General features: G+C 45.9%; 1 protein-coding gene and 1 long non-coding RNA gene across 2 annotated transcripts; both read left to right on the top strand.

Moving 5' to 3' along the window:
* Positions 1 to 1317: 1317 nt before the first annotated feature.
* On the top strand, positions 1318 to 27695 carry LOC140721768 (uncharacterized). Its single transcript, XM_073036563.1, has 7 exons — positions 1318 to 1370; positions 11027 to 11119; positions 12480 to 12646; positions 13563 to 13734; positions 13834 to 13884; positions 25882 to 26216; positions 27684 to 27695. Exons 2-7 carry the CDS (start codon positions 11059 to 11061, stop codon positions 27693 to 27695), a joined length of 798 nt encoding a protein of 265 aa, XP_072892664.1. The 5' UTR covers positions 1318 to 1370; positions 11027 to 11058.
* A 2099-nt stretch (positions 27696 to 29794) lies between these two features.
* Positions 29795 to 30585, top strand: LOC140721780 (uncharacterized). Its single transcript, XR_012097455.1, has 3 exons — positions 29795 to 29921; positions 30077 to 30244; positions 30392 to 30585. It is a non-coding gene; the product is annotated as an uncharacterized lncRNA (long non-coding RNA).
* Positions 30586 to 60948: the final 30363 nt, after the last annotated feature.

The raw sequence follows: 60948 nt of genomic DNA, 5'->3' as shown, positions 1-60948 counted from the left end.
GTAGGCTTATTCAGAAAGTCAGAAGGCATGAGATCCAGGGAAGATTGGCCAGGTGGATCCAGACCTGGCTTGTTTGCAGAAGGTAGAGGGTTGTGGTGGAGGGAGTGCATTGGGATTGGAGGGTTGTGACTAGTGGTGTCCCATAAGGATCGGTTCTGGGACCTTTACTTTTCGTGATTTTTTTAACAACCTGGATGTTGGTGTAGAAGGGTGGGGTGGCAAGTTTGCAGACGGCACAAAGGATAGTGGTATTGTAGATAGTTGTCGAAGACTGCAGAGAGACATTGATAGGATGCAGAAGCGGGCTGAGAAGTGGCAGATTGAGTTCAACCCGGAGAAGTGCGAGGTGGTACACTTTGAAAGGTCAATCTCCAAGGCAGAGTACGATGTAAATGGCAGGATACTTGGTAGTGTGGAGGAGCAGAGGGATCTGGGGGTACATGTCCACAGATCCCTGAAATTTGTCTCACAGGTAGATATGATATTTAAGAGACCTTATGGGGTCTTGGCTTTCATAAGTCGAGGGATACAGTTTAAGGGTCGCGAAGTAATGATGCAGCTCTATAAAACTCTGATTAGGCCACACTTGGGGTACTGTGTCCAGTTCTGGTCGCCTAACTATAGGAAGGATGTTGAAGCGTTGGAAAGGGTACAGAGGACATTTAACAGGATGCTGCCTGGTTTAGAGAGTATGGATTCTGATCAGAGACTAAGGGAGCTAGGGCTTTACTCTTTGGAAAGAAGGAGGATGAGAGGAGACATGATTGAGGTGTACAAGATGTTGAGAGGAATAGACAGAGTGGACAGCCAGCGCCTCTTCCCCAGGGCACCACTGCTCAGTACAAGAGAACATGGTAAGGGGAGGGATGTTCAAGGGGGATATTAGAGGAAGGTTTTTCACTGGAATGCACTGCCTGAGTAAGTGGCGGATGCAGATACACTAGTGAAGTTTAAAAGACTACTAGACAGGTATATGGAGGAATTTAAGTTGGGGGGTTATATGGGAGGCAGGGTTTGTGGGTCGGCACAACATTGTGGGCCGAAGGGTCTGTATTGTGCTGTGCAACTCTATGTTTTTATTATACTGCAGTCGTAAAGACAGCAAATTTGATGTCAGCTGCCGGTGATGTTGAACTTGACTGAAATAGACCCACACGTCGGTCACGTGATCAAATTTTACCACAGATCTGCAGCATCTGCCTCTTTGTCTCCGTTGCCCCGCCCCGTTCTATCGACCAGCCAATTGCACTGAGCATGCTCAGCCTCCGGATGGGAGGTGGTTTTCTTTCCGTTCTGTGTTGAAGCGGATCCTCGGCGGGGAGCCAGGAGACGGATCTCTGCCTGCGTGCAAAAACATCAAGTTCCCACCGGTGAGTGTTGAATCCGGTCCCGAATGCAGGGGTCTGATGTTGGGCAGTAAGTCCCGTTAACTTCCCCGAACAGGCTGTCTCGCCTCGCTGCCTCCGCACCGAACCGCCTGAGATGAGCCGCCGCTCATCCCCCGGTGTTCTGGTCCGAGGAGCGGGAGGAGGTGCTGATGCCGGGACTAAACCCACCCGTTGATTTGTACCTGGGGAAATTTACCTCCTTCACCTGGCCCGGTACAGGATTGAATCTTCACCTGAATTGATGCCAGGTGAATAATTGTTTTACATAATTCCAGGACACTGCAATGGCCATTAGGCCTGTTCTGTTCCTGTAGACAGAGAGGGTTAAACAAAGTAATCGCACGATTGGGACACTGCTCCACGTGTATGAGTAGTTTCATCTTTCCCCATTTAGACAGGACAGTGAGAACCAGATCTCTCACGTCTTCACGGTGTGGATGGGCATTTTTTTTTCTTGACTCCATTCCACTGTTACGACTTGTCGAAGTGCAGGCAATGTTTCCGGGTGGAATCCCTCTCCATGCGAGAATTAAGCCTTCTCCCATTTAGCACGGATCCTTACAAATTTCTACAACTCAGTGACGTCTCCCTCCAGAATCTCAGTCTGCCTAATGTTCCGACACAGTTAAAGAGCGGTATCGTTTATTGTTGTCATAAACATTGTTTAGTGAAATTGTTGTTCAGTGAAAATCTCGTCTTCTGTACCATCCATGAATACATTACAACAGTACGTTGAGGTGATAATGCAGTGCAGACAGACATGTGGTGCAATGTCACATCGAGCTATATTATGAGGCCAGGTGTCCAACTCATCACGCTGGGGAACATCCAGTTTGGTCCCTCTGCTCATTCCGTTCCATTTTGTTCAACCTCTGTCTGGTCTGTATCCCATCGCCTCAATGACAGCTATCAGCAATGTTTCTTTTAACTTTTGTCTTCATTGTGTGATATTGCCTTGCACCTTTGAGCTGATTGAGTCATCCAGGAATCGTTTTTTGTGAGCTGGAACTACCAGAGCTTCAACCGAATACAACACAAGGCAGAGTAAAATCAGCCATTACAATTTTTGTTTTGGCTGCAGTGTTAATCTTTGTCTTGATGAAACTCATAGCATCTGATGTTGAATTTGTTATTTCCCTTTGTCGGTTTATTTTCGGTGAACCACTTCCTCCGTTTCCAGGGTAACAGCCCACCAGAGCTGCAAGAAGAGCTGCACTTTTTTTATCGCTCTGTTGTCACCGCCTCTCAGCGTAGAGACACATTCACTGCCCCTCAGGAGCCGGTGTGGAAACCTGGATGCCTTGAGCATTCACTGTGTGGAATATATGATGCTTATATTGCGATATAGAGATAACTGATGAATGTAGGGATTGCATTTATGCAAATCTGTTTAGGACGTCACAAACAGAGACCACACCGTCCACAATCCCCTTGTTCATTCATCCCTCCTCACTAATCTTCCTCCAGATACTTATCCCTGCATACGGCCTAAGGGCTACACCTACCGGTACACCCCCTCCCACACCTCCGTTCCGAGGCCAGAACTGTCGTCCAGGTGAGGCAACACTTCACTGCAGATCTGCTGAGGCAATCTATTGTGTCCGGTGCACATGATACTGACCCCTTTAGATTGGTGAGACCCACCATCAATTGGGAGACCGTTTTGTCGAGCATCTCTGTATCATCTGCCACAGGGGTGACTTTGCAGACCAAACATTTTAATTCTGATTCCCATTCCGACGTCTCGATCAATGGCCTCCTCTTGTGCCAAGATGAGACCGTCATCAGGGTGGAGGAGCAACACCTTATATTCCATCTGGGTACCCTCCAACCTGATTGTATGAATATTGAATTCTCCTTCCAGTATACAAGTCCCCCCCCCCCCCCCCAACCCACTTCTCTGTTCCCCATATGAACTTTCATTTCTGCTGACCAGCCTACCTACTACTTCCCCCCGGGCTCCCTCTTTCCCTTTCTCCTATTGACGACGCTCCGATTCTTTCATCTCCAGTCCTACACTTGACTTCACCTATCACCTTCCACATCCCCTCTTTCTCCTCCCCGACCTTTTTATTCAGATATCTTCCCCCTCTTTCTTGGTAATGAAAAAGGCTCATGGTACAAAATGTGGACTGTTTACTCTTTTCCATAGATAGAGCCTGTTGTGCTGAGTTCCTCCAGCATTTTGTGTGTGTTGCTTTGCATTTCCAGCATTTGCAAGCTTTCTCGTGGTAATAACCGTAGCAATTATTTGTGCTTTGTTGAGATTGTACCTGGAATATGGTGTAAAATCCCGCTCCCCATACTAAAGCGTGTTGTATAGACCAAAGAACAAACTGTCGGAGGAACTCAATAGGTCGGGCAGCATCTGTGGAGGGAAATGGACCGTCAACAGTTCGTGCCGAGACCCTCCCTGTGGACTGAGAGTGGACGGGAAATAGTCAGAGAAAAGAGGCGAGGGGTGGGGATGGGGCAAGAGCTGCGGAGTGAGAGGTGGATCCAGGTGAGGGGGAGATTGGAAGGTGGAAAGAGTCACAGGGATAGGAGGTGAGTGGTTGGGGCAACACGGGGCTGCAGAAATAGAATTTCATTCTATGGAGGATTATAAGAAGATAGAGAGTGTTTGTTTTAGAGATTCACCAGACTGATTCCTGGAGGACGATGAAGACTCATTGATCGTCTTCACATAAAACAGAGGCCGGCAGATGTGTGGAGACCGAAGTGATCGAGGAAATGAGGATCCGGCAGGAACATGTGACTAAGATGAGAGAGCAGCCGTCATCTTGTTGATGGTTTGAGGGGCTGAATGGCCTCCTCCTGCTGTTTCTCACTTGATGTTTCAGTTTTCCTGTCCACTGAGGCCGGAGGAATGTGAATATAAACACAGAAGAGATTTCAATGAAACCTGCATAAGTCGGGTAGGCATTGAGTATCGGACCGGGATGGGAATCGAACAAGTAACTCTGAGATCCGAGAGGTGGAGCGATGGGACGCCAAAGGTACCGAGGGAAAAATAAAAAATGTAGCTGGTGTAAATATGGAATAATCTGTAAAATGCGGCAGGTAGGTCGGGCAGTGTGTGAGGGGCGAGGAGCAGAGTCACCGGTTCAGGTGGGAAACCCTCCACCCGTCACCTGATCCAGGTTCTCGCTCCCATTCCAAACGCTGATCTGCAGTATCTCACGTCTTCGCTTCCGAGGCCCCGCCCCCACTCTCACAGTCTCCGGATGGGCGGGAGTTTTCTTTCCGTTCTCTGTTGAAGCGGATCGTCAGCGGGGAGCCGGTGGACCGATAGTTGTCTGCGGGACAAATTGATCAAGTTCTCATCAAGTCAGTATTGAGGCCGGTCACTAGGGGTGAACGCGACCGACAATTTACTATCGGTGAGTACTGAAGCCGATTCCGGGGCGGGGGGGGAGGTTGTTTACCAGATGTCGGGCAGAGTGTCCCGTTAACTTCCTCGAACTGGCGGCCTCGTAACACTTTCCCGATACAACCTGTCGTGGTCGTTCCGGTTATGGGACCTTCACACCGAACCGCCTGAGATGAGCCGCCGCTCAGCCCCTGTTCTGGTCCCAGGAGCGGGAGGAGGTGGTGATGCCGAGACTGAACCCATCCGTTGAGATGTACCTGGGGATCTTTACCTTCATCACCCGGCCCGGTATCGGATCCACACTTCACCTGGATCGATGCCCGTGGTCGATAATTGTTTTACATATTTCCAGCACACTGGAAGCGGACGTTCGGCCCGTTGTGTTCTTGCAGACAGAGAGGGTTAAACAGAGTAATCACAACCTCGGGAGACTTCTCCACGTGTATGAGTAGTTTCATATTTCCCCTTTCAGACAGGACAGTGAGATCCAGATCTCTCACGTCCTCTCGGAGGACTGGGAAGTTTATTTCCATTTTCTTTCCATTGATACGGCTTGCCGAAATGCTGACAATGTTTCCCGATATCTGGCCCTATTAATGCGAGAATTAAGTATTTCTTATTTATCTGAGTTTCTAGGAAATGAGGACACTCCCTCCGGAAATTGCAAAGGAGCAACCCAGGCTGTCTGATATTTCCACACGATTGAAATGGGGAATCTTTATTTTGTTTTCCATGTACAGAGGTTGAGTGAAAATCGTGTCTCCGGTATTCTCCACACAGATCAATACATTGCAGTAGTACATTGAGGTAAAACAAATCATTCTGGTTACAGAGAAAGTGCGGTGCAGGTAGATATGAGGTGCAAGGTCACATCGATTTAGACTGTGAGTTCAGGAGTCCACTCATCACGCTGTTCGCTTCTAACAGCAGAATAGACACCGTCCTCGAGCCCGGTAGCGTGTTTCTGTTTTATTTCATCATCGCCCCGATGGGAGGGTGAGAAGTGAGAATGTTCACGGTTGTGGGGATCTTTCATTATGTTGTCTGCTTTACTGAGGCAGTGGGAAGTATAGACAGAGTCCATGGAGGGGAGGTTGGTTTCTATGATGTACTCAGCTGTGTCCACAGTTCTCCGCTATTTCATTCAGTTACAGGAAGCGCAGTAGTCGGATGAAGATGTGAAGTATCTAGATGGGATACTTTTTGCGGTGCATTGACAAAGTGTGTAGAGTGGAAAAGGGCATATACCACAATTCTCACTGTTTGTTCTGGCTTTGTAATATTGGAATCTGTTATCTACCAGTGCGTACTATTATTTCAGTATCTGTGTATTACTGGGCTACCATCAGAGAGTGCACATGATTCCTTCTCCCCCTGGTTCCATCGTCTCATTCCTGCCCATCTTGTTCAATCTCTGACTAGTCTGTATCCCAGCACCTCAATGATATATATCAACATCTTGTTCAACCTCTGTCCAGTCTGTATTCCACCACCTCAATGATATATATCAACCATCTTGTTCAATCTCTGTCCAGTCTGTATCGCACCACCTCAATGATATATATCAACCATCTTGTTCAAACTCTGTCCAGTCTGTATACCACCACCTCAGTGATATATATCAACCATCTTGTTCAACCTCTGTCCAGACTGTATTCCATCACCTCAATGATATATATCAACCATCTTGTTCAACCTCTGTCCAGTCTGTATCCTACCACCTCAATGAAATATATCAACTATCTTGTTCAACCTCTGTCCAGTCTGTATCCCACCACCTCAATGATATATATCAACCACCTTGTTCAACCTCTGTCCAGTCTGTATCCCACCACCTCAGTGATATATATCAACCATCTTGTTCAACCTCTGTCCAGTCTGTATCCCACCACCTCAATGATATATATCAACCATCTTGTTCAAACTCTGTCCAGTCTGTATTCCATCACCTCAATGATATATATCCACCATCTTGTTCAACCTCTGTCCAGTCTGTATCCCATCACCTCAATGATATATATCAACCATCTTGTTCAACCTCTGTCCAGTCTGTATCCCACCAGCTCAATAATATATATCAACCATCTTGTTCAAACTCTGTCCAGTCTGTATCCCACCAGCTCAATGATATATATCAACCATCTTGTTCAACCTCTGTCCAGTCTGTATCCCACCACCTCAGTGATATATATCAACCATCTTGTTCAACCTCTGTCCAGTCTGTATCCTACCAACTCAATGAAATATATCAACTATCTTGTTCAACCTCTGTCCAGTCTGTATCCCACCACCTCAATGATATATATCAACCACCTTGTTCAACCTCTGTCCAGTCTGTATCCCACCACCTCAGTGATATATATCAACCATCTTGTTCAACCTCTGTCCAGTCTGTATCCCACCACCTCAATGATATATATCAACCATCTTGTTCAAACTCTGTCCAGTCTGTATTCCATCACCTCAATGATATATATCCACCATCTTGTTCAACCTCTGTCCAGTCTGTATCCCATCACCTCAATGATATATATCAACCATCTTGTTCAACCTCTGTCCAGTCTGTATCCCACCAGCTCAATAATATATATCAACCATCTTGTTCAAACTCTGTCCAGTCTGTATCCCACCAGCTCAATGATATATATCAACCATCTTGTTCAACCTCTGTCCAGTCTGTATTCCATCACCTCAATGATATATATCAACCATCTTGTTCAACCTCTGTCCAGTCTGTATCCCACCACCTCAATGATATATATCAACCATCTTGTTCAACCTCTGTCCAGTCTGTATCCAATCACCTCAATGATATATATCAACCATCTTGTTCAATCTCGGTCCAGTCTGTATCCCACCACCTCAGTGATATATATCAACCATCTTGTTCAACCTCTGCCCAGTCTGTATCCCACCACCTCAATGAAATATATCAACCATCTTGTTCAACCTCTGTCCAGTCTGTATCCCACCACCTCAGTGATATATATCAACCATCTTGTTCAACCTCTGTCCAGTCTGTATCCCACCACCTCAGTGATATATATCAACAATCTTGTTCAACCTCTGTCCAGTCTGTATCCCACCACCTCAATGATATATATCAAACATCTTGTTCAACCTCTGTCCAGTCTGTATCCCACCACCTCAATGATATATATCAACCATCTTGTTCAACCTCTGTCCAGTCTGTATCCCATCACCTCAATGATATATATCAACCATCTTGTTCAACCTCGGTCCATTCTGTATCCCACCACCTGAATGATATATATCAACCATCTTGTTCAACCTCTGTCCAGTCTGTATTCCATCACCTCAATGATATATATCAACCATCTTGTTCAACCTCGGTCCATTCTGTATCCCACCACCTGAATGATATATATCAACCATCTTGTTCAACCTCTGTCCAGTCTGTATTCCATCACCTCAATGATATATATCAACCATCTTGTTCAACCTCTGTCCAGTCTGTATCCCACCACCTCAATGATATATATCAACCATCTTGTTCAACCTCGGTCCAGCCTGTATCCCATTGTTGCAATGATATTTCAGTAGTCTTTCTTCTAAACTTTGTCTTCATTGTGAAGTTTTGTTTTGCATCTTTTATTTATTTAGTTATTTATTGTTTGCTAGGACTACCAGAGAGTTAATTGAATACAACACGTGGCAGGGTAAAAGCAGCCATTTCAATTTTAGTTTCACCGTTACAGAATGGCCATCTGATGTTGAGTTTGTTATTTATTTTTTGGTTATATTCTGTGAGCCACTTCCTCTGTTTCCACGGTAACAGCCCGTCAGAGCTGCAGCAAGTGTTGCACTTTTTATCACTCTGTGGTTACCGCCTCTCAGCGTAGAGACAGTGGCCTCAGGGGCAAATGTAACAGAGTGATAGTGGGAGGAAAGGATGCTGTGAGCATTGACTGTATGGAATGTGTTACACGAGGGTCAGAATCAATTAAGAACTAACAAACTGGCTGGAGTGGGGTGGCATTTACATTTTAGCGTGCTCTACAGTTGCAGGAAATTTAAAGTAAGGATAAGAAAATACTGGAAACGCTCAGCAGATCGGCAGCATCTTGGACAGTCTCAGGTCTGGAACTGGGTCTTCCACCATTTGTCCTTTCAGAGATGTAGTCTGATGTACTGAGTTCCCAGCATTTTCTACTTTATAATTTTACATTTTGTTCCTGCTATACTGCAGGAAACATGGCAGCCCGCTATGCTGGACAACGTCCCACACAGCGATGATATTGTGATCAAACGTGCTCAGTATAGTTGTTAGAAACAAGCTGAGATGTATCTCCATCCTCTCACAATCTACAGACCGCTAAACCAGCCTGACCACCGGCTCTGGCAGAGGGTCATTAGGTTCCAATTCCACGTTAGTTTGCGAATCTGAAATGGCAGGAAGACCACGGCAAATCGCCGAGACCAAACCGTCTTTGTATTGGTTATAATATTGGGCTGGTGACTCTGAAGATATGGAACTGGCAGTATACGGGCTTCAGTCCAGGTTGGTAATTCGACAGCTGGGATCGGAATTTTCTCAGTCTGTAGAGAAGCTGAAGTCTCGGGTGGTTGGACATTGGTTATGGGGAAATTGCCGTCTGCACCACCCGGTGGGACATGATGTCTGTGAAGTATTTTGGAGATTATTTAAGAGTTAACTAAGGAGTTGGATGACGTTTGGCAGTGATGTTGTTCATCTGAACTTCGGAAAAGTCTGTAGCAAGATCCCGCATGGCTGCTGATCGGGAAGGTTCGGTCACGTGGGATTCACAGGGAGCTGGCGAGGTGGATTGACACCGGGCTCGAGAACGACAAGCAGGGGGAGACGATTGAAGATGGTTTTAGTGAATGGAGCCCTGTGATGAGTGGAATGTGCGTGTCAGTGTCGAATCCTCGTTAATTAGATATTCACGCCATTGATTCATATATGAATATACACGGCACGGTTAGCAAGTGTGATATTAAATTCGGCAGTCTGATTGATATTGCAAAAGGTTACAATGAATTTCAAAGACCTTGGTTAGTTATGGAAATGGTCTGAGAAATGGCGAATGGTTTTCAACTTGAACAAGTGAGAGTTGGGTCATTTGGACAGTCAGGCCAGGTTGGGACTGGTGTAATGAATGGGAGGGCAGGGAGGGTTGTGGAACAGATTGAGAAACACAAAAAAAATCATTAATATGCAACACAGACTACAATGCAGATAGAGAACAAATCCTGACTCCTACACATACTCAGCATACGGGGTCTTCGACCTGAATATTAACGTCCTCTCTGTCTTGTTGAATAATTCCAACTGTTTTGTTTTATTTATGTTAAAGATGTTTTTCCAACTTGTTGTTTTTTATGTATGGCGTGTCTACATTATGTTTAACGAGTTGCGATGTAACAGTCTGATAATAGATAGATAGATAGATAGATAGATAGATAGATAGATAGATAGATAGATAGATAGATAGATAGATAGATAGATAGATAGATAGATAGATAGATAGATAGATAGATAGATAGATAGATAGATAGATAGATACTTTATTCATCCCCATGGGGAAATAGGCAGGTAAATGCTCAAAGAAATCCTGACCGGAGTTCAGGTGATAATAATGATCTTAAAATCCTGCTGGAGAAAATATCATGGTTCTGGACAAGATGTCACGACGCTATGCGTGAAATTGCAGTGTTCAGCATGTCGGAGTGTTTCCATTTTGACTCAAAACATATCTTGCCGTAGGTGTCAATGCCTGGATGTTAAACTGAAAGGAGACGGTGAGAATTAAGTGTGACTGAGAAATCTATATAATTCAGTGATGAGAGGATTGGATGTCCCGTTGGTCAGCAGAAATGTTTCACCCCACACTGCTGTAACAATTGTCTATTACTCACCATAGCGCCACCAGTGGTAGGAGGACAAATGCAGTGGACACTTCTGCTCAACCTGCCTTTGCCATTTCGTTGACACACCATTCTCGGTCCAAGATATACGATTGGTTCCTAAAAGGGAATTGCTTGCAATATAGTCAGTAGATATCCTGGAGAATCCTGGTCCAGTGTACAATCCATGGAGAGAGCGAAAGTGGACATTGCGTGACTGTGGGTAGATGGGCGCAGGTGGATTAGGCCATGTCAAGGTTTCCGTGGACAGGCCCAAGATGTTTGGAAGTGTTTGCCTCAGTTTAAAAACAAAACAGTGTTCTGCTTTACACCCCAATTAATGTTTGACCCTCCTGTTAATTTTGTTTTGTTACAGAGCAGCAAAAGCTGATCACACCTATCAGCAAAATGGCTCAAGGCGAGTGCAGGGGAGAAGTTCCAGTGACGTCAACATCGGGGCAGGACTCTGGTACGTTGGCGAAGTATTCTAAATTATAAATTTTGCTGAGACTTTGTGTCTGGGTTTAATTGAAAATCAGCAATTCACAAAATGTTTGTGAAAGGACTGAGCCGAGGGATACAAGAGAGCTAATATATCTGAGGGAAACACAGTCACACGTGGAAGGAGTACAGTTTCCGTCTGCTCCTGCACCTCTAACAGATTGTGATGTACATTAAAATAGCGATTTACTCCAAAAGACAAGACATTTTGTAGATGCTGAAAGTTTTGCCCAACACAAAGACACAAAAAATATTGGCATAACTCAGCAGTTCAGGCAGCATCCATGGGGAGGAATAAATATTTGACGTTTTGGATCAGGACCACAGGGAATAGAAAGTAATGCGACAATATCAATATTTCTGTCTCTTAATTTCCAGTCCGATGAAGGGCCCTGGCTCGAAACATTGATTGTTTATTCTCCCCCATAGATGTTGCCTGACCTGCTGAGCACCTCCAGCATTTTGTGAGAAATCCCAGAGATTTGCTGAGGAAGGGGTTGACCAGGCAGGCAGACAGTAACCCAGAGCAAAGCGGTGGTGATGGTCAGTACCAGGAGAGTGATGGTGATGGGTTACTATATTCTCAACAATAAGCAGAGTCCTTTCCAAGCAGGGAGGTATATTCCTGGGGACACGAAAGAGCAGACTTCAACAGATGGACCTATACCCATTCCCAAACCAAACCCACCCCCAGCCCAAGCTCAGTATCTCAGAATATTTCAATGATTTGCAGAACTCAGCAGGTCGGGCAGCAACCATGGAGAGGAATAAACTTTTGACATTTCAGATCAGGACCACAAAGAATAGAAAGTAATGTGACAATATTTGGAATTTCTGTCCCCTCATTTTCCAGTCCGATGAAGGACCTTGGCCTGAAACATTGATTGTTTATTCTCCTCCGTAGACGTTGCCTAACATGCTGAGTACCTCCAGTATTTTGTGAGATATTCCAGAGATTTGCTGAGGAAGGGATTGACCTGGCAGGCAGACAGTAACCCAGAGCAAAGCGGTGGTGATGGGCAGTACCAGGAGAGTGATGGTAATGGGTTACTATATTCTCAGGAATTAGCACAGTCCTTTCCAAACAGAGAGGTGTATTCCCGGGTATAAGAAACAGCCTTCAACGGATGGAGCTGTACGCCTCCCCCCAGCCCGCCCTCATTTCACCCCAAGCCCTACCCCCTCCCAGGCCCGCTCCCGTCCTCACCTCCTCATATATTTCAGACTGTGCTTGGTGAATTGGCGCACAATTTTTAGATTCCGACGAGGAAGTCACTGCCCAACATGGGGTCGGCAATTTCTTTAATTTTCCCCATTTTCCTTCACAGTTCCGAGTTCAGCGATCACTGAGCTCCTGGCCAGCTGGGACGATTCCCAGCTGCTGCAGTTGACGGACTTCTACCGGGACAGGCTGGAGCAGGCGATGGAAGGAGGGGTGCACGGAGTGAGCCTGGCGTTAAAGGCCGAGAATCAGTTCAGCGGAGAGGAACATCGGGTGAGTGGGAGGGAGAATAGGTTTGAATTTTCACATATCACAGGTGTCGGAACACTGACTCATCGGATATTATATCAGAGAAAAGAACAACTGGGAAATAAATACCGCACATGCAATCACAAAGATGTGAAACTAACCCCGTGATAGAAAAGGGTGAAAATACCCCGCAGACTGGTGGGTAGCTGCTCAATGTTCAGAGTGAGTTGAGCAGGTAACAGTCGTGTGGGCTTACAGTATTAAATGGAAATATGACGGAAAGTTTCATTTTGGAAAGACCATGCAGCGAGACGACGGCAGGATGTCAGTGAGAACGGGGCATTATTACTGGATGCCACAAGAGCTTGAGCTGTGTTCTGTTCTGGGTGGAAGTGATTCTGTTACAATCTGTAACTGCAAGCAGTGCCGACTAGGGAATACTGCCATATTGTAATGTGTAATCACTGAATAAACTTCCACTAGAAAAGGCAAAGGAAAGGAATACGGTGTGAAGCTGGTAATCCGCTGTCATGCTGGACACTGGTGGACTGAGGAGATGAATCACATCATCTTTTCTGCAACTTCTCCGAGACTGCTCACTCTGTTATAAAAACCCTCCTGACTTCTCTCTTCATCTGTGATGGTTATTTTCTGATTTCTGTTTTACACCGTCAAATCCAGTGAGGAATTATTTATGGATTTGGAGCCAAGTCAATGAAGCGGTCACAGACCAGCCAGGATCTCATTGACTGGTGGACCAGGTTCACGGTGAATGTCCCTCCGTGTGCTCTGCACTCAGAACGTACAGTCCATGTCCAGACAGGATCAGCACCCGTCCGGGTGACTGCTCAGTGTGATCCCGTTACAGAGCACATCATTTACTTCTCATTCTCTGTGTGAATCTGTCAGTCCCCAATATGTTCACTGTTACTCTTCACAGAAAATCTCTGATCTCGCTGATGAGGGAGAGCGGGCGGACAGTTCTAAACTCCTCCTGAGCCTGGTGATGGAGAAAGGCACCCGCGCCCGGAGGGTGATGTGGGAATCCTTTGTGAAAATGCGGACTGGTGTCCCAAAGTTGGACAAAATACTGAAGGAAATACAGGAACATGGTGAGATAATATCAGAGGTTAAATTAATTTTGGATTCAAACATTACATATTTATAATTTGAGGAATTGAAACATGATAAATTATTTTAAATCTGAACAGGTTGTGTTCCGGTTCATCGACCCGTACCGGAAATTCCCAGTGAGCTGAAAGGTAAGTGAAGAAACCGCTGTTTCCACCAAAGGTTGATATTATGTAGGGCCATGTTGTTGTTGAGTCACGGGGATTTGATCAGGTAAATATTCCACCGTGACACAGCGCACAGTGAGACACAAGGAAAAATGTTTGCTGGAGGGAGAGTTTTCAGAGGACAGCATGAGGAACCACGCAGAGAGTTGGTGAGTTCCTGACTAGTCTGTTCAAAGCGGAGCAGCATATGAACCCCGCTCTGTTCATATCTGCACTCCCTTAGTGCAAACACTGCTGAGGTTATCCAGTTTAATTTCCCACGCAATAATCCTGAGGAGACGGTGTCAGTGAGGGTGTGATGGGGGACAGAATCCTCAGCTCCGTTCACAGAAGCTGAAATTGATGTGATGTGTGATGGACACTGTGAAAGGGTGAGAGATTGGAATTAGGACAGAGAAACCGATGGTTATCGGATTGCGGCAAGGAAGATGGAAAGGACTGAAAATATCTATAAATTATTTTGCAATTAATTAAATTGTGACCGTCTGGATAAGAAACTCACTACATCTGTAAGCACATTGTGTCGGTGAAAATGGAGCCCGGGTCAGTGCATGCGCTCAAGAGATTGTAAGGCTTCCTAATCGCAGAATGAGTTGGATCACACAACTGCACATTTAATAGAGGAGAGAATGAAGGAAAGACAGATATCGTAAAAATAATTAATCTTAGAGTAGCCCATGTTTTAACTTATTACTCGAAGCCCTTGAACAGAAACATAAGGAATCTCAGCCACAAACCTCGTTCAGCCATCTCATTTCCAAGAACAATTTCCAAAGATGTTAATTTTCAAATGGCACCAGAGGAAGTTTTCAAACTGCTCACGTTTCTGTCACCTGTGTCAATGCTTTTCCTGTCCACATTCAGACAATAAAACCCCTCCGTTTCTCTGCACTAAGGATTTGGTAATTCTCGACAATTTTCCTGCAAACTTATTCTTCACTGTTCTTCATCCTGTTTGCTGAGGGAACAGTCACAGCAGTAAAGTTCCCACATCTATTTCCGAATACAGAACAGACCTCTCCCTGATTATTGAAGAAAATTGCTTCTCCCACTGTCACATTCTCTAAAGTAAACATTCCTACGCTCCCTGTTTCACCCGAATTCGTTGTCTGGAGAGCCCAAACACTCCCTGACAGGTCCCGACACATTGTGAGACCCCTCACAACCCTGGCAGGTTCCTACCACACAGTGAGACCCTCCACACTCCTGATAGCTTCACTCCTGTTCTTCACTGTTCTTCATGCTGTTTGCCGAGGGAGAAGCCACGGCAGTGAAATTCCCTCACGTATTTCTGAATACGAAAGAGATTTTCTCCCTGATTATTGAAAAACATTATTTCTACCCTTGTCACATTGTCTAAAGTAAATATTTCAACAATCAATGTTTTCCTACGCTCCCTGTTTCACCCGAATACGTTGAATTGAGAGACCACACACTCCCTGACTGGTCCTGACACTGTAAAAAAACCCACACAGCCCTGGCAGGGTCCTGACATGGTGTGAGACCCCACACACCCAAAGCAGGGTCTTGTCACCATGGCGGACCCTACAGAACCCTGAAAGTGTCTTTAAACACTGTGAGACCCCACACACTCCCGGCAGGTTCCTGACACACTGTGAGATCCCGCACACCATGACAGGATTTGAACATACTATGAGATCTCACACACACCTGTCAGGATCCTGATACAGTGTAAGACACAGATCTTAGGTAAATAGAAACATAGAAAGCCTACAGCAAAATGGAGGCGCTTTGGCCCAAAAAGTTGTGCCGAACATGTCCCTACCTTAAAATTACTGGGGTTACCCACAGCCCTCTATTTTTCTAGGCTCCATGTACCTATCCAAAAGTCTCTTAAATGACTCTATCGTATCCGTCTCCACCACCGTTGCCGGCAGCCCATTCCACACACTCACCACTCTCTGCGTAAAAAAACTCACCCCTGACATCTCCTCTGTACCTACTCCCCAGCTCCTTAAATATGTGCTCTCTTGTGGCAAGCATTTCAGCCCTGGGAAAAAGCTTCTGACCATCCACACGATCAATGCCTCTCATCATCTTATACACCTCTATCAGGTCACCTCTCATCCACCGTCGCTCCAAGGAGAAAAGGCAGAGTTCAATCAACCTGTTTTTATGTCATTCTCCCCAATCCAGGCAACATCCTTGTAAATCTCCTCTGCATCCTTTCTATGGCTTCCACAGCCTTTCTGTTGTGAGGTGACCAGAACGGAGCACAGTACTCCAGGTGCGACCTGACAAGGGTCTTATATAGCTGCAACATTACCTCTCGGCTCCTAAATTCAATTCCATAATTGATGAAGGTCAATGCACCGTACGTCTTCTTAACCACAGAGTCAACCTGCGCTGCTGCTTTGAGCGTCCTATACACTCAGACCCCAAGATCCCCAAGATCACACTGCCAAGTCTTACCATTAATACTATATTCTGCCATCATATTTGACCTGCCAAAATGAACCACTTCACACTTAGCTGGGTTGAGCTCCATCTGCCACTTCTCAGCATAGTTTTGCATCCTTTCAATGTCCCGCTGTAACGTCTGACAGCCCTCCACACCGTACACAACTCCTCCAACAATTTTGTCATCAGCAAACTTACTACCCCATCCCTCCACTTCCCCATCCAGGTCATCTATAAAAATCACGAAGAGTAGGGGTCCCAGAACCGATCCCTGACGCACACCACTGGTCACCAAACTCTATGCAGAACATGACCCGTCTACAACCACTCTTTGCCTTCTGTGGGCAAGCCAGTTCTGGATCCAGAAAGCAATGTCCCCTTGGATCCCATGCCTCCTTACCTTCTCAATAAGCCTTGCATGGGGTACCTTATCAAATGCCTTGCTGAAATCCACTACCTGCCCTTGACAAAGTCATGCGGACTATTCCTAATCATATTATAGCCCTTCAAATGTTCATAAATCCTGCCTCTCAGGATCTTCTCCATCAACTTGCCCTCCACTGAAGTAAGATTCAGTGGTCTTCAATTTCCTGAGCTATCTCTACAGCCAACGCTCGCAACCCTCCAATCATCTAAAACCTCTCCCGTCGCCATTGATGATGCAAAGATCATCGCCAGAGGCTCAGCAATCTCCTCCCTCGCCTCCCACAGTAGCCTGTGGTACATCTCATCTGGTCCCGGTGACTTACCGAACTGGATGCTTTCCAAAAGCTCCAGCACATATTCTTTCTTAATATCTACATGCTCCAGCTTTTCAGTCTGCTGCAAGTCATCACTACAATCACGAAGAATACTGACGCAAAGTAGTCATGAAGTACCTCTGCTATTTTCTCCGGTTCCATAGACATTTTCCCAATTTCACACTTGTTACGTGTTAATTTCACCTTGCATTTGCTGCACACTTCGTGTGTATATCTAGGAGAATCTATATCATAGTTGCCTCCGACATGACCCAGGCAATAAAGGTGTACGCTGAACACCTACGCTCTGTCTGCCAGAGAAAGCAGCATCTCCCAGTGGCCACACATTTTAATTCCATGTCCCATTCCCATTCTGATATGTCTATCCATGGCTTCTCTACTGTCAAAATGAAGCCACACTCAGGTTGGAGGAATAACATCTTATATTCCGTCTGGGTACCCTCCGACCTGATGGCATGAACATTGATTTCTCTAACTTCCGTTACTGCCCCTCCTCCCCTTCTTATCCCATCCCAAATTTATTTATTTATTCCCGCCCCTTTTTTTCTCTCTCTCTCTCTGCCTCTCTCACAATCACTCCTTGCTTGTTCTCCATCTCCCTCTGCTGCTCCCCTCTCCCTTTCTTTCTCCCTAGGTCTCCCGACTCATGATCCTTTCCCTTCTTCAGCTGTGTATCCCTTTTGTTACTCACCTTTCCAGTTCTTGGCTTCACCCCTCCCCCTCTGTCTTCTAGCATTTCGGATTTCCCCCTGCCCCTCCTACTTTCAAATCTTACTATCGTTTCTTTCAGATTGTCCTGACGAATGGTCTCGGACTGAAACGTCGTCTGTACTTATTCCTATAGATGCTCCTTGGCCTGCTGCGTTCTACCAGCATCTTGTGTGTGTTGCTTGAATTTCCAGCATCAGCAGATTTCCTCGTGTTTACAGTAGTCCAAGTCGGGTCTGAACAGGGTCCTATATGGCTGCAATGTTACCTGCCGGCTCCTAAATTCAATACCACGATTGCTTAAGGCTAATACACCTTACGCCATCTTAACCATTGAGTCAAACTGTGCAGCTTTGAGCGTCCTATGGACTCGGACCCGGACCCCAAGATCCCTCAGACCCTCCACACTGCCAAGAGTCTTACCATTAATACTATATTCTGCCATCATATTTGACCTACCAAAATGAACCACCTCACATTTATCTGGATTTAATTCCATCTGCCTCTTCTCGGCCCAGTTTTGCATCCTATCAATGTCCTGCTATAACCTCTGGCATCCCTCCAGACTATCCACAACAACTCCAACCTTAGTGATATCAGCAAACTTACTAACCCATCCCTCCACTTCCTCATCCAGGTCATTTATAAAAATCACGAAGAGTAAGGGTCCCAGCACAGATCCCTGAGGCACCCCACTGATGACCAACCTCCATGCAGAATATGACCCGTCTACAACCACTCTTTGCCTTCTGTGGGCAAGCCAGTTCTTGATCCACAAAGCAATATCCCCCGGATCCCATGCCTACTTACTTTCTAAATAAGCCTTGCATGGGGTACCTATCAAATGCTTTGCTGAAATCCATATACACTACTTCCACTGCTCTTCTTTCATCAGTATGTTTAGTCACATCCTCAAAAAAATTCAATCGGGCTCGTAAGGCACGACCTGCTTTTGACAAAGCCGTGCTGACTATTCCCAATCATATTATACCTCTCCAAATGTTCATAAATCCTGCCTCTCAAGATCATCTCCATCAACTTACCAACCACTGAGATAAGACTCACTGGTCTATAATTTCCAGGTCTATCTTTAATCCCTTTCTTGAATAAAGGAACAACATTCGCAACTCTCCAATCCTCTGGAACCTCTCCCGTCCCATTGATGATACAAAGGTCATCGCCAGAGGCTCAGCAGTCTCCTCTCTCGCCTCTTACAGTATCCTGGGGTACTTTCCATCCGGTCCCGGCGACTTATCCAACTTGATGTTTTCCAAAAGCTCCAGAACATCCTCTGTCTTAATATCTACATGCTCAAGTTTTTCAACCTGCTGCAAGTCGTCACTATTATCACCAAGAGCCTTTTCCACAGTGAATACTGAAGTAAAGTATACATTAAGTATCCCTGCAATTTTCTCCGGTTCCATACACACTTTCCCACTGTCACATTTGATAGCTCTTATTCTTTTACGTCTTATCCTCCTGCTCTTCACATACTTGTAGAATGGGTTGGGATTTTCCTTAATCCTGCCCGTCAAGTCCTTCTCATGGCCTCTTCTGGCTCTCCTAATTTTCTTTTTAAGCTGCTTCCTGTTAGCCTTAAAATCTTATAGATCTCTAACATTAACTAGCTCGCTGAACCTTTGGTAAACTCTTCTTTTCATCTTGACCAGGTTTATTACAGCCTTTTAACACCACGGTTCCTGCACCGTACCATAACTTTCCTGTCTCATTGATAGATAGATAGATAGATAGATAGATAGATACTTTATTCATCCCAATGGGGAAATTCAACTTTTTTTTTTCCAATGTCCCATACACTTGTTGTAGCAAAACTAATTACATACAATACTTAACTAAGTAAAAAAAAATATGATATGCATCTAAATCACTATCTCAAAAAGCATTAATAATAGCTTTTAAAAAGTTCTTAAGTCCTGGCGGTAGAATTGTAAAGCCTAATGGCATTGGGGAGTGTTGACCTCTTCATCCTGTCTGAGGAGCATTGCATCGATAGTAACCTGTCGCTGAAACTGCTTCTCTGTCTCTGGATGGTGCTATGTAGAGGATGTTGACGTCGCACGTTATGAAGACCATGCAGCGGCTGATAATACAGAATCTGAGGCCACAAACCAGGCACGCCCGGGATCCTCTTCAGTTTGCGTATAAGGAGAAGGTGGGAGTGGAGGATTCTATCACGTATTTGCTGCACAAATCACTCTCTCACCTAGAGGGGGTCAGTTGTGCTGTGAGGATTACATTCCTTGACTTCTCTAGTGCCTTTAACACCATCCAGCCCAAGATCTTAAGGCACAAACTAACGGAGATGGGAGTAGACTCTCACATGGTGGATTGGATAGTGGACTACTTGACAGATAGACCTCAGTATGTGCGGTTGGGAGACTGTAGGTCTGACACGGTGGTCAGCAGCACAGGGGCGCCGCAGGGAACCGTACTCTCTCCGGTCCTGTTCACCCTGTACACATCAGACTTCCAATATAACTCGGAGTCCTGCCATGTGCAGAAGTTCGCTGATGACACGGCCATAGTGGGGTGTGTCAGGAATGGACAGGAGGAGGAGTATAGGAAACTGATACAGGACTTTGTGATATGGTGCAACTCAAACTACCTGCGTCTCAATATCACCAAGACCAAGGAGATGGTGGTGGACTTTAGGAGATCTAGGCCTCATATGGAGCCAGTGATCATTACAGGTCTGAAGTCATTCAACTCCTTTGGTTGTGGTTTCTTCGGTACCGGGACAATACAGGATGTTTTCCACTGTCTGGGTACTCTTCTCTGCTCCATGCTCATGTTGAAGATGCGCTGTAGTGGTTCTCCCAGCTCAGTCGCACAGGCCCTCTGTAATCGTGGGGAAACTCCATCCGGTCCAGCCGCCTTGCTGGTACAGATCTTCCTCATTGGAACGTTCCTATGCAGAACTCCACACAAATATCCCCTGAACATTTGCCACATTTCTTCCGTACCTTTCCCTGAGAACTTCTGCTCCCAATTATGCTTCCAAGTTCCTGCCTGAAAGCATTATAATTCCCCTTACTCCAATTAAACACTTTACTAACTTGTCTGTTCCTATCTCACTCCAACGCTATTGTAGAGAAGATAGAATTATAATCACTATCTCCGAAATGCTCTCCCAATGAGATATCTGACACTTGACAAGGTTAATTTCCAAATACCAAATCAAGTACAGTCCCCTCTGTTCTTGTAGGCTTATCTAAACAATGTGTCAAGAAAAGTTCTTGAACACACCTAAAAAACTACACCTCATCTAAACCCTTTGCTCTAGGGAGATGCCAGTCGATTTTTGGGAAATTAAAATCTCCCGCCACAACTCTGTTATTATTACAACTTTCCAGGATCTGTTTCCCTACCTGCTCCCCGATATCCCTGTTACTATTGGACGGCCTATAAAAACACCCAGTAGCGTTATTTACCCCTTCCTGTTCCTAACCTCCACCCACACTGACTCCGTAGACAATCCCTCCATGACGTCCTCCTTTTCTGCAGTCGTGACACTATCTCTGATCAACAATGCCGTGTCCCCACCTCTTTTGCCTCCCTCCCTATTCTTACTGAAACATCTGAAACACGGCACTTGAAGTAACTAATCCTGTCCCTGAGCCATCAAAGTCTCTGTAATTGACACCACATCATAGCTCCAAGTACTTATCCATGCTCTAAGCTCATCCGCTTTGTTCACAACACTCCTTGCGTTAAAATAGATACATCTCAAACCGTCGGTCTGAGCACGTCCCTTCTATATCACCTGCCTATCCTCCCTCACACATTGTCTCCAAGCTTTCTCTATTTGTTTGCCAAACTCCTCTTCCCTAGTCTCATCAGTTTGGTTCCCAACCCCCAACAATTCTAATTTAAACTCTCCCCAGTAGTCTAAGTAAACCTCCCCGCCAGGATATTGGTCCCCCTGGGATTCTAGTGCAGGGGTTCAAGTCCTTTTTGTACGGGTCACACCTGTCCCAAAAGAGGTCCCAATGATCCAGAAATCTGAATTACTGCCCCCTGCTCCAATTACTCAGCCACGCATTTATCCTCCACCTCACCCTATTCCTATTCTCACTGTCTTGTTGCACAGGCAGTAATCCCGAGATTACTACCTTTGAGGTACTGCTTCTCAACTTCCTTCCTAACTCCCTGTACTCTGTTTTCAGAACCTCTTCCCGATTCCTACCTATGTCATTGGTACCAATATGTACCAAGACGTCTGGCTGTTCCCCCTCCCTCTGCAGAATATCGTGCACGCGATCTGAAACATCCTGGACCCTGGGAGGCAAACTACCATCCGAGTTTCTTTACTGTGTCCACAGAACCGCCTGTCTGAACCCCTAACTTTTGAGTCCCCTATCACTACTGCCTTTCTCTTCCTTTTCCTACCCTTCTGAGCCACAGGGCCGGACTCTGTGCCAGAGGCACGGCCACTGTCGCTTCCGCCAGGTAGGCCGTCTCACCCAACAGTACTCATACAGGAGTACTTATTGTTCAGGGTGCTTAATGTAAAGGAGCCCTTAAGAGGCAATTAGTGTCCGCATAAAAGCCAAGGAAACGCAATGTAAGATAACAAAAGTGAGTGGGAAGTTGATTGATTCGGAAGCTTTTTAAAATCCAACAAAAGGTAGCAAAGAAACTTAAAGAAGGGTGGAAGGCAAAGGAAATGGAATTTTAGGACAGTTAGTCTAACCTCAGTGTTTGAGGAAGTGTTCGAGTCTATTATTTTGGATGAGGTTTTGTGGTATTTGGAACCTAATGATAAAATATGTCAAAGTCAGCATGGTTTCTGTGAAGGGAAATGTTGTCTGACGAATGAGCTCGAGCTCATTGAGTAAATACCAAGCAGGGTGGACAAAAGAGAGCCAGTGGATGTAGGGTAGGAGGGTACCATACGGCGGGTAGGAGGCAGGGAGCGGGAATAAAAGGAACATTTCTGTTTGGCTGCCAGTGACTGGTGATTTTCCTCAGCGATCAGTATTGGGATGGCTACTATCCACATTGTTTGCCAGTGATTTGGATAACGGAACTGATGGCTTTGTGGCAAAGTTTGCGGATGATAGGAAGATAGCTGGAGGGATCGGTAGAGCTGAGGAAGCAATGCGATTGCAGCAGGTCACAGACACATTAGAAGAGTGGGCAAAAAGTGACAGATGGAATACAGTGCTCGGAAATATATGGTAAAATATTTTGGTAAAAGGAACAACAATGCAGACTTATTGAAATGTAGAGAACGTTCAAACATCCGAGTTTAATGTGGCATCATGCTGGCAACAACGTTGTGGGCCGAAGGGCCTATTCCTGTGCTGTTCTGTGTTCTATGCAGGTCCTGTGACAGCTGAAATCCTGAACCACCTGCTACCGAAATTCCTTGGTCTCTGCTCTCTTCTTCAGCACCCGACCTGTAATCGGCATGGTTTTCAAACTTGTATTTCAAGTCACGGACCAGTAGCATCTCCCCTGTCTCCCCTTTCCACAGACGTTGTCTGACCTGTACTCACATCTGAACTCCCGTCCTTCTACAGCTGTGCTGCAGAGGGCAGGCTAACTTGCTGCATAACTGTGGCGGACTGGGAGGCTCTACAACGGGGAGTCAAAACAGCCCAACGCATCACCGGGACCCCTAGCCTACCTTCCATCAGGGACGTTATATAGAAAGGCTGCGGAAAACGGCCAGCAGCATCAGGAAGGATCCCACCTATCCTGCCTATGGGCTGTCTGCCCCTTTCTCATGAGGGAGGAAGGATCCCACCTATCCTGCCTATGGGCTGTCTGCCCCTCTCCCATGAGGGAGGAAGGATCCCACCTATCCTGCCTGTGGGCTGTTTGCCCCTCTCCCATGAGGGAGGAGGCTACATAGCATCCACAGCAGGACCACCAGACTCAAAATTAGTTACTTTCCTCAAGCAGTAAGACTGATCAACACCTCCAACGACTAAGCCACCCCTCCACTGCTAACAACCCCCACCCCACCACCAGCACCGTTTTAAAATTTTCTGTCAGAACCACCTGAGGTCCGAGTGACTCCTGTATCCTATGTATTTCTAGAAACATAGAAATCCTACAAAACAATACAGACTCTTCGACCCACAATAAAATTACTAGGGTTACCCAGAGACCTCTATTATTCTAAGCTCCATTTACCTATCCAAAAGTCTCTTAAATGACACTATCGTATCCGCCTCCACCACTGTTGCCGTCAGTCCATTCCACTCTCTGCGTAAAAAAATAACTTACCCCCGACATTTTCTCTGTACCTCCTCCCAAGCACCTTAAACCTGTGCCCTCTAGTGGCAAGCATTTTAGCTCGATTTATATTTATTGTGTTTTTCATTGCGTTCTCTATCTGATCTTTTTTTTTGTGCTACATCAGATCCGGAATAACAATTATTTCCTTCTCCTTTACATTAGTGTATCTTGAATCGTAAATCTGTTCAGTATTTGCAACACATACACGTTAAGAGACACAAGACTGCAGATCTGTGATGATGGATGGGGGCACTGTTTGTGTTTTCTGTCAAAATGCTGACTGTCTCAATCTCCTGAGCAAGACATTGACATTTTCTCCCCCAATCCCCCCACCCACATTGCACGTGCTGATCAACAAAGCTACTTCTTTGTATGTTGAATTGGTGATGGTGGGAAGGGGAGCTGTTATTCCCCGTCCTGTTTTTTTTTGACAGTATGCTGTCACGTACCCCGTGACGGGTTAAACAACCAGCAGAAATACAAAACAGTCTGGTATTGCTATAAACTAATACTACTTATTAGTAACTACGCAATACGGTAATATCAATGCAGATATATCAAACAGGTTAATAATGATTTTATATATGTGTGAGTGTGTGTGTGTGTGTGTGTGTGTGTGTGTGTGTGAGTGTGTGTGTGTGTGTGTGTGTGTGTGTGTGTGTGTGTGTGTGTGTGTGTGTGTGTGTGTGTGTGTGTGTATGTGTGTGTGTGTGAGTGTAAATAGGTAAACCAAGCTTCTTCAAGCCTAGGCGTAAATGGATATAGTCTTACGATGATGAGTGAAGTTCAGTTCAGTTCGTGGTATTGAGTCGAGTATGATGGAGAGAGAGAGAGGGAGACTTTTGAGTCCTCAGGTAGATTGACGCCGTCGCTCGTCCCGTTGTTCTCCGAAATCCTTTCGAAGTCACCGACTGTGAGTATACCAAAGGCCACCGTTCTTCTGTGGTGGAGTTATTAACCCAGGCAAGGGTTGGACACCCGAATAACTCCCCACCGGTCACACCTTTTCCACACTGCGAGAACCACTGATCGATTTCCGCAAATGGATCCTCCAAATACCCACCTTCCTGTGGGCACAACAAAGCTCATCCAGTGTCTAAAACCGTGTGCCTGTCGGTCTATCAGCGGACCTCCTATTTATCTCACCGTGCTGAACACCAGCCGTCCATGAAATAACACCGCCCCCGGTTACCATGGCGACCCATGAGCTGCTCGTTGCTCTTTCTCTGCAAAAACTCAAAATAAGCTTGCAGAGAAACCATAACACCATCGCCGAGCAGTCTCTCTCTCTCTCTCTCTCTCTCTCTCTCTCTCTCTCTCTCTCTCTCTCTCTCTCTCTCTCTCTCTCTCTCTCTCTCTCTCTCTCTCTCTCTCTATAACAATATGTACGATGTCTCGGTCTCTTTTCAAAAACACAGTTCATAGGGGTAATTTAGGACCCCGTCACAATGCCCAATACACTTTCCTCGCTCTCCATACGCCACGTCAACGCTGGGCTTTGAAAGTTCTTCCATAGGGTCAATGATAGTTGTGGCAGTAGTGGGAGTTTGTCCAGTACGGGGCTCTCGGGAGTCAGTAAACTAAGTGTGAAATACTTACTTTCACAGCACAATTAATTAGGAAATGTGATGTGATGTCTCTCTATCCAGGTTGAAGTTTGTTCATCAAATTTACTTTTCTTTACGAAAATCCATTGATGAATTTAATTTTGCATTAGCTCTGAGCTAACTCTTGTGTGCTTAAATACTGAGTTCTGAGTTGTGGCATCTAACAGTTTGTCCACTGTCTGTTCCCATGGAAGATGTTCAACAGAAACACAAGGAGACTCTGAGGGCACAAACTGAAACACTGAGAGTGAACACGATCCTGATGAGGGAGAAGGTGAAGGTTTTCCAGCTGGTTGATCAATACGCTGAGCTCACGGTCATTTCTACTGTTCGAGATCGGAGACTGGTGGAACGTGAGCTGCTGGCAAGAGGCAGAGACCACCAGAAGTGGAGACAGGAACATCTCCGTGGAAAGCTGGAAACACTCCGGACGGATCAGCTGTTCCAGAGCAGCTTTTCCTGGAGTAAAACCAAATCTGGGAGTTCGGCAGCAGTGGCTGGAGTCTCGGGGATCGGAAAAACAACAATGGTACAAAAGATTGTTTATGACTGGACCATGGGGAAAATATACCAACAGTTCCAGTTTGTCTTCAGTTTCAAATTCCGCGATTTAAACTCCATTAACTGCAGAATAAACCTGAGGGAACTGATTCTGGGCCAGTATCCTTACTTTGGGAATATCCTGAGAGAGGTCTGGAAGAACCCAGAGGGATTGCTGTTTATATTCGATGGTTTGGATGAATTCAAACACAGAATCGATTTTGCTGACAGTCGGAGAGACACAGAACCCAAGCACCAGTGCCCAGATCCCGAGTGGTGGTGTGAAGTGTCTGACATTGTGTACAGTTTAATCCAGGGCAAACTGCTCCCAGGGTGTTCAGTGCTGGTGACCACTCGTCCCACTAAGTTACTTTTATTGGAAAAGGCAAAGATCGGTGTCTGGGCTGAAATCTTCGGATTTGCTAATGAGGAACGGAAAGAATATTTCATCAGGTATTTTGAAGATCAGACGGTGGCAGCAGCTGTTTTCAAACACATGGAGGAGAACGAGATCCTGTACACCATGAGTTACAACCCCTCCTACTGCTGGATCCTCGCTCTGGCACTGGGCCTCTTCTACACACAAAGAGTCAAGGACCCGCAGCGAGTTCCCAAGACCATCACCCAACTGTACTCCTACTATATTTACAACATCCTGAAAAACCACGGCCGTGAGATTGACAAACTCCGTGATGTTTTTCTCGGCGTTGGTCAGATGGCCTTCAGAGGAGTGTCCCAGAGGAAGATTGTGTTTACAGATGGAGATTTGATCAAGTACAATCTGCAGCCTTCCCAGTTCCTGTCTGGGTTCCTGATGGAGCTTTTGGAGAGAGAGGATTCTGCCCGGAGCGTGGTGTACACATTCCCACACCTCACCATCCAAGAGTTTGTAGCTGCAGTCGCACAATTCCTGAATCCACATCACGGGAATATCCGGAAATTCCTCACTGAAGCCCACAACATGACAGATGGGCGATTTGAGGTATTTCTCCGTTTTGTTGCTGGTCTCTCCTCCCCAATGACAGCTCGGGGCCTGGAGGAGTTTCTGGGCCCATTTCCTCATCAAACAACCTGCCGGGTGATTGACTGGGTGAAGGAGGAGGTTAAACGCCAGAGTGGAAACACATGGAGTGAAGCTGGTAAAAGGAGCCTCCTGAACACATTACGCTACCTGTTTGAGTCTCAGAATCGTGGACTGGCTCAGGCCGCACTGGGATCTGTGGAAACACTTTCATTCAGTAGAATGACACTGACCCCGATTGACTGCGCGGTCCTGTCTCATGTCATCGGACTCTGTGATACAATAAAACACCTCGACCTGCAGGGCTGCCACATTCAGTGTGAAGGAATCCAGCGGTTGGGACCCGGGCTGCACAAGTGCCAGTATTTGGGGTAATTCGTTTTCTCTATCACTCTGAACTGTGAAACTATTCTATTGTGTTGTTTCAATGTTAAGGAATTTCTGTAAAACTGTAATGATTCCAATTGTGAAGAATTGTGACAAATGCCCAGGGGATCGGTCAGTAATTCCCCAAGGACGGGAGGGTTCTGTGGTTCCTTGTGAAGGGATGTTGGAGACTTCATCAGATCAGTGAACCACGGCCATTGGTTTAATGAAAGTAAATCACAGGAATGGCCGTGTTTCTCGCTGCCTGTGACACGTCCATTGACAATGTTCCTTCTCACTGTTACTGACACCCAGACCGACACTGCCTGCAGCAGGTGGGTCAGAGATTCACACCCCCTTCCCGGTGAGGGACAAGAGACCGTCAGCAGACTGTCACGCCTTTACACCTGTGTGAATGTACTCACCAAGAGATACCCAGACTCCATGATGGAATATCCTCTCCCGATTGTGGGCCTCAGTTGAGACCAGCCCTTCCAATGTAATCTTTTTCTGCATCCTCTCGTCTTGTGGATTATGATTTCCCATTTTTATCGTCCATGCGATCTCTCTTCCGCATCCCCCCTTCCTCCTGTGGGATCTCTCCCCCATTTCCATTCGTCCTGATGGATCTGTCTTCCCCAACCCCACTTCCTCCTGTGGGATCTCTCTTCCCCAACCCCACTTCCTCCTGTGGGATCTCTCTTCCGCATCCCCCCTTCCTCCTGTGGGATCTCTCTTCCCCAACCCCACTTCCTCCTGTGGGATCTCTCTTCCCCATCCCCCTTCCTCCTGTGGGATCTCTCTTCCCCATCCCCCTTCCTCCTGTGGGATCTCTCCCCCATTTCCATTCGTCCTGTGGGATCTCTCTTCCGCATCCCCCCTTCCTCCTGTGGGATCTCTCTTCCCCAACCCCACTTCCTCCTGTGGGATCTCACATCCCCAACCCCACTTCCTCCTGTGGGATCTCTCTTCCCCATCCCCCCTTCCTCCTGTGGGATCTCTCTTCCCCATCCCCACTTCCTCCTGTGGGATCTCTCTTCCGCATCCCCCTTCCTCCTGTAGGATCTCTCTTCCCCAACCCCCTTCCTCCTGTGGGATCTCTCTTCCCCAACCCCACTTCCTCCTGTGGAATCTCTCTTCCCCAACCCCACTTCCTCCTGTGGGATCTCTCTTCCCCATCCCCCTTCCAGACAGACAGACAGACAGACAGACATATTTATTGATCCCGAGGGAAATTGGGTTTCGTTACAGGCGCACCAACCAAGAATAGTGAAGAAATATTCCTCCAGTGGGATCTCTCTTTCCCATTGCCCTTCCTCCTGTGCAATATCTCATCCACATACCTCATTCCTCCTCTGGGATCTCTCTTCTCCATCCCCATTCCTCCTGTTGTATTTCTCTTCCTCTTCCTCCTTCCTCCCGTGTGATCACTCCTCCCCATCCGCCTTCCTCCTGCTGGATTTCTACTTCTCCATTCCTTTTCCTCCTGCAGGTTCTGTCTCCCTTATCCCTTTTCCTCAAGTGGGGTCTCTTTCACTATCTCCCATCGGCACTTTCCCATTCACTATTCTTCCTCTCCGTGGGATATTCCCACACCGTTCAGGACATTCTTCAGGCCGTACCCTTCCGGACCCTCTCACGTCAGGAACACTTTTCTAGCCAGCGGCAAACAAGTCAGAATATGTGGAGTTTACAGGGTCACAGTGACAAAATAAGTTACTGACTTTCGGTAAATACACTGGAGATGGGCAGTGATGGGCATTGGCTGTGATGGGAACCCCGATCGATGACTTACTGAAGGGTTTAATGTTTCCTGAAATATCCGAGTGAGAGAAATTCCCTCAGACCCACTGTTTGAATCACTTTGTTCATCAATCTGTCTGTTTGTGTTTAGACTTGGGACGAATGACCTGGGAGATTCAGGAGTGAAACCGGTGTCTGCGGCTCTGAGGAATCCGGAGTGTAAAATACAGAAACTGTGGTAAGTACCAGACTGTGTGAGATTGTGTTTACAGTCACTGGGTGTCTGACACTGAACATTAATGTGATCAGTAGTTGTGTTACTGATAAACACTGGGAATTTGTACCGTCTCCTGTCTCTCTGTGTCCTTCACCATCACTCTCTCTCATCTCCAGGCTGAGCCGTATCGGTCTCACAGATTCTGGTGCCGAGGATCTCGCTTCCGCTCTCAGTACAAACCTATCACTGACGGAGCTGAATCTGAGTTATAATAAACTGGGAGATTCAGGAGTGAAACTGGTTTCTGCGGCTCTGAGGAACCCGGAGTGTAAAATACAGACACTGTGGTAAGTACCAGACTGTGGGAGATTGTGTTTACAGTCACTGGGTGTCTGACACTGAACATTAATGTGATCAGTAGTTGTGTTACTGATAAACACTGGGGATTTGTACCGTCTCCTGTCTCTCAACGTCCTTTACCCTCACTCTGTCTCATCTCCAGGCTGCGGGATGTCGGTCTCACAGATTCTGCTGCCGGGGATCTTATCTCCGCTCTCAGTACAAACCCATCACTGTCGGATCTGATCCTGGGATCAAACTCGCTGACTGACCGATCTGTCCCCGCTCTCCGCCGCCTCATACTGACCCTCCCGAGTCTGGAGTGGATTCTGTGAGTGTTCGTGTTGACGTTCAATGTGATAAAATATCAGCGGATCTGCGGGTCTGTGATTGTTCTTGAAACAGTAACCCCAGTCCCCTGTTACTGACACTGTTGTGTAATCTGTTTATTTCATCTTTATTCTCCCATCTGTTTCAGGCTGTGGGGGAATCGGTTCAGTGAGACCGGGGAGGAGGAACTGAGATCTCTCCGGAAACCCAGAATTGGACTGAGAGTGTTCCTGTGAACATCTGAATGTGTGAACATCCCCGCCCGCGGGAAGGGGACATTTTTCCCAAATCCATGCCCTCCCCTTTCACTCCCTCCCTTTAATGGCCGGGCGCCAAGTTTAATTTATAACCGTTCTTTTTTTGTAATTTATTTTTCATTAAAGTTCATCATCAAACAAACATTTCAATAAGATGTATTTCAGATATTGTACATATATACTTATCTTTATACTGTACATATAAACATACCTTTGTTCATTGTGGCCAAAAAGTTCTATTCAAAAGGTTTAAAGGAGCATCTAAACAAATCCGATGCATTTTGGAAAGAAGTCCTGTGGACTGATGAAGTTAAAATGGAACTTTTAGGCCGCAATGAACAAAGGAATGTTTGGAGAAAAAGAGGTGGAGAATTTCATGAAAAGAACACCTCTCCAACTGTTAAACACTGGGGTGGAATGATCATGCTTCGGGCTTGTGTTGCAGTCAGTGGCACGGGGAACATTTACTGGTAGAGGGGAGAATTAATTCAATTAAATACCAGCAAATTCTGGAAGCAAACATCACACCGTCTGTAAAAAAGCTGAAGATGAAAAGAGGATGGCTTCTACAACAGGATAATGATCCTAAACACACCTCAAAATCCACAATGGATTACCTCAAGACGATAATGCTAAAGGTTTTGCCATGACTCTCTCAGTCCCTCGACCTAAACATCATCGAGAATCTGTAAATAGACCTCAAAAGAGCGGTGCATGCAAGTCGGCCCAAGAACCTCACAGAACTAGAAGACTTTTGCAAGGAAGAATGGGCGAAAATACCCCAAATAAGAATTGAAAGATTCTTATCTGGCTACAAAAAAGTGTTTACAAACTGTGATACTTGCCAAAGGGGGTGTTACTAAGTAGTGACCATGCAGGGGGCCCAAACTTTTACCTCGTGCACTTTTCCTTTTTTGTTATTTTGAAACTAAAAGATGGAAATTAAAAAAAAAAAAATAGGCCATCTTTAACTGTATGCCTTTTGGAAATCAGTTCGTCTTTTACTCGCTTATTTATTCACAGTAACAGAAATTTTGATCAGGGGTGCAAAACTTTTGCATGCCACTGTATTATTTGGTTGTAGGTAAAAATCAACAGATAAATATATACGTGCATGGTCACTTACATTTATTGTCCCAATTCCACATGTGTTTATTTTGTCTTTATCTTTTCCAAATGTTATGAAATAGTGTATTCCTGTAAATACAGAATGGGGGGGGGGGGCAGAATAATGAGTGTAATCCCTTCTGTCGGGGAAAAGATCGCTCCATATATCGATTAGACCAACATCATCAAAAAAAATGCTAACTTTCTTATGTAAGGACATTGTTTCACAGGTTTTTTTCTATTGGAAGTGTTTAACTTTAGTTGTAATTGTAAATTTAAGATTCCCCAAATATCAAGAGTTCTTTTGTATCCATTACTATAATATTAGTCATTTTTTGGAAGAAACTAATATCACTTCCTGGGGGTGCGAATATGTTCAATAGAGCAACTGAATTTCCATCTATATTTCCCCTTAACAGAATATATCTGCCCCCCTTATCTCCCATTTCAAATGCCTTCTCTAAATTTAGCTTTCTTGAGATGAGACTAGCAACTCCTCTCCTATGTCCTGATTTATATGAGGAGAAAAACAAATTAGTGAAGCACATTCTCTTTAGTTTTACATGCTCATTATTACTAAAATAAGTTTCCTGTAAATATACTACATGTTCTTTCATTTTTGATAGAATTTTACTGCATTTGATTGGATTTAACAGCTCATTTACATTGAAAGAAATGAATTTTACTTTGTCCTTAGCCATGTATATTTATTTGTCGGTATATCATTAAAATTAGCAAAATAGAACTTAATTGATCTAGTCCCTGAACAAATAAGAACCAAGAGACGCGAATGAATAAAAAAGGTACCGAGGGTGTGGTTCCAAGGCTGAGGTCTCTAGTAGATGATCCTGGGTTGAGCTAGAGGAAACGTCTAGCCGTGGGGGATAGCCGCTCGTATTTGTGTGTTGAGGGCCCCCACTGCAGTACCCATAAAAGTAAGTGAAAAAATCTATGTCCATTACACTGAGAGGACTTCCCTGTGTATTCCTGCCATGTATATATTCTCATCTAGATGGGGGAAAAGAGTGAACGAATGAATAAAAAATAAAATAATTGAGTAATATAAACGGCACATTGTATATATGTACTTCTTGAAATAAGTATAGCACCGTCTATTTTTCTTCCGTTTAGCTTCTCAACACTTTTAAAGTAAGCCAAACCTTATGGCTCTTCTGGAGGGGGTGAGGGCTTTCTTCGGAAAACTCACAGGCTCTTCCTGATATACTTCTCTCGCCCTCCTCCCGTCCGCTGCTTTCTCGATTCTCGCACTATTTCCCAAGCAGAGTGGGATAGCTGCTCAGCCGGTCTATCCCTCGGTTTGATCACGCTGACGGCCAACCCTCTGGCCATTATGTCTGTAGTCGCCTCTTCCACCGTCTGATACATTTGGATCCCATCGTTATAAAACACTCGAAGTTTTGCAGGGTACCGAGTTTGAAAGCTAATCCTTCTTTGCTTTAATATTCGCTTCACTTCAGAGTATTCTTACGTCTCTGCAGGACCGCCGGTGGGTAATCTTGATTGAAATATATACAATTTCCCGTCCAAAAACACCCTCTTCTTACGTAGGCCCTTCGTAGAATCTCCGCCTTGGTATTGTATCGAAAGAACCTAATTACCATTGAGCGTGGCTTATCTTCTCTGTCTCCGGTAGACTGCGGGGCGAGCACATGATGCGCCCTCTCAATTTCAATCAGCATCGTCGATGGAAGCTCTCGCGCGTCCCACAGCAGCTTTCGTACAAACGCCGTCATAGACAAAGCCTCCGCTCCTTCGGGAACGTTGTGTATCCTGACATTTTTTCCGTCGTGAATCTTCCCTCCAGGTCAAGCATTATACTCTCTTGTTGATTTAGTATTTTAATCGTCTTACTTAGTATCTGTTATACGTTTTGCACGCGATCTTCCACCTTCTCAATTCGAGTCTCTGCCACCGCTATTTTCTAATTGACGTTGGCGAGCTCTGACTTGATATCATTGAGTTGTTGTTTTATATCTTTTTGGAATCCTCGTATTTCTTCCAGAATTTTCATTGTATTTGCCACAACGCCTGAGCCATTTTCAGTCTCGCTGGCACGTCGTAGGGTAGCAGAGCCGTTCGCTGAAACCCTCTCGGCCACAGGCTTAGCAATCATGCTTTTTTATCTCCATTCTTTTTCCCGATTCTTGCACCTTTATCAGTTCGAATATTATCGAACGATCTGAAATATGATGGATTAACGGGGAAAATATACGTATTTCCGGAGGAGCTATTAGCTTAAGCAGCCGTTCTGGACGATGACGTCACTGGAACCTATACCGTGTGCTTTTTATAGGCCGCCCAGTAGTAACAGGGATATCGACGTGCAGATAGGGAAACAGATCCTGGAAAGGTGTAATAACAACAGAATTGTCGTGGTGGGATATTTTAATTTCCCAAAAATCGACTGGTATCTCCATAGATGGGGTGGAGTTTTTTTTAGGTATTTTCAGGAAGGTTTCCTGACACAATATGTAGATAAGCCTACAAGAGGAGATGCTATACTTGATCTGGTATTGGGAAATGAAACTGGCCAGGTGTCAGCTCTCACAGTCGGAGAGCATTTTCAAGATAGCGATCACCGTTCTATCTGCTTTACAATAGCATTGCAGACAGATAGGAACAGACTTAGAAACATAGCAACATAGAAAATAGGTGCAGGAGTAGGACATTCGGCCCCTGGAGCCTGCACCGCCATTCAGTATGATCATGGCTGATCATCAAACTCAGAACCCTGTACCTGCTTTTTCTCCATACCCCCTGATCCCTTTAGCCACAAGGGCTATATCTAACTTCCTCTTAAATATAGCCAATGAACCGGCCTCAACTGTTTTCTGTGGCAGAAAATTCCACAGATTCACCACTCTGTGTGTGAAGAAGTTTTTCCTCATCTCGGTCCTAAAAGGCTTCCCCTTTATCCTTAAACTGTGACCCCTCGTTCTGGACTTCCCCAACATCGGAAACAATCTTCCTGCATCTAGCCTTTCCAATCCTTTAGAATTTTATACGTTTCAGTAAGATCCCCCCTCAATCTTCTAAATTCTAGTAAGTATAATCCTAGTCGATCCAGACTTTCTTCATATGAAATTCCTGCCATCCCAGGAATCAATCTGGTGAACCTTCTCTATACTCCCTCTATGGCAAGAATGTTAGGAAAGCGTTTAACTAGAGTAAGGAGAATTATGAGGTTATCAGGCAGGATGTTGGAAGCTTAAATCGGGAACAGATGTTCTCAGAGAAAGGTAAGGAAGAAATGTGGCAAATGTTCAGGCGATATTTGTGTGTTCCACTGTGACAGGGAAGTTATGATAGGGTACTTGAAACGTGTTGTAAAAAGGCTGTAATAAATCTTGTCAAAAAGAAAAGAAAAGCTTACAGAAGGTTCAGAGAGTTGGGTAATGTTAGAGATCTAGAAGATTATAATGCTATCACGAAGGAGCTTAAGAAGGAAATTAAAAGAGCCAGAAGGGGCTATGAGAAGGCCTTGGCCGGCCTTTTGTATAGATCACCCAATAGAAACAGAGACATCGAGGAGCAGATAGGGAGACAGATTCTGGAAAGGAGTAATAATAACAGGGTTGTTGAGGTGTGAGATTTGAATTTACCAAATATCGATGTGAATCTCTCTAGAGTGAGGGACCTAGATGGGGTGGAGTTTGTTAGGTCTGTTCAGGAATGTTTCGTGACACAATATGTAGATAAGCCTACAAGAGGAGATAGATAGATAGATAGATAGATAGATAGATAGATAGATAGATAGATAGATAGATACTTTATTCATCCCCATGGGGAAATTCAACATTTTTTCCAATGTCCCATACACTTGTTGTAGCAAAAACTAACTACATACAATACATAACTCAGTAATAATATGATATGCATCTAAATAACTAACTCAAAAAGCATTAATAATAGCTTTTAAAAAAGTTCTTAAGTCCTGGCAGTTGAATTGTAAAGCCTAATGGCATCTTCATCCTGTCTGAGGAGCATTGCATCGATAGTAACCTGTCGCTGAAACTGCTTCTCTGTCTCTGGATGGTGCTATGTAGAGGATGTTCAGGGTTTTCCATAATTGACCGTAGCCTACTCAGCGCCCTTCGCTCAGCTACCGATGTTATACTCTCCAGTACTTTGCCCACGACAGAGCCCGCCTTCCTTACCAGCTTATTAAGACGTGAGGCGTCCTTCTTCTTAATGCTTCCTCCCCAACACGCCACCACAAAGAAGAGGGCGCTCTCAACAACTGACCTATAGAACATCTTCAGCATCTCACTGCAGACATTGAATGACGCCAACCTTCTAAGGAAGTACAGTCGACTCTGTGCCTTCCTGCACAAGGCATCTGTGTTGGCAGTCCAGTCTAGCTTCTCGTCTAACTGTACTCCCAGATACTTGTAGGTCTTAACCTGCTCCACACATTCACCATTAATGATCACTGGCTCCATATGAGGCCTAGATCTCCTAAAGTCCACCACCATCTCCTTGGTCTTGGTGATATTGAGACGCAGGTAGTTTGAGTTGCACCATATCACAAAGTCCTGTATCAGTTTCCTATACTCCTCCTCCTGTCCATTCCTGACACACCCCACTATGGCCGTGTCATCAGCGAACTTCTGCACATGGCAGGACTCCGAGTTATATTGGAAGTCTGATGTGTACAGGGTGAACAGGACCGGAGAGAGTACGGTTCCCTGTGGCGCTGCTGTGCTGCTGACCACCGTGTCAGACCTACAGTCTCCCAACCGCACATACTGAGGTCTATCTGTACTTGATCTGGTATTGCGAAATGAACCTGGCCAGGTGTCAGGTCTCTCAGTGGGAGAGCATTTTGGAGATAGTGATCACAATTCTATCTCTTTTACCATAGCATTAGAGAGGGATAGGAACAGGCAAGTTAGGGAAACCTTTAATTAGAGTAAGGGGAACTATGAGGCTATCAGGCTGGAACTTGTAAGCATAAATTGGAAACAGATGTCCACAGGGAAACGTACTAAAGAAATGTAGAAAAAGTTCAGGAGATATTTGCGTGGGGTTCTGAGTAGGTACGTTGCAATGAGACATGGAAAGGACGGTAGGGTACAAGATCCGTGGTGTACAAAGGCTGTTGTAAATGCAGTCAAGAAGAAAAGAAAGGTTTAAAAAAACGAGGTAGTGATATGAATCTGGAAGATTATAAGGCAAACAGGAAGGAGCTTAAGAATGAAATTAGGAGAGCTAGAAGGGGCCATGAGAAGGCCTTGGTGGACAGGATTAAGGAAAACCCCAAGGCATTCTGAAAGTATGTGAAGAGTAAGAGGATAAGATGTGAGAGGATAGGACGAATCAAGTGTGACAATGGAAAAGAGTTTATGGGACCGGAGAAAATAGCAGAGGTACTTAATGAACTTCAGTATTCACAATGGAAATCGATCTTGATGATTGCAGTGATGACTTGCTGGGGACCGAAAAATTTGAGTCTCTGTGGGTGGAAGTTAGGAACAGGAAGGGGTCAATAACTCTACTGGGTGTTTTGTATAGACCACCCAACAGTAACAGGGACATCGAGCAGCAGATAGGGAGACAGATTCTGGAAAGGAGTAACAATAACAGGGTTGTTGAGGTGTGAGATTTTAATTTCCCAGATATAGATTGGCATTTCCCTAGAGTGAGGGGTTTAGATGGGGTGGAGTTTGTTAGGTCTGTTCAGGAAGGTTTCATGAAGCAATATGTAGATAAGCCTACAAGAGGAGAGGCTGTACTTGACCTGGTATAGGGAAATGAACCTGGCCAGGTGTCAGGCTACCAGGAAGGAGCTTAAGAATGAAATCAGGAGAGCGTATTGAACCGGAGGAAATAGCGGAGATATTTAATGAACCATTTGCTTCGGTATTCATGATGGAAAAGGATCTTGGCGATTGTAGGGATGACTTGCAGTGGACTGAAAAGCTAAGAAAGAGGATGTGCTGGAGCTTTTGGAAAGCATCAAGTTGGATAAGTCGCCGGGACCGGATGAGATGTACCCCAGGCTACTGTGGGAGGCGGGGGAGGAGATTTCTGAGCCTCTGGCGATGATATTTGCAGTATCAATGGTGACACGAGAGGGTCCGGAGGAATGCAGGGTTGTGGATGTTGTTCCCTTATTCAAGAAAGTGAGTAGAGATAGCCCAGGAAATTATAGACCAGTGAGTCTTACTTCAGTGGTTGGTAAGTTGATAGAGAAGATCTTGAGATGTAGGATTCATGAACATTTGGAGAGATATAACATGATTAGGAATAGTCAGCATGGCTTTGACAAGGGCAGGTCGATGCCTTACGAGCCTGATTGGATTGTTTGTGGTAGTGTCTAAACACATTGATTATGGAAGAGCAGTAGATGTTGTTTATATGGATTTCAGCAAGGCATTTGATAAGGTAGCCCATGCAAGGCTTATTAAGGAAGTAAGAAGTCATGGGATCCAAGAGGACATTGCTTTGTGGATCCAGAAATGGCTTACCCACAGAATGCAAAGAGTGGTTGTAGATGGTCACATTCTGCATGGAGTTCGGTGACTAGTGGTGTGCCTCAGGGATCTGTTCTGTGACCCTTGCTCTTCGTGATTTTAATAAATGACCTAGATGCGGAAGTGGAGAGACGGGTTAGTGAGTTTGCTGATGATAGAAAGGTTGGGGGTGTTGCCAATAGTGTAGAGGGCTATCAGAGATTGCAGCGGGACATTGATAAGATGCAAAACAGGGCTGAGAAGTGGCAGATGGAGTTCAACCCTGATAAATGTGAAGTGGTTCATTTTGGTAGGACAATTATGATGGCAGAATGTAGTATTAATGGTAAGACTCTTTCAGTGTAGAGAATCAGAGGGATCTTGCTCAGACCCCACTTGGAGTACTGTGCTCTTTCTGGTCGCCTCACTACAGGATGTGGAAGCCATAGAAAGGGCGAAGAGGAGATTTACAAGGATGTCTCTTGGTTTGGTGAGCATGCCTTAAGAGAATAGGTTGAGTGAACTCGGCCTTTTCTCGTTGGAGCGAAGGAGGATGAGAGGTGACCTTATAGAGGTGTATAAGATGATGAGAGGCATTGATCGTGTGAATAATCAGAGGCTTTTTCCTTGGGCTGAAATAGTTGCCACAAGAGGACACAGGTTTAAGGTGCTGGGGAGTAGGTACAGAGGAGATGTCAGAGGTACATTTTTACTCAGAGTGTGGTGAGTGCCTGGAATGGGCTGCGGGCAACGGTGGAGGAGCCGGAAAGGATAGGGTCTTCTACGAAAATTTTGGGTAGGTACATGGAGCTTAGAGAAATAGAGGGCTATACGTAAGCCTAGTAACTTCTAAGGTAGGGAAATGTTCGGCTCAACTTTGTGGGCCGAAGTGCCTGAATTGTGCAGTAGGTTTTCATTGTTTCTATGTTTATTCCTATTTTTCCTTCTCTGTTTTTAACTGTGATGAAACCATTATATTCCCATGGGGATTGTACTGTCTATAAAGCACTTGGAATGCGTTGACTGAATAATTCATTGCGAGAGGCTGTTTGCATCATTAGAGGGAAAGTTCACTTCAAGTGGAACATGCGGACAGTGTATCTCGGTGTGGAGAACATTTTGTCCGTGGTCATCACCGTCACTGGAGTTCCTGGTGAGTGAGCGCAGCAGTTCCAGATGTGTGAAACTTTGTCTGAATTAGTAATGGCAAAAAATAAAAGACAAAATAATTAAACAACAACAACACAATCATTAAAATGCTGGAGCGGGTAAAGTGAAAGCAGTTGCATCGACGGGAGCTGGATAAAATGTACTTAGAATGTGTAATGCTGTCGTGTGGACATTGTTTGAGATGTCTGTCATCTTCGAAAAGACTCGGAAGTTTTTAATAGCAAAACTTTTCAAATATATCAAGTGTTCGTGAATACAGCGCACTGAAAGAAATTGTCAAGGGCAAACTAAACTGTCTAGTCCACCAGCAATAACAGGAACGATTCTCCAAACCCCTATAAAGTATGAAATAATAAGCACTATCTCGGATAAATTCCCCCGTGGAAAAGACGGTGATGTGCGAGTTTGCGTTGAGCAATCGTTGGCAGACAAATAATACAGATATGTGTAATAAATTATTCCTTTTTTTATTGTAGCAGGCAATTACATGTGTGGTAACGCAGAGAATGGAACCCCGTCTGTCATAATGTAGACTGTATCGATCATGTCAATTAGGTCGTGACCGGGCGTTTTATTTATATTTTTTTCTGGCGTTCCCGGCGAGGTGAAATTAGGCGATGTGGGGAATTATGAGGACGGGTTTTATTGTTCCCGGCGAGGTGAAATTGGGCGATGTGGAGAATTATGAGGACGGGTTTTATTGTTCCCGGCGAGGTGAAATTGGGCGATCTGGAGAATTATGAGGACGGGTTTTATTGTTCCCGGCGAGGTGAAATTGGGTGATGTGGGGAATTATGAGGACAGGTTTTATTGTTCCCGGCGAGGTGAAATTGGGCGATCTGGAGAATTATGAGGACGGGTTTTATTGTTCCCGGCGAGGTGAAATTGGGCGATGTGAGAATCATGAGGACGGGTTTTATTGTTCCCGGCGAGGTGAAATTGGGCGATGTGGGGAATTATGAGGACGGGTTTTATTGTTCCCGGCGAGGTGAAATTGGGCGATGTGAGAATTATGAGGACGGGTTTTATTGTTCCCGGCGAGGTGAAGTTGGGCGATGTGGAGAGTTATGAGGACGGGTTTTATTGTTCCCGCACAATAAAGCTGGTTGATGTGACAGACGGGTTTTATTTTTTTTTCTGGCGTTCCCGGCAAAGTGAAATTGGGTGATCTGGAAAATTCTGAGGATGCCGAGATGATCCAGTGCAAATTAGTGAATCTCGATGTTTGCGAAAATTCATAGCAATTAAAAAATAACGTAGATAAATATAATGTATGGGGAAAATTGAAAGCGAAATGCTACCATAATAGCGATTTGTATAATATATTGGAAATTTCTCGAGCGCCAATTGTCAGGTCACCTGGAACGCTGTTCACTGTTCACGTGTAAATAGGGCAACCAGTCAGATTAGGAGATGGTCAGTTGATATTCTCAGCAAGTAACATTTATCCCACTGTCAGAGTAATGTTTTTCTACTCCAACTTCGCCTCGACATTATGAGGCAAAAAATTGTTGTATCGCGTGCAGCCTGTGCTCCTTGCTTAAGAAATACCTACTCGCAATAGAGGAATGTTCACCATCTTGGCTTCTGACGTGGCTGTACTGTGATGGGGATTGGATCACGTGGACTGGACGCTCCGTCACGAAGCTGCTTCTTTCAAACAATGACCTGTGCGTTCATTCATACTGAGCAAGATGAATGATTTGCAAATATTGCAGATGATCTCCATCTGAGTTTACATGGACGGCACAACATTGTGGGCCGAAGGGTCTGTAATGCGCTGTAGATTTCTATGATTCTATGATTGACAGTCAGGGTGCAGGGAATATGTATCCTGTACCGTGCAGTCCAGGCCGAGGAGGCAAAATTTCAGAATAATGAATACACTGTTCACGACGGATAACAGATGAAATTATTTAATGATCGTGAGTGGTGAATCATTGGAATCCGATAGCTGTGAATCTGAGGTTAACAGTAACTCAACCTTACGCTTGATGGTTAGTGGAAGGCGATTAAGTTGGGGGTGCCTGATTTCGAATCATAATGTTTATGTCATTCCGTTCTCTTTCTCCAGTGAATTTAGTGTCGATTGTCATCCTGTCCCGGGGAAAGTGCGGCCTCTCCTTCTGCACCACGCGGTACCTGGTGGCCATGGCAACGGCGGATCGACTGGTCATTATCACTGAGGTCGTTTTGTGTCAACTCAATTTTCATTACTTTCCCGTTTGTTTCCTGAACGTCATCTCTGTGTGCACTGTTCTCCGTGTCCTGTCCCGCGTTGCTGTGAACTGTTCCGTCTGGTTCACCGTCACTTTCACCTTCGATCGGTTTGTTGCCATTTGCTGTCAGAAACCGAAAACGAAGCACTGCACGGGGTGAACGGCGGCCGTGGTTCTAGCGCCATCTAGCGGTCCGTTCTGTCTGAAAAACGGCCCACTCCACTTACAGAGAGATCATTGACAATGTACCATGGTTCTGTTATCCGAAGCCAAATTACTTCACTGAACCGGCCTGGGTGGCTTATGACTGGTTTGACATCGTTTTGACTCCGTTCCACCCATTTGGTGTAATTCTGTGGCACAATGCTCTGACAGTCAGACACATCTTAGTGGCCAGTCGAGTCCGTAGGGGGCTGAGGGGTCAGAGCAAGGGGGGAAACAGCAGTGACACGGAGATGGAGAGCCGGAAGAGATCTGTGGCTTTGCTCATCACCCTCTCCGGCAGCTTCATCCTCCTGTGGCTGACGAATGTTGCAGAATTTATCTACTATCACATTACCTGGATAGGGACACAGGGGAATGACTCGGAAATTATTCACGCCTATGCCGGATATTTGCTAAGGAATTTCAGCTGTTGCACGAACACATTCATTTACGCCGCCACTCAGTCCAGATTCCGAGAGCAGATGAAAAGCGCGGTGAGATATCCGTTCATTTCAGTACTCCGGTTCACTAACAGAGCAACCCCCTAACGAAGCACAAACCTGCTCACAGTCAGCCCCGCTGTTCCCGACTTCTATCCTGTCTTCCCCAAGGTGGCTCAGCTGGCTGAATATCGACGGACCGTTAAGCTGCGATATCCATACAGTAAGCGTTGTTACTCTCCTTCGATCGCACGTCTGGGAACGTGACGCTGTATATCCATCTCCCATCGGTGACGGAATTCTCATTCCCCAGGTCAATGTGTGGGGTGAATGACATCATCCTGCAATTGCCGGAAACAGTGACCCTCCCCGAACACTGCCCTCTGTCGGAGACCCCGTCCTCTCAGTTACAATGGGAAGGTCCCACTTTCTCTTCAGTCCCCAGATACAGTGACTCCGCGCCCACAATTTTCAATTATTACCAAGCAAGGTTACAAACTACAGCAATTCGCTAATGTCTATAATGTCTGATGGTGGTGGCCCTGCATCCACTCATCCCGTTAGGTATGAACATCCATCCCTTGTGTCCGGTGGTTGTCTCTCCTTCTATAGCAGTGATGACCATAACCCGTCCATCCCAGTGGCGCGGAACCTCAATCCATTGTTCCCGGTGGTAGTTAAGCCTCAGTCATTGAACTGTGTGTTGTTGATCCTCCATTCATTGTTCCCGGTGATAGTGAAGCCTCCGCCATTGACCCGTGTGGTGTTGACCATCCATTCATTGTTCCCGGTGGTAGTGGAACCTCAGCCTTTGACCCGTGTGGTGTTGAACCTCCATTCATTGTTCCCGGTGGTAGTGAATCCTCAGCCATTGACCCGTGTGGTGTTGAACCTCCATTCATTGTTCCCGGTGGTAGTGAAGCCTCAGCCATTGACCCGTGTGGTGTTGAACCTCCATTCATTGTTCCCGGTGGTAGTGAATCCTCAGCCTTTGACCCGTGTGGTGTTGAACCTCCATTCATTGTTCCCGGTGGTAGTGAATCCTCAGCCTTTGACCCGTGTGGTGTTGAACCTCCATTCATTGTTCCCAGTGGTAGTGAATCCTCAGCCATTGACCCATGTGGTGTTGAACCTCCATTCATTGTTCCCGTTGGTAGTGAAGCCTCAGCCATTGACCCGTGTGGTGTTGAACCTCCATTCATTGTTCCCGTTGGTAGTGAAGCCTTAGACATTGTCCCGTGTGGTGTTGAACCTCCATTCATTGTTCCCAGTGGTAGTGAATCCTCAGCCATTGACCCGTGTGGTGTTGAACCTCCATTCATTGTTCCCGGTGGTAGTGAAACCTCAGCCATTGACCCGTGTGGTGTTGAATCTCCATTCATTGTTCCCGGTGGTAGTGAAACCTCAGCCATTGACCTGTGTGGTGTTGAACCTCCATTCATTGTTCCCGGTGGTAGTGAAACCTCAGCCATTGACCCGTGTGGTGTTGAACCTCCATTCATTGTTCCCAGTGGTAGTGAATCCTCAGCCATTGACCCGTGTGGTGTTGAACCTCCATTCATTGTTCCCGTTGGTAGTGAAGCCTCAGCCATTGACCCGTGTGGTGTTGAACCTCCATTCATTGTTCCCGTTGGTAGTGAAGCCTTAGACATTGTCCCGTGTGGTGTTGAACCTCCATTCATTGTTCCCGGTGGTAGTGAATCCTCAGCCTTTGACCCGTGTGGTGTTGAACCTCCATTCATTGTTCCCGGTGGTAGTGAATCCTCAGCCTTTGACCCGTGTGGTGTTGAACCTCCATTCATTGTTCCCAGTGGTAGTGAATCCTCAGCCATTGACCCATGTGGTGTTGAACCTCCATTCATTGTTCCCGTTGGTAGTGAAGCCTCAGCCATTGACCCGTGTGGTGTTGAACCTCCATTCATTGTTCCCGTTGGTAGTGAAGCCTTAGACATTGTCCCGTGTGGTGTTGAACCTCCATTCATTGTTCCCAGTGGTAGTGAATCCTCAGCCATTGACCCGTGTGGTGTTGAACCTCCATTCATTGTTCCCGGTGGTAGTGAAACCTCAGCCATTGACCCGTGTGGTGTTGAATCTCCATTCATTGTTCCCGGTGGTAGTGAAACCTCAGCCATTGACCTGTGTGGTGTTGAACCTCCATTCATTGTTCCCGGTGGTAGTGAAACCTCAGCCATTGACCCGTGTGGTGTTGAACCTCCATTCATTGTTCCCAGTGGTAGTGAATCCTCAGCCATTGACCCGTGTGGTGTTGAACCTCCATTCATTGTTCCCGTTGGTAGTGAAGCCTCAGCCATTGACCCGTGTGGTGTTGAACCTCCATTCATTGTTCCCGTTGGTAGTGAAGCCTTAGACATTGTCCCGTGTGGTGTTGAACCTCCATTCATTGTTCCCGGTGGTAGTGAATCCTCAGCCTTTGACCCGTGTGGTGTTGAACCTCCATTCATTGTTCCCGGTGGTAGTGAATCCTCAGCCTTTGACCCGTGTGGTGTTGAACCTCCATTCATTGTTCCCAGTGGTAGTGAATCCTCAGCCATTGACCCATGTGGTGTTGAACCTCCATTCATTGTTCCCGTTGGTAGTGAAGCCTCAGCCATTGACCCGTGTGGTGTTGAACCTCCATTCATTGTTCCCGTTGGTAGTGAAGCCTTAGACATTGTCCCGTGTGGTGTTGAACCTCCATTCATTGTTCCCAGTGGTAGTGAATCCTCAGCCATTGACCCGTGTGGTGTTGAACCTCCATTCATTGTTCCCGGTGGTAGTGAAACCTCAGCCATTGACCCGTGTGGTGTTGAATCTCCATTCATTGTTCCCGGTGGTAGTGAAACCTCAGCCATTGACCTGTGTGGTGTTGAACCTCCATTCATTGTTCCCGGTGGTAGTGAAACCTCAGCCATTGACCCGTGTGGTGTTGAACCTCCATTCATTGTTCCCAGTGGTAGTGAATCCTCAGCCATTGACCCGTGTGGTGTTGAACCTCCATTCATTGTTCCCGTTGGTAGTGAAGCCTCAGCCATTGACCCGTGTGGTGTTGAACCTCCATTCATTGTTCCCGTTGGTAGTGAAGCCTTAGACATTGTCCCGTGTGGTGTTGAACCTCCATTCATTGTTCCCGGTGGTAGTGAATCCTCAGCCTTTGACCCGTGTGGTGTTGAACCTCCATTCATTGTTCCCAGTGGTACTGAAGCCTCAGCCATTGACCCGTGTGGTGTTGAACCTCCATTCATTGTTCCCGGTGGTAGTGAAACCTCAGCCATTGACCCGTGTGATGTTGAACCTCCATTCATTGTTCCCAGTGGTAGTGAATCCTCAGCCATTGACCCGTGTGGTGTTGAACCTCCATTCATTGTTCCCGGTGGCAGTGAATCCTCAGCCATTGACCCGTGTGGTGTTGAACCTCCATTCACTGTTCCCGGTGGTAGTGAAGCCTCAGCCTTTGACCCGTGTGGTGTTGAACCTCCATTCATTGTTCCCGGTGGTAGTGAATCCTCAGCCATTGACCCGTGTGGTGTTGAACCTCCATTCATTGTTCCCGGTGGTAGTGAAACCTCAGCCATTGACCCGTGTGGTGTTGAACCTCCATTCATTGTTCCCAGTGGTAGTGAATCCTCAGCCATTGACCCGTGTGGTGTTGAACCTCCATTCATTGTTCCCGTTGGTAGTGAAGCCTCAGCCATTGACCCGTGTGGTGTTGAACCTCCATTCATTGTTCCCGTTGGTAGTGAAGCCTTAGACATTGTCCCGTGTGGTGTTGAACCTCCATTCATTGTTCCCAGTGGTAGTGAATCCTCAGCCTTTTCCCGTGTGGTGTTGAACCTCCATTCATTGTTCCCGTTGGTAGTGAAGCCTTAGACATTGTCCCGTGTGGTAATGAACCTCTATCCAATGTTCCTTGTGTGAGTGACCCGCAATCAATTGATCTCTCCGGGCTGACCATCCATTCAATTGCTCTACATCACTAATCCCGGTGGGTGACCAGCCATATAATGTTCCCGTTGGAAGCTACCTCACCATCCATTTTCCGGGCGGACTGACCCTCCATACACTTTTCCCAGTAGATTTGACCCTCATTCATTTGTTCCCGGTGGAGGCGACGCTCCATCCGCTGTTCCTGACGGAGGTTCATCTTCGTTCATTTTATCTGATACCAGCTTACAATGTCTGTCGCCATTGACACGACGCCCGCAGTATCGGCTGTCGCTAACACTGAGCCTTTCCTGCTGTCCGACTCGCTGTTCCTTTAGTGTCACGGATTCGTGCATGGTTAAGCGGAATATTTACAGGCCTGAGCAATGACACTCAAATCGGGAAAATAGATACCTTCAACTAAAAGTACTCTATGATCCAAAGTCATTCTTTTTCTCTCTCTCATAGGAATTCTCTGTCATTGCTGGTCCCACTGTCCTGTTTGGTCCGTGCCGTCTCCCGGCTGCATTGTGCAAAGACTCTCATGGCTGAACTGTTTTCTGTCACATCCACGAATTGTTACCGCACAGATGTGAGCATTTCCCCCACCGGCTTTCTGCCCGCCCCCATAGGCCTATCCCATCCCCCTCATTGTCCGACCAATAACCCGTTCTCCTGCGTGTGGTACACTGAGCCGCACAAACTGACGGGAAAGATAAAGGAATAAATCGCTGGGAATGATGACGTGGAGTGGTCCGGCATTCGCTTGTTTAGATGGATTCGGTTTTCCACCAACACGAAGATTCAAGGGGGAGCCTGAAGAGACGGAGGATGGGTTGTGCTCGTCATTTGGACGAACTGGAGTTCACGGGTAGGGTATCTGTATGTGGGAGGGTGTCCGCTTGATCTGCCGAGTGAGGGGAAGACTAAAGGGAAATCATGTTCAGATTTCAAAGTTCAGAATCAATTCCCCATCAAAGTACGTGTATATCACCGCAATATGAGTCTCCGGTTCATTATCTTCCGGCCACTCACAGGAGATACAAATAATTATAATAGAATCAATAAGAACAAAAAGAACTACACACACAGACAAATAAACAGCCGAAGTGACAAAGAATTGGAACGGCATCCGGAGGCAGTCTTCGGACGGTGAGCCTCTCAGCGGCATCGACTCTGAGGACAGGTGAGGAGCCCGGGCTCGGTTTCCAGCTCTGCAGTGAGGTCCGGGTTCAGGGGCACAGGGTCCGAGGAGAAGATACCCACTGGGTTAAATCCAGCCCGGCAACCCTCCGCCTCCCCTACCCTCCCCCTGTCCGGAAGCAAATCCAGACACGCCTGTCCCCAGATTAGGCGGTGCTCCGGTCAGCGTCTGTTCTCCATGTTCGTGGTGGCTGAAACTAAATCCTGTCTGTCGGTAGAAAAGGCAATACCCTTTGGCTTTAGGAATGGAGGGATGTCAACGGAGCAGACTGACACGGCCGCTGCCTGGGGATCGCCGGGGGGTGTCTGGAGCTCGGGCTGGGCATGACAGTCAGCGAACCGCTAGTGCTGCGATGCTGAATAGGCGGCAGGCGCTGGGAAACCGGAACAAAAAGATCCTGTCAGAATACAAAGTGGCTCATTGAGACCAAATGCTGCGACTGTCCCGCCATTCAATAAGATCATGGACGATCTGTCCGTAAACTCAGCTCCATCTACCTGCCTTTCCCCCATAATCTTTGATTCCCTTACTATGTAAAAAACTATCTAACCTTAACTAAACATATTTAGTGAGGAAGCCTCAACTGCTTCCCTGGGCAGAGAATTCCACAGAGTCCATAGACACTCTCTGGCAAACAACAGTTTCTCCTCACCTGCGCCCTAAATCTTTTCCCCTGAACCTTGAGACGATGTCGCCTATTTCTAGGCTCACCTACCAATGGATGCAACTTTCCTACTTCTATCTTATCTATCCCTTTCTAAATTCTGTCTGTTTCTATAAGATCGCCTCTCATTCTTCTGAACTCCAGAGAGTATAGTCTCAGGCGACTCAATCGCTCCTCATAGGTTAACTCCTTCATCCCTGGAATCAACCTGGTGATCCTTCTCTGCACTGCCTCCAAAGCCAGTATATGCTTCGTCAAGTATGGACACTGGAACTGCACACAGTACTCCAGGCGCGACCTCACCTGTACCCTGTATAGTTGCAGCATGACCTGCCTGCTCTTGAATTCAATCCCTCGAACAATGAAGATCAACATTCCGTTTGTCTTCTTAATAAACTGTAGTAACTTCAAGCCAACTTTTTGCTTTTCATGAACAACCACACCAAAGTCCCTCTGCACAAAAGTATGGTGAAATATTTCACCATTTAAATAATAATCTGCTTTTCTATTATTCCTTCTATAGATGGTGACTGAGGACAGAGGCTTGTTGAGGAGGAGAGTGAGCGGGAGAACATCCGGAGATGAGCAAGTCAGACAAGGTAACGGGAAAGTGACAATGATATGGTTAAGAGTATAAGCAATCTTTGCAAGTGAGGAGTTTGTGTGGAGATGCAGCTTCCCTGGAGGTGGAGGAAAGAGGACACACCAACAGGTGGAACCAGCTGCGGGAAGACATGGTTTGTCAGGTCTGACGACGAGCTGAATGTACCGTAACCTTCAGAATGAATCAGAAAATAATTCTGAGGGTATCTGAAATGTCATAATCGGTGAGATGTGATCACATGTGCAGAGCGCAAGGGTTGTGTCTCCATCAGACCCCCAGTGAGATGGTTCAAGTTACAATGTGCAGGTATGAAAGCACAGCGTTTGGTGCCGGATTTAATCAGCGATTCTGAAACAGTGAGAGGGTTAGCTTTGGCGTAAGGTAGCAAGATTAATTAAAGAAGGCACTGGAACTTCAGCAATTGCCATTGGTTTAGCAGAACTGACCAATTTATACTATTAATAATTAATTCATAATATTCTGATTTGTAATTTCCACAGTCAGTGCTTTTCTGCTAATGACTGAGTCCAGAAATTTACAGAATGGGAGAAGTGGCTGCCCAGTGACTGTTCCTGTGATCAAAGTCGCTGGGACGACCCACCACTGAGCCGGCATTGTCTTCCCATTCTCTTTCACTCAGTCTGCCACTCAACAAATTCATTGTTTACAAGACATCACAGAACTCACAGAGAAGAGAACTCCGTCAGAGGATTCCCCGCTCTTCCTCAGCCTGGTGATGGGCAAAGGCTCGCAGTCCCAGTGAGCAATATGGGAATCCTTTGTGAAAATGAGGAATGGGTAGGGAAAGTTGGACAAAATGCTGAAGGAAATTCTGGTGCTCGGTATGGTAAAACAAGACTCTAAATTGGAAATCACTTTGAAATACTGTAGGCTTAACAATGTTGTAGAGCATAGACATAGAACATAGACAGACATAGACGTGGAACATAGACGTAGGACATTGACATAGAACATAGACATAGAACATAGACGTAGACCATAGACATAGAACATAGACGTAGAACATAGACGTAGAACATAGAAATAGAACATAGACGTAGAACATAGATAGAGAACATAGACATAGAACATAGACGTAGAACATAGACAGAGAACATGGACATAGAACATGGACAGAGAACATAGAACATACAGCACAGGAACAGAGTTTTCGACACATATATATATAATAAGGTTAACAGAGTTGTATACAATTCTCCAGATGAGGCCTCGCTAGAGTTTTATAAAACTGCAACATAACCTCCTGACTTTTGGATTCAATGCTTCAACTAGGTGTCATTGTACACCAGTCATTAAAAGTGGGCATGCAGGTACAGCAGGCGGTGAAAAAGGCAAATGGTATGTTGACATTCATAGCAAAAGGATTCGAGTTCAGGAGCATGGATTTTCTACTGCAGTTGTACAAGGCCTTGGTGAGACCACACCTGGAGTATTGTGTGCAGTTTTGGTCCCCTAATCTGAGGGAAGACATTCTTGTCATAGAGGGAGTACAAAGAAGGTTCACCAGATTGATTCCTGGGATGGCAGGACTTTCATATGAAGAAAGACTGGATCGACTAGGCTTATACTGGCTGGAATTTAGAAGATTCAGGGAGATCTTATTGAAACGTATAAAATTCTAAAGGGATCGGGCAGGCTAGATGTAGGGAGATTGTTTCCGAATTTGGGGGAGTGCAGAACGAGGGGTCACTGTTTAAGGATAAAGGGAAACTCTGCCACAGGAAACAGTTGAGGCCAGTTCATTGGCTATATTTAAGAGGGAGTTAGATATGGCCCTTCTGGCTAAAGGGATCGTAGGTATGGAGAGAAAGCAGGTACAGGGTTCTGAGTTGGATGATCATACTGAATGGTCTACTCCTGCACCTATTTTCTATGTTTCTAACTAATAAGGGAAAACGTGTCATTTGCCATCTCAGCCACCCAATAATCCTGCAGATACACTTTTAGGGAGCTGTGAGCTTCGACCCCAAAATCTTTAAGCTCATTAACACTGTTCAGGGTTTTGCTTTTAACAGTGTACTTCCTCTTTATATTTGACCTATCAAGTTGCAACACCTCAAATTTGGCAGGGTTAAACTCCATCTGCCATTTCTCCGCCCATATCTGCAAATGATTGACAGGGTATCCCAGTGTTTTCCTTGCTAGTCTTCTGTGCTGTTCACTCCACCAGCGTTAAACCAACCGTCTGCATCTTCACCACGTCATTTATATATAAACCAAACTGCAGAGACCCCGGTAGAAATCCCTGCGGAACACCATTAATCTCAGATCACCACCAAGAGGATTACAGCACAGTGTAGGCCCTTATAGACTGTAAGACGATACCATGAGAAGAATGAGTCCACTCGGCCTCCAGAGTCGTTCCGTCAACCTCCTTCCTCTTCTTCTTCCTCTTCCTCCTTTCAAATTGTACTCATCTGCAACCCATCTTCAATGATTCTTCCTTTCCAGGGGAAGAACATCTTAGTGATTTCCTTTGACGTTTCATTGGTTCTGTTTCGAACAGGATTGCGTTGATATCTCGATGCCCAACTCTCCTCCTTTTGCAGCCTGGCTTAGAACCGTGCATGGCGGTCTTCCCTTCAATCATGGCTGATCTTAATATGCGTCTCCATCTCATTTGCATGTCTTCCCCCGTAACCATTAACCAGATGACCAATCAAGCACATATCAACCACCGCTTTCAATGGACCCAAAGACTTGGCTCCCAAAGCCGTTTCTGGCAATGGATTTCTCAAATTCATCACCTTCCGGCTAATGACACTCTTCCTCATTTCAATCCTAAACTCCGTCCTTGAATTCTGAGGCTGCGACCTCTGTTACTCGAGTGCAACTATAGAAACGTGCTCCACGTCCACTCTATGTAGGCCTTTCAAGAGTCGATATGTTTCATTGAGATTAAACCCCTCCCCATTTACGCTGTACTAAATTCGAATGAATACATTCCTAGAGCCATAAAACGCTCATTGTATGGTAACCTTTTTATTCCCGGGAACATTCCTGGTGTAGCTCCTTCAGACCTCATCCAATGCCACAGGTCATTTCTCATATAAGAGCCCGAGAACAGCTCGCAATAATCCAAGTACATGACTTTTCTTATAGAAAACTGCTATGCAGCAGAACGGTGGAACAGCCTTCTTCCGAATGGCCTTCTTCCGCGCTGCACCTTTGCCGCGATCCAGTTGATAAGAATCTATTCTGTGTAAGGGAAGAGAAGTTGAAGGTACATTTTATGAAGACTTTGGTTGTCATTGCCGAGTGTGCTGTCAATCACTTTCAGAGCTCAGATTCCAACATTCTCAGACTGTGGGGAAGCAGACTGAAGCGCCCCTGCACAAAGGCAGCCAGTAGAATGTGCTGATCAACGTTACAGTGGCTGGGATGTTCTCAGAGCCGGTGACTATCTCTGCAAAGGGGGATTTCAACGTTGTCGTTCATGTTCAGACCATCGCTGTGATGAGGACTGAAGCCGAGTGGTCCCGGTCGTATCGGCACTGGGGCGTTTCAGATCATCTGTTGCTGATAACACAGCTGAAGACGCCTTCAAACCCGTCGCTGCCTATTCAAATCAGAAAATCTTTGTTTTTCATCAGTCAAATTACTTTGCTCATGTTCGTTCCACTAGGGCAATGTATATATTACTGACAAGAAGCCAGTACTGTATCTGTATTGAGGAAGTTAGATGGAAGAAATTCTTGTCCACACCCGCATTTGTTTCGTTCCCATTAACTTTATTCTGCTTCGTGCCCAGAGTCGTTTCTTGACTTCACGTGTTTTAAATGCAAATGAAGGGATCGGGATAAAACTGGAAAATGGGTTGAAAAGGGGAAGACGGAATTTAATGCAGACGAAAACGACGATTTTCAGTTAGGTAGGAGCAAGTAGGCTAGGTCTTACACAGTCAACGGTAGGGTGTTGAGAAGTGTAGTAGAACAAAGAGACCTGGGGATACAGGTGCATAATGCGCTAAGGTGTGTCACAGGTAAATGGAGTCAGAAATATTTTTTTATTTGGCACATTGGCCTCCCTCAATCAAAATACTGAGTGCAAGAGATGGGATATTATGTTTTAAAGAGGACAGAGAAAATTCAGAAGGATAATACAGGCTCCGGAGGACCCGAGTATCAAGGGAAGATTGAATAGGTTCGGACTGTAGTGCTTCGAGCGAACAAGATTGAGAACAGTAAATAAAAACAGAAAATGCTGGCAGAACTCAGCAGGCCAGACGGCATCTATGCGAAGAGGTACTGAGGACGTTTCGGGCCAAAGCCCTTCATCAGGAGTGAAGTAATATGGGATGGTTGAGGGGGGATAAGAAGTGGGGGGAGGAATGAAGTAGAGAGTTGGGAAGTGGTAGGCTGAAGGGAAATGGGCTAGGGGGAAGGTGGAGAATTATGGGAAATAAACGAGAAAGAAAGGTAGGCCTGGGGGAGATTATAGTGAGGGGAGAAAAAGAGAGAGAAAGAGAACCAGACTAAAATTATAGATAGGGATGGGGTAAGGGGGGGCAGGGGTATCAACGGAGGTCTGTGAGTTGAATGTTCATGCCGGCAGGTAGGAGGCTACCTAGGGGGGAGATAAGATGTTACTCCATTAACCTGCGTGTGGCCTCATCTTGACGGTGGAGGAGGCCATTGACCGACATATCGGAGTGGGAGTGGTCTGTGGAATTGAAGTGTGTGGCCACAGGGAGATCCCGCCACTGCTGGAGGACTGAGCGCCGGTGTTCAGCGAAACGGTCTCGCAGTCTGCGGCGGGTCTCCCCAATGTATAAATGACCACATCGGGAGCACCGGATACAGTATATCACCCCAGTTGACTCGCAGGTGAAGTGGTGCCTCACCTGAAAGGACTGCCTGGAGCCTAGGATGGTGGTGAGGGAAGAAGTGTGGGGGCAGGTGTAGCACTTCTTCCGTTTGCAGCGATAAGTGCCTGGAGGGAGGTCGGTGGGGAGGGATGGGGGGGATGAATGGACAAGGGAGCCTCAAACGGAGCGATCCCTGCGGAAAGCCGAGAGTGGGGGGGGGGGGGAGGGGAAGATGTGTCTTGTGGTGGGATCCCGTAGGAGGTGGCGGAAGTTACGGAGGATTATACGTTGGAGCTGTAGGCTGGTGGGGTGATAGGTGAGGACTAGGGGGACTCTATCCCTAGTGGGCTGGCGGGGGGATGGGGGTGAGGGCAAAGGTGCGTGAAATACGGGAGATGCGATGGAGGGCAGTGTTGATAGTGGACGAAGGGAAGCCCCTTTCTTTAAAGAAGGAAGACATCTGCTTTGTCCTAGAATGAAAGGCCTCATCCTGAGAGCAGATGCGGCGGAGGCGTAGGAATTGAGAGAAACGGATAGCATTTTTGCAGGAGACAGGGTGGGAGGAGGAATAGTCCAGGTAGCTGTGAGAGTCTGTAGGTTTGTAGTTGACATAGGCTGGATAGGCTGTGGCCACACACTTCAATTCCACAGACCACTCCAACTCCGATATGTCTATCCATGGCCTCCTCCACCGTCAAGATGAGGCCACACGCAGGTTAATGGAGCAGCACCTTATCTCCCGCCTAGGTAGCCTCCTACCTGCCGGCATGAACGTTCAACTCACAGACCTCCGTTGATACCCCTAGCCCATTTCCCGTCAGCCTATCACTTCCCAGTTCTTTACTTCATCCCTCCCCCCCTTCTTATCCCGCCTCGCATCCCATGTTACTTCACTCCTGATGAAGGGCCCGAAACGTCGTCACTACCTCCTCGCATAGATGTTGTCTGGCCTGCTGAGTTCTGCCAGCATTTTGTGTTTCTATTTATTTGCAGCATCTGCAGATTCACTCGTGTTGTCTGAAGGTTGAGAGGACATTTGATGGGACCATACTTGACTATGAGGGATCTAGATAGGGTAAATACAAGCAGGCTTTTTCTACTGAGGTTTGGTGGGACTACAACCAGAGGCATGGGTTAAAGGTGAAAGTTGAAAGGTTTCAGGGGCACATCAGAGAAAACCTCTTCACTCGGAGGGTCGTGAGAGTGTGACCGAGCTGCGAGCAGAGGTGCTGTACACGAACTGGATTTCAGTGAGGTTTGTTAAGTGCATAGTTGATCGGGCTATGGAGGGTTTTGCTCACGGTGCAGGTCTGTAGGAGTAGGCAATTAAGTGCGAGAGGTCCTGTTCCGAGAGCTTAGTACAGTGTTATAGGCATGTAACTCTGACAGCGCTATCTTCCCCACAGATGAACACTGGTAAACGCAGCCCATCTTCCGCCCACATTGCCCATTGATTCATTGCTTCAGATTGCTCATTGTTTCTTGTTTCATTACTTCAGATAAATCTTTGGCGTGATATTCTCATTTTTCGGAAAGCAATTTGCCACTCACACTTTCTCTTTCTTCTGTCTCTCTCTTTATCTCAATGGCTCTGTCACTCTCTCTCTCTCACACACGCGCATACACACACACACACACACACACAAACAAACCCACACACACACACACACAAACAAACCCACACACACACACACACACACACACACACACACACACACACACACACACACACACACACACACACACACACACACACACACACACACACACACACACACACGATCCTCTATCCTCCATCGTCTATCGTCTTGCTGTCCTCATCCCTGCTGTTTTTAACGTCCCGGAGATGGCCGGGTCCATAGGAGAATCGACCAGGGAATACCCAGGAGATCAGGCGATGAATGTAGGGAGCTGGAGCCCGGAATGGCAACACTGTGGTCGCCTCTGGGTTATGCTCAGGCCGTGGCTTTATTAATGAACTGAAACACCGAGATGACCGGATATTTCACCGCGCTGATCACCTGCTCCCTGAATTTCGACTGAGTCACCGCGTAAATAAATGTGTTTGTGCAGCAGCTGAAATTCCTCAGCAAATACCCGACGTAGTGAAAGATCCATTCAGAATCATTGAAATCGAATACTTCTGCTGTGACCTGATAATATATGACGTTAACAACCATTGTCATCCACAGGAGGATGAAGCTGCCGGAGAGGGTGAAGAGTAAAATCACAGACCTCCTCCTGCTCTCCATCTCCGGGTCACTGCGGTTCTCCCCCTTGCTCTGACCCTTCAGGCCCTTACGGACACGACTGGCCACTAAAATGTGCCTGACTGTCAGAGCGTTGAGCAGCAGAATCACAGTGAAAGGGAGGAACGGAGTCAAAACGGTATCGAGCCAATCATATCCTACCCACCCTGGGTCAGTGAAATAATTGTCTATAGGTTTGCAGAGCCATGGTATATTGTCGATGATCACTAAGGGTTCTTGGGCGAAGTAGCGGGCAAGGTTTTTCAGACACGACAGTACGCAGGTTATCGTTAGAATCACAGCCGCAGTTTTCCCGGTGCAATATTTTGTTTTCAGATTCCGGCAGCAAATGGCGACAAACCGATCGAAGGTGAAAGTGACGGTGAACCAGACAGAACAGTCTGTGGCTGTGTACCTCAGTACCTCGATAGTCTTACAAGCGGGGGTAACGCTCACAAAGCTCCACAGAAAGTAATAGTATTTGATAGGAACAAAAATCACCTCGGTGACAATGGTCGATAGATCCGCCGCTGCCATGGCTACCAGGTAGCGAGTGGTGCAGGTGGAGAGGCCGCACTTTCCCCGGGACAGGATCACAATCGCCACGAAGTTCACTGGTAAGAGATAGAGAGAGGAGTACACACACTGGACATACCGAACATATCTTCAGGGAGTTAACACGGGATCGGGTTTCAGCTAAAGATCAGCAGTGCTGGAGCCGGTGAACGGCTGCTAATGCAACGTCTGACACGGGTCGCACTGTCACTGACCTGCCGTTTTCAGTGTGCAGATAAGATGATGTGTGGGGGATCATCAGGGATAAAAATAAACCGCATGGACAACAATGATCGGCGCTAATCCCATTCCAGTCACTGGTGGAACCGGTTTCACTGATTTAACCGTGACTGACCAGGCATCTGGAAACTCAACATCTGACGGGGCCGAGGAGCGATCCACGTCCAAAGGGAACCAAAGCAGGTAAAATGCTGGAGGATCTCGGCAGATCAGGCAGCATCCATGGAGATTAACAAAACGTTTCGGGTCGAGACCTTTCTCCAGGTCGAAGCTCTGCTCCATTTTACGGACGGGTCTCAAAGGGAAAGCAGGTACAATTCAGTAACCAAAGGTTGAGTTGCCCCGTTCATTGATTAATTCGATAGGGCAGTTCAATTCGACACACACGCTAGCAGAGCCGTGAACACTGGTTCAGGTGATCAGACACAATTATTGACCAACAGGCAGTAGAATCAGAAAGTGACAAACTCCACAGGATGACGTGAAATACTGCACGCGACCAGAGTTTCACTCAGGAGCATTGAATTTCACAATCTATTTCCCTCAGATTCAACCTTTACTGGAGAGTTGCGTGACCCCAGCATTGGGGCACCTTTGGACAAGGGAACATAAAAACCGTCCAAATCACAGCCTCCCGGAGAGCGTTCTGTCCCCAGCCCTGGAAAAACTCTGAACAGCTCTGTTATTAATATCCTCCCAGGCACACATTCTCGGGAGCCGCCTGTCTCCGGCACTGGTACCACTCTGGACAAGGTGCCATTAACGGATCAGGAGTTCGGTCTGATCAGTAACTCAGAAAGGGTCAACATCACAATGCACCGTATAACTCTCAGTCACACTTTCCCGGACAGCTGCCTGTCCCCGGCACTGGTACCGCTTTGGACAAGGTGTCATTAAAGGCAAAAACAGCGTTCGAGTCGATCCCACGAATCAGAGGAGAGACAGAGGTTTAGTTTCGTTCACCATTAAGTATGCAAAATCAGAATATTGAATTGACAAGATCGACATCACTGAGGGATATTTGCCAAACGATTATCAAGTTGGAAACCTGTCAAATGATCATTAACAGTTTCACACCGGTTAACACACAGAACTACCAAACATGAGTTGCTCTGCTCACGCACCGGGAACTCCAATGACGGCAATGAACACGTACAATATTTTCTCCACACTCCAGAGGCTATCCAACACTGCCGACATATTCGGTGATGTGTCTCCGTATGCTACAGGCGATACCTCCCAAAGAAATGTTGAGGCAGCACATGCCTGGCGTTTTAATACAATTTAGCGCTCCGCAGGGACAGACTTCAACCTGTATAAAAATAATTTTCAATTAATTACAATCCGATTACATCAGACAAGTGCAATCCTCGCGGCGCACCATTCTGTTTAATTTCGTGAACTAATTGTGAAAATGAGAACAATGGAAATTCTGAGGGTACTAAGCGGTGTAAATGGCAAGCAACATTTTTCCACGAAAGGGGATTTTTCTTCAAGCACCATCAAACCCAATTCTCCACATAATGATGTATCAGTGCGGCTTTTGTCCATCGGTTGAGGAGACGTGCTGAGAGTAAAGCGGCTACTCCACTCGGTTTCTCCCCCAATTGTAACCACAGCTCATCCCATTGTAGCTTTATCTCCAACGCTCGATTACCAGCAACCAATCTCAGCTTGCTTCCCTGAAGTGTACCGAACTTTGCCCTGGTTCAAAACATGTCTAACTCATCACCACTGAGAGAAACGTGTACTCGGAAAGTAAACGTTAGGGACGTCTATCGTCTTACTTCTACACAGAACAGAGACAGGTAAAGCACAGGAACAAACCCTTCGGCCCACAGTCTCTGTGCCAACCATGACGTCATATTAATTGGATCTCATCTACCTACGCATGACCAGTTCGCTACATTCTCTGCCTGTGAATGTCTCAACCTTCTCAGCAGTTGTCTCGGAAGCTTTTTAACCATATATTAGAATTAGATGGATCTAACAAAAGAGTCTGAACTTTCAAAGGTGTCTTATCATGTACAATGAGCTTTTGCTATAAATATGTACGTCAAAGGACCCTTTTTTTCAGACACAAAATATTGAAGTAAATTATGCCAAAGTTGCTTGTGAACATTTATTGAATCGCCTACTGTTAACATTGTCTCCTAGAGCATATACTCGGCGTACTTTCAGTTTGAGAGTCTTTGCCGGGAATAGATCCAAGAAAATGTTTATTCATGTTGATGAATAAACACTTTCATATCCTCTCCGATCTTTTCAGTGCTTTCCTCACAATGTCTGCTTTTGAACAAGTGTGTGCTTTTCTGTATCTATGGATGTTGTGTCCGAGTGTTCCTGTAGCTGTGCGTGCGTGTGTGTACAGAGTCTGTTTGTTTATATACCTGTACGTGTCCATGTATGATGTGTGTGTTGTGCGTCTCTGTTTGGAGACGCATCTGTATCTGTCTCTGTCTGTATGTGTTTGTGTAAGAGACCAGCTAGCACACAGCGCTCCGTCATTGTCGAGACGGTGTGGCTACAGAAAACACTTTGCTTTCATGGAAGGCCGCATTCAGGACTCCAGAGGGATGTGTCCATACTTGTTCGGGAAACTATACAGTGTTGCATTGTTCGTGAGCGATACAGCGATATCACGGGCTTACTTCTCAAGAAGGAGTTCGGACAGTCTCTACTAATACATTTGATGGAAGGTAAGAGTTAACCTACGAGGAACGGGTGATGGCTGTCGGACCATACTCGCTGACTTCAGAAAAGTGAGGAAATCACTGTGAAACTTGTCGAATGCTGGAAGAACACAGAACACAGTGGGGATCTGCAGAGGAAGATGTGAAACTGCATTTATGTTTGTGTGGGTGTGTTTCTAGCAGTGTTTCTATGTGGGTGTGGGTGTCTATATGCTGCTGTACATGTGTTTGTCTTTTTGTGTTTGTATTTTTTTGTATCTGTGTGTTTCTGTCTCTACATTTCTTTGTGTCTATATATACGTGTTAGTGTGTGTGAGCGTGTTTCGGTGCCTGTGTCTGTGTCTGTGATAGCGTGTGGCTCTGTATCGTGTGTGTGTGTGTGTGTGTGTGTGTGTGTGTGTGTGTGTGTGTGTGTGTGTGTGTGTGTGTGTGTGTGTGTGTGTGTGTGTGTGTGTGTGCGCGCGCGCGTGTATGTGAGTGAATGCGTATGTATCTATGTCTGAGGGTGTTTCTGCGAATGTGCCGGTATCTGTTGCTATATGTCTGTCTGTCTGGTGTGTCTGTGCGAGTCTCTAGTATTTTCCACATATGTGTGTGTGTGTGTGTGTGTGTGTGTGTGTGTGTGTGTGTGTGTGTGTGTGTGTGTGTGTGCGTGTGTGTGAGTGTGTGTGTGTGTGTGAGTGTGTGTGTGTGTGTGTGTGTGCGTGTGTGTGTGTGTGTGCGTGTGTGTGAGTGTGTGTGTGTGTGAGTGTGTGTGTGTGTGTGTGTGTGTGTGTGTGTGTGTGCGTGTGTGTGAGTGTGTGTGTGTGTGAGTGTGTGTGTGTGTGTGTGTGTGTGTGTGTGTGTGTGTGTGTGTGTGTGTGTGAGTGTGTGTGTGTGTGTGTGTGTGTGTGTGTGTGTGTGCCGGGCTTGACTTATAATTGCAGAATCTTTACATCGCTTCATACCCTCACTCTATCCTCTCTGCTCTTCTGTAAATATATTGTGGATAATCAATATACGTTCTATGTTCTAAGTTTCTCTATGTTTCTATGTTCTAAGTGAGCGGTAACTCGTTGCGAAATGCATTTTGCTATAATTTTATATACAGTTTGTATATAAATAATAGGACTATATGTAGATGGATCTTTTGAGATTTCCCCTTTAGGTAACAGATATGTTTTACCTTCTGTCAAAAATTCACGTACTTTTTCTCGATTTTTGAGAAACCTGTCGACATGTATTGGTATGCACGGATGAAGGCAAGCTATTTTTATAGCAATAATTATGAATATTATTACTTCCAGTACTTTTCTCTGCTGAGGCTATTGTCAATTTGGTGCGTCAAATTTAATTTCAGAGTCCTATATGAAACTTTTTTTTTTCCCTGGCCTAATAATTCTGTTTTCGTGGCTTTGTGTGTTTTATGTATCTAATTAGTCTGGCTTTGTAAGCACTGAACTTTGATTTTAGTCAACCTGTAAACTTTACAGTCCGATTGTTAGGCTGCTCGCATCTTGTATTTCCTAGGTATTGCTGATATTTCGGTAGCTTTTCTCTTAATCATCTTGCTCTGGTTATCTTTTTTATATCTATTAGTCGCACTACTTCTGCTCTTAAGATTATAATTTTGTTTCTTAATCTCTAGTTTCGTTTTGGTTTTCTGCTGTCATCATTCAGCGTTGAGTTTCAAATAAGGAGTTCCTCTATTTTGTCGTTAAAGTAATTGTGTGTTTCTTCAAATGTTTCAAGTTTTCCAAATTGATGTGGTGATGTAATATTGTTGCAAGTATTAACAATTTTTGCAAGTTTTCATGATGTATTTTGCTTTGAAATGTAGGGTCTTTTAGCTGGGTCAACGTCCATATTTTCTGTTAGTGCGGTGTTAGATATTA

The sequence above is a fragment of the Hemitrygon akajei genome, unplaced genomic scaffold, assembly GCF_048418815.1.
Source record: "Hemitrygon akajei unplaced genomic scaffold, sHemAka1.3 Scf000061, whole genome shotgun sequence".
Classification (NCBI taxonomy): Eukaryota; Metazoa; Chordata; class Chondrichthyes; order Myliobatiformes; family Dasyatidae; genus Hemitrygon; species Hemitrygon akajei.
Note: the sequence above shows the minus strand (reverse complement) of the source record. Positions and strands in the feature narration are given on the sequence as shown.

Excerpts from the sequence above, each read along its gene's own strand:
- LOC140721768 (XM_073036563.1), top strand. The coding sequence starts at position 11,059 with ATGGCTCAAGGCGAGTGCAGGGGAGAAGTTCCAGTGACGTCAACATCG. Across the intron at positions 11,120-12,479 it reads AACATCGGGGCAGGACTCTG|TTCCGAGTTCAGCGATCACT; the intron begins GTACGTTGGCGA and ends TTTCCTTCACAG. Across the intron at positions 13,735-13,833 it reads GAAGGAAATACAGGAACATG|GTTGTGTTCCGGTTCATCGA; the intron begins GTGAGATAATAT and ends AAATCTGAACAG.